Source organism: Canis lupus, chromosome 10 (genome assembly GCF_003254725.2).
Source record: "Canis lupus dingo isolate Sandy chromosome 10, ASM325472v2, whole genome shotgun sequence".
NCBI classification, from domain to species: Eukaryota; Metazoa; Chordata; class Mammalia; order Carnivora; family Canidae; genus Canis; species Canis lupus.
Window position 1 is genome coordinate 65,397,196 of NC_064252.1, and position 65,401 is coordinate 65,462,596.

At 46.8% G+C, this 65,401-nt stretch overlaps 1 protein-coding gene across 1 annotated transcript; it reads left to right on the forward strand.

The window, feature by feature from the left end:
• The first annotated feature begins 31,306 nt into the window (after window positions 1–31,306).
• On the forward strand, window positions 31,307–56,669 carry SLC1A4 (solute carrier family 1 member 4). The gene is made up of 8 exons (XM_025469458.3): window positions 31,307–32,050; window positions 41,225–41,267; window positions 43,269–43,331; window positions 44,631–44,797; window positions 49,121–49,354; window positions 51,140–51,334; window positions 51,818–51,952; window positions 53,815–56,669. The coding sequence occupies exons 1-8, from the start codon at window positions 31,533–31,535 to the stop codon at window positions 54,047–54,049; spliced, it is 1,590 nt and encodes a 529-aa protein (XP_025325243.1). The 5' UTR covers window positions 31,307–31,532; the 3' UTR covers window positions 54,050–56,669.
• The last annotated feature ends 8,732 nt before the right edge of the window (window positions 56,670–65,401 follow it).

Below are 65,401 nucleotides of genomic sequence, written 5' to 3' on the forward strand. Positions count from 1 at the left end.
TGATACAGCTACCTTGGAAGACAGTTTGGAGGTTTCTGACAAAGCTAAGAATCTACACTTACCGTATGATCCAGAGATCACCTCCTTAGTATTTACCCAAATGAGCTGAAAACGTGCAGCCACGCAAAAACTGCACACACGGTGATGGTAGTTTTATTCCTAACTGCCAAAACGTGGAAGCAACCAAGATGTCCTGCAGTGGATGAGTGGATAAACCGTAGTATATCCAGACAGTGGACTATTACTCGGTTCTAAGAAGAATTGAGCCATTAAGCCGTGAAAAGCCAGGGAGGAGCCTTAGATGCGTATTATTAAGTGAAAGACGCCAATCTGACCCCTACACCTCAGCGGCCTGGAGGACTGCTCTAGACTCCTAATAGGTTTTGATTTTCAGTTTCTACACTGTGGCCAGTGTAATCCTTCTGACATGCAGGTGAGTAGAATTCCTCCCCCTGCATGCCGGCTGCTCTAGGATAAAGCCCAACTCTTTCCATCTTCCATCTTCACGATGTAGCCCCTCCTGCTCGGCTCTGCAGACTCATGTCTCCCCACTTCCTCCCTCGTCCTCTCTGTCCGCTGAGCAGTCGTGGAACTGAGCGGCTCGCATCTCCGGCTGCAGGGGAGCAGAGTGGATCGACGGCCTTGGCTTCCATCCTTCTGGAGCTTTCATGAGTTCACATCAAGGCCACTTTCCCTTGAGCTACTCACAGTCCAGGGCCGAGCACAGCAGGGGTCTCCACCAGACCCATCGCATAGCTAATCTCTCCTTGGCCTCTGCTACTCAGCAGACCCAGACTAACACACACTTGCCATACGGAAGTCCTCGCAGTGATGTTCTCCTCCCCTCCTGCCAGGCTTCGCACATGCTGTTCCTTCCGTCTGGAGCATCTTCTTTTTCTCCTCTTACCTCCTTCCTTGACCAACGCCTATCCATCCCTCAGGATCCAGCCTAGAGGTCACTTCATCCATCAGAGACATTCATCGATGGCTTGTTGTGATCCAGGCATTGTTCTGTGCACCAGGAATACGTAAGGGCTGATGAATGGGCAGTCCCTGCTCTCATCAAGCTCTCTTTAGAAAAGGTAAATGATCAATAACTATATTTTCCAACACAGATCCATAGTATATCAGTGGAGACTGGAAATACTGTAAAGAAAACAAAGCAGGATAAGGGATGAGAACAATGAAGGGGGTGGGGTGGATGGGAATTCTTTTATACGGAAAGATCGGGGAAGCCTCCGTGGGAGGAGGGGACATTTGATCAGTCTTGAATGATACGAGGGAGGGGGTCATGCAGACATCTGGGGGCAGATGTTTTCACGTAAGGAGAAAACATTCCAGACCACAGGGACCACAGGAGGGAGACCACTGGGGCTGAGAACCCCAACTCTGGGGAAGGTGCCCCTGGTATGTGCCCCTACAGCACCTCCCGCATCCCTAGTGAAGGGCACGGGGGGACTAGTTAAGGCCTTGTCTGCTTCCCCTCCTGACAGTAAGTCTGAGGAGAGAGACCCTGCTTGCCAGGCTCGTAGGCAGGCACAGTACCCGCAAGCCTGGTGCAAGGTGGGCTCTCAATACTGACGGCAAATGCTTAATTACAGTAATTATGGTAATGTCCATCAGTTAATGGGGGCACTTACTGTGTGCCTGGTTCTGTGCTAAATGGTTTAAGGGTCTTTTCTCACTTAATATTCCCAAGAGCAAAGTAGGTAACATCATCGTCCCCACCGTATGGGGCCATAGTGGGCCCCACCACACTTTCTCTGCAGACACGAGGAAACTGAGGCACAGAGAGTCTGAGTCACTTACCACGGCGATATAGCGAAAAGTGTATAAAAAGAGGTGAGGCCTTGAACCCCACCAGGCCAAGGACTGAGTCACAAGCACTCAAGAACCTCTCCCATTTCTAACATGGGGCAGAGCCTGATAAACTTAGCAGGTGCTCAGCTCCAAGGCAGGGAGCACCCCAGCTCCTTGTGGGGCCTCTAAGCGCGGTTCTAGCCAGAGGCTGCCAGGAAGCCAAGGTCAGGGGGACCTTGAGGACACCCAGCCCAGCGCCTGCCTACAAGGGGGCTGAGCTAGAGGGCTGGGGTGATCTCGAAGCTGTCCTGCCAGTCACTCGTCCCTGCCACCTCGCCCAAGCCTTAAGCCTGACGGTGAGGGTTGTAAAGGCCATTCGATCAGAGGCCTGGGAAAACGTGCTGCTGTGCGGGCGGCGATGGGAAGAGAGGACGGGATGCGTGCCAGCAGGCCGGCACCCGGGGGGGCCCGCGGCGGGGACTCCGTCGTCCTGGCCACCCCGGAGAGTCTTGGCAGGCTCATGCTTGCCTCAGCGTCGCCACTCTGCTTGCTGTGATGCCCGGTGGCCCCGCCGGCCCCCATCCTGCCACTTCGTGGCTTCTCGGGCGCTTCTGGCCGGGTCAGCATCAGGCCCTGCACAAGAGGCCTCGGAGTCATTGCAACGGGAGAGACTGCCTCCGGCGCCACAGTTTCACAGAAGTAGAAACTGAGTCCCAGAGAGATGCTGTGACTTGCCCAAGGTCTCAGGGCTGGTTGGGGGCAGAGCCAGACGAGACCCCATCCGTAGCCTCTTCCTCCTGCCTGAGCGCTGCGTCCTGGCGGGCTCCCTCCCGGTGATGCCCATGCTGCTTCCTCTGCAGCCCTGAGAGCCGGCCTCCCGGGTCCCTGCCCAAGGCCCCAGCCCGAGACGAGCCCACCCTCACTTGTGCCCGGGCCTCTCGGCCTCCCTTCCTGTCCCCTCCTCACCATTCTCCTCACCGCAGCCAGACTGACCTCTCCAAAAGCCAGGGCCGGTTATGCCACGACCCTACGAAAAGCCCCTGGTCACTCCCTGTCACCCACAGACGAACCCTCGGCGTGGCATCGGGTCCTATCCAGCCTGGGCCCAAAGCTTCTCGGCGGGTTCGTTCCCAACGCGTCCTCTTAGGTGCACGTCGCATTCCAACCACACCGCTCACCCAACTCTAAGTTGCTGCAGGAGTCAGACACGATCCGACTGTGTACAGCACCCCGGGCATGGTAGGAGCCCGGCAAATGTTAGCTCCCTCGGGACCTGGGCACTTCCCCAACAGGCTGGCTTCTCGTACCCACCTGTGCTGGCCCGTGGCTGAGCTCTGCTCTGTTCTCTGGACTGGGAGACGTGCCCTCCACTGGGAACCCAGCCAGGCCCTCAACTCCTCAGATCCAGGTTACCTACTCCAGGAAAAGGGGAAATGAAGAACACCTAACCTGCCCACTATTTTCTCAGGGATTTTTTTTTTTAAAGATTTTATTTACTTATTTATTTACTTGAGATCGAGAGAGTGCATGCACGTAGAAGGGCAGAGGGGGAGGGAGAGGGACAAGTTGACTCTGCCCTGGGTACAGAGCCCCTCGCAGAGCTCAACGCCATCACCCTGAGATCATGATCCGAGCAGAAATCAAGAATTGGAGGCTCAACCTACTGAGCCACTCATGCACCCTTCAAGGATTTTTTTTTTTTTTTTTTTTTTTTTTTAAGAAAAAAGACTCAGGCGCCTGGGGGGCTCAGTCGGTTGAGTGTCATGATCCCAGGGTCCTGGGATCGAGCCCCACATCCTCGGGCTCCCTGCTCAGTGGGGAACCTGCTTCTCCCTCTCCCTCTGCAGCTCCCCCTTCTTGTGCTCTCTCTCACTGTATCAAATGAATAAATAAGATCTTTAAAAAAGGAAAAGATTGAGGTCATGCAGATGGAACGGCCACACAAGTTATTCCCATCCCCTGAAAGCGGGTGAGCCACCGTCCCCTTGGATTCTTCTGCCTGTACCTGCAGGCCTCAACCTGGACCTGGGGAAGGACGCCAGGGATGTTTCACCCCCTGGCACAAGGGGGATAATGGGCAGTTGGCACTCTGTGTGCTGATTGCTTAGGACCACGTGTGCCTACTTGTAATTTAACAGGCAAAAGCACGAGGGGCCTGGTTTCATGAATGCATCATATCACATGCAGAGGCGAGCAGTGAGCTGTGCCCGAGCTGCAGGGATGGTCTCTGTGAGGCCTCGTGATGAAGGCAGGTTCCAACCTGCACTGAGAGCCAGAAGCCATCGGTTCATTAGGATGTCTGTGCATCCATCCATCCAAGCATCCATCTTTCCATCCATCCATCCATCCATCCAGAATACATTAATTTTGCCTCTCTTGTTTATTGCCAAATAAGACATGTGGAAGACAACCACAGACACAAACATTCGTTTGTGTTCCCCAAAAGTCACATGACGAAGCTCCAATCCTCAACGTGATGGTGTTTGGAGGTGAGGCCTTTGGGAGGTGATTACACTTAGATGGCGTCATGAAGGTAGAGCCACCATGGTGGGATTAGTGCCCTTATGAGAAGAGGATGCAGGGCGCCCAGGGTGGCTCGTCGGTTAAGAGTCCAACTCTTAAAAAAAAAAAAAAAGAGTCCAACTCTTGGTTTTGGTTCAGGTCATGATCTCGTGGTCATGGGATCAAGCTCCCTATTGGGCTCCATGCTGAGGGTGGAGTCTGTTTCAGATTCTCTCTCTTCCCCTCTGCTTCTCCCCATCCCCCATCCTGCTCGGTCACACTCTCATGCTCTCTCTCTAAAATAAATTAAAATCTTAAAAGAAGAAGAGAGGATGCAATAGGATGGCGACTGTCTGGAAACCAGGAGGAGGACCCTCTACCACACATAGATTCTTCTGGCACCTTGAGTTTTGGACTTCCCAGGCTTTAGAACTGTAGGGAAGAAATATTTATTGTTGAAGCCACCCAATCTATGGTAGTTGGTTATAGCACCCAGAAGTGACGGGGACAAAGAATAAGGAAAATCAGAAAAGCAGATAAGCTCTCCCAAACTCATTGCAATCCACCCTCTCTCCCTCTCTCCCTCTTTCCTTCCCAAATTTCTTCTGTCCCGACAATGGACAGGCAGTTGCTAAGATGATAAGTTACAAGTCCTTTTCTCCCTTTATTGCAGTTAATCTTTTAGCCTCTGAAGTATTTCAAAGGTATGGAAAATTGTGGAGAATAATGTTGTCACCCAAGTACCCATCACCCACTCCAATGAACATTAACCTTTTGTGTATTTGCTTTGAGATTCTTTTTTTTTTTTTTTTTAGGAAACAAAATGTCATGACTGCAAGTTGCCTCCCTCGGCCCCACTGTACCCTCTGTGTCAGCTCTCTGCAGCTAGTAGGTAGTGTTTGGGTAGGTTTGGGGCTTTTACTACGTTAGTGTGGCCCCACTCACAATGCACAGTATTGTTTTTTGTAGTTTTGGATTTTCTACACATGATATCATACCTTATGCATCCTTTTACAACTGGCTTTTAATTTTATTGGATTTTTAAAAAATTGCATGTGTTGTAGATGCCGGTTGTAACAAGTCGGGCAAACGGAGAGGTGGGTACAGGCAAAGTTGATCATCTCCTTCGCCCCCTCCAATCCCACCACACAAGGTAACCACTGTCAACAGGGGACAGATGCCTTTCTGCACCTTTCCTCTGCTCACACAAGCACACAGAAGGGCTCGGACGCCGAGGGAAGAGCCGGGGAAGGTTCTCGGGATGGGCTGGGGCAGGCAGGGGTGGCCACAGGAGCATATGTTGCCTCTCCGGGGCTGCAGGCAGGAGAGGAAGGGCAGACAGAGGCTGTGGGGGAAGGTGTGCAACTTCCCAGGCCGTTAAGCCACAGCCGGCCGTTGAGCCATCCAGGCCCCTCTCCCGGCGGGCCCTGCGGTCTGAAGGCCTCCAGGTCAGCTGATGAGCAGTGTCCTTCCTACGAAGTGTCCTTGGGTGGCACCCGATCAGGGTCTGCCTCAGGACAGCTGGGGGTGACCACAGCAAGCCGTGCAACCTCTGTAGGGAAGACACCACAAGACCTCTCCGGTCCTTTCCCATCGATGACTGTCACCCAGACTGTCCTCGCCGGGGCTGACCTGTCAGCGGGTCCGAGATGTTGGAGAAGCTTGGGGAGGCCTAGTTGGCTTCAGCTGCGACCGAGAAGGGGTTCACAGACAATACGTGTTTTCTGACCCCTCCAGGAACCTGGAGTGAGCGCACAGAATGCCAAGAAAGTTTCCAAGGTTTTTTGGTTTTGTTTTGGTTTAACTTTTTATGAGCGAATAGGACCAGACACGTTATGCTTAGAGCTGGACTGGAATGTCTCTTCATTCCTTGCCAAAAATAGAGTCAATAATTAGAGCTTAAGTTATTTCGTTTCCAAAATGCACAGCGATGAGAGAACGTGAGCGGGAGACGTGAGCTGCTCCACGGAGCAGGAGGCCTGCCGCCTGCTCGACTCCTGAGCCCACCAGGGTGTGAGGACGGCTTACAAACCGGGGTTGGAGCTTGACCCTGAGACCCCTCCTGTTGTTAAATTCTATAGTTCTGTGTTTTTCCTTTTCCCCCCGACTCATTCATTCAACTATTTTTTTTTCTTTGAGCGCCTACAATGTGTCAGTCGTTGCACTAAGAGCTGGGGATGTCCGTGAAAACTCAGACGGGGGCACTTGGGTGGCTCAGTTTGCCTTTGGCCAAAGTCAGGATCCCAAGGTCCTGGGATTGGGCTCTCTGCTCAGCGGGGAGTCTGCTTCTCCTTCTCCTCTGCCCCTCCTCCCAGCTCTTCTCTCTCACTTTCTCTCGCTCTAAAATAAATAACTAAAATCTTTTTTTAAAAAGAAAAATTAGACAAACACTTGCCTTTGTGGAATTCAGAACTCCTTACAAACAATCTCAAAACACAGACTTCCCCTCCTTATCAATATTCCAATAATTCATTCACTCATCTTTGAGATAAAAGGATTTCCACAACACCCTCATGCCAAGTGGACACAGGTATTCCTGGCCTCATTTTCCCACTGGGCAGACCAAGAACAACGAGTATGAGAGAGGAGCGTCAGCATGAACGTTGCAGCCTTGAAGGAAACACACACACAGCGGTGGAAAGGCCCAGATCTCACTTCCTGGAACCTCTATGAAGCTCCTCTCACAGGCTGGGAAAAACTGGAATGTACGGATCTCCTGATTTAATAACAAGAAGAAAGCTGACTGAAGAAGAGGTGGCAAATTGGGGAAAATGATATGGGGTGAGACAGGTGAAGCTTCCTGACTCCTTGGGCAAATAAACACTCCTTAGCTTGCTCCGTTTCTCCAAAATGTTGAAATCCCCGGCTGGCATCCCAAAGGACACTGCAGCCCCATCCAGGCTGAGATACTGGCACCTCCTCAGGTGTTAGAGAGCCTGGTGGCCATTCGGTCCCTTCCATTGATGCCATCCAATAGCCAACCCTGGGGCTCCCTAACTCGCCCAGTGGGGATCCCACAGGGCACTGAATAACTTACCCCTGGCTCTGGTTCCCCCAGCTCTGGGCTCCCAGCCAAGTTCTCCAAATTGTTTTCATTAGCAATGAAAGGGCTTTTTAGCCTTGCAGCAGAATGCATGGGCTTTTGTCTCTTTTCCTCACAGGACTGTGAGGTCCTTTTCAGGCTGTTCTCTTCTCCCGGCATGGCCCACCCATCAGCCAACGTCCAGTCCTGAATGTGGGCCTGTTGGACCAGAAGGTGGCTCCCAACAAACTCCCCAGGTGGCCTCAAGTTGGCGGCACAGGCCTAACAGACTATGTGAATCTAATCTGTTCCTAAAAATTTGCTGGAGATTTTAGGATATCAAATGTCTATATTGCATTAGTTAAAATGGGGAAAATAATGATGCATTCCCAGCCTAACAAAAAACCCCAACCGACGTCCTCTTAATCACTAAAACACTCAAACAGTTATAAACAACCCAGCACGGAGCTCTAAATAATATGAATCAAAGTGTGGTTGCAGACCAGCAAGCATCGGCATCACGTGGGAACTTAACAGTGCAAATATTCAGACTCCAAACTAAGCCTACTAAGTCAGAAGCTCTGAAATAGGGTCCAGCAATCTGACTTTTAGCAAGACCTCCAGAAGATTTAGATGCATGCTAAGGTCTAGAACCACTCATATAAAGCATTTAACAAGTATCAATTATTCAACATTTAAAGAACTCATTAGTGGGTACCTTTGAGGGGTTTTGTTTTTAAAATTTTATTATTATTTTTTTTATTGAGGTATAATTGAACTATACATTCAGGTGTACAACACTGTGATTCAACATTTGTAAATGTTGCAAAACAGTCACCGCAGTAAGTCACCATCTGCACCTCACAAAGCTAATACGATATTATTGACTACATTCCCTGTTTCATACATTAATTGCATCCCCATGACTTATTTTGTAACTGGAAGTTTACACTTCTTAATCCCTTTCACTCATTTGCCCCCAACGCCCCTGCCCTCTGACAACCACTAATCTATTCTCTGTTTATACGTATCTGGGTTCTGTTTTGTTTTTTGGATTTTATGCTTAAGTGAAATCATGTGGTATCATCTTTCTTTGTTGGACTTATTTCAGTTATCCTAATACCCTCAAGACTCATCCATGTTGTCACAGTGGCAAAGTTTCATTATTTTTTATGGCTGAATAGTATTCCAGTGTGTGTGTGTGTGTGTGTGTGTGTGTGTGTGTGTGTGTGTGTCTGTGTACCACATCTTCCTTACTCATTCTTCCATTGAAGGGCACTTAGGTTGTTTATGTCGTTTCCATCTCTTGGCTATTGTAAATAATGCCAACGTGAACATACAGATGTATGTATCTTTTGGAATTAGTGTTTTCATTTTCTTTGGAATGATAGATACCCAGTAATGGACTTACCAGACCATATGGTATTTCTGTTTTTAATTTTTCAAAAAGATTTTATTTATTTACTTGAGAGAGAGAGGGAGTGAGCATGAGTGGGGGGTAGAGGCAGAGGGAGGGGGAGAAGCAGACTCTCCAGTGAGCCAGGAGCCAGATGTGGGGCTCGATCCTATGGTCTTGGGATCATGACCTGAGCTGAAGGCAGATGCTCAACTGACTGAGCCACCCAGGTGCCCCTATTTTTATTTTTCAAGGAAACTCCATACTGTTTTCCATAATGGCTGCACCAATTTACATTCCCATCAAGAGTACATGAGGGCTCCCTCTTTTCTACATTCTCACCAATACTCATTATTTCTTGTCTTATTGATACCAGCCATTCTGACAGGTGCAAGGGAATATTTCATTGTGGTTTTGACTCACATTTCCATGATGTTGAGCGTTTTTTCATGTGCCTGTTGGCTCTCTCTATATGTTCTTTGAAAAAACGTTTATTTAGACCATCTGTCCATTTTTTAAATTGGATTTTTTTTTGCAATTGAATTGTATGAATTCTTTATATATTTTGGGTATTAACTCCTAATCAGGTATATCATTTGAAAATCTTCTTCATTTAGTAGGTTGCCTTTTTGTTTTGTTGGCTGTTTCCTTCATTGTGCAGAAGCTTCTTAGTTTGATGTAGTCCTACTTGTTTATTTTTGCTTTTGTTTCCCTTGCTTATGGAGTCAGATCCAGAAAATCATCATAAAGACCAATGTCAAGGAGTTTACCACGTATGTTTTAGTTTAGGAGTTTTTACATGCCTGAGCTTTGGGGAAAAAAAATGCCTATTAACTGCCCCACGAGGCAAGAGAAATTGCTAGTTCCAGGACATAGCCATGGGGGTGGGGAGGCAGGTGGAAATGTGGATACCATTTATCCCTCAGTGGGCCTTAAAAAATAGACACCATTGATTTCTTCATCAGAAGCTGCCAAAGCCACCCATTTGCACAGCACCTCACAGTTTTCCCACCCCACAAAGAAGAGGAAGGCATCCACCCAGATCACAGACTACAGACTTAGAAGGCCCTCCCACCCCCAACACACACACACACACACACACACACACACACACACACACACACGGTCCCTCCCAGAGGTCACCTGAAGCAGCAGGGTCAAGATAAGGACTTCCTCACTATGCAGCTTCTTATGGGAAACAGTGAGCACAAGAGTTTTCGTCTTGTCTTTTGCAATGCATTCTTCATAATGATTATTTACAGTGATTATCCATTAAATCACAGTTATTATTTAACACATAATAGATGAGAGGCATTGTGTGCTGAGCACAGCTTTCCCAGGAAACAAAAGACTTGAGTTTTCAGAATTCTCTTATGACTCCTCCAAACTATAAGCCCTTAGAAGAAGTCAGTGTCCCAAGTCTTAATCATCTCTGTCCTCACACACTCAGACACTACTGGCCTCTATAATGATTCAGTGAATTAACTCCCTTCTGTTCCGGGTTCTTCATTTAAGTGCCCAGGAGAGGATAAAAGAGAAAACCTTTGCAAACAATTCCCTAGGGGCCTGTGGGAGGAAGCTCTTTTGTGATGTTTGCATGGGACCTGTGGCATAACTGCCAGAATTCTGTGAACAAACGGGTTGGGAGTGTCCATAATCCTTCCAGGGAATAAGAGTCAGCCCCTGAAAAGAGTCCACTCACCATACATGGTAGGCCCAGAATGGAGGCCACCGTCTATCCAATGGAGAAGGTTTTCTCAAAGAGAGAGACCATCGTTTCTCTTCATCATTAAATACCCAGCACCATCTGAACTCTCACCCTCCAAATGTTTGCTATAAAAACTTGGCAACATTTTTCTTCAAAATTCAGTATATGAATAAAAAACCATTCTGTTAGAGAATCATCGTTGCTTCAACAATTGAGATTTCTGGAATCCCAGGTAGAGACTGTGCCATAGATCCATCTCAGTTCTTCTCCTAACAGTAGAAGCACCTCTCATGTTTATATTGTTCATACATATTGTGAACCTATCTTGTAAAAAGGTTGAAAAGCCTATGAATTATGATTATGAATTAAGTAGTTAACCTAAGACACTAGGGTTGTGATCCCAGGTTCCTGGGATCATGCATTGAGCTCCTGGTTCAGTAGAGAGCCTGCTTCTCCCTCTCCCTCTACCACTCCCTCTGTTGCTCCCCCTGCTTGTGTTCTCTCTTGCTCTCTCTCAAATAATAAAATAAAATCTCTTAAAAAATGGCTAAAATGGTAAATTTTATGTTACGTATATTTTACTATAATCGGTGAGTCATTGACTTTCTTGGTTTTGTATGTATTATTACAGGTGTTTAGTTAAGACTCTTTGGCAGTAAGACTCTGTGATTGCAAAAATGGAAAATTGTAAGGAAGCAGGGGTAGATCCCAGAACCCAAGGGCAGGAATGCTAAGAGGTCTCAGGGAGGAGCAGAATAAGGAGCTGGAGGGCCACTGGGACTTTTGTTTGTCTCTGCATTTCTCTGTGATCCGTTTCATCCTCATTCTCTCTGCAGCTTGGTTTCTCTGTCTCTTGGGCCCACAATATGGGATATGCTCACTGCCTTCCTGTCTCCATGGCTTATAAGTTCAGTCACCATGCTATTCCCATATTGAGAAACACAGTCTCTCGCTCCCAGTTAGCTGCATATTCCGAAGAAAGGGAAGCTGATAGGCACACCCTGGGTCACGTGACCTTCCTGGTCCAGTAAATCCTAGCCAAGGTGTGATACAAACACGGCCAGTTTCTCTGGGGAACCCAGACTAATGCACCATGTTATTCAAGTTTTTTCCATTTTGTTCCTTTCCTTCACAGTTAAATACAAAAGTCAACTACCATAAATAAAACACAAATATCCACATTCGATATAGAGCAAGGACAGATGATGTCTGCCTTTTGGAGGAGGGGTACTATAGGGATGGCATTTGATCTGGACCTTAAAGGATGGGGAATATTCTGGCACAGAGATAAAGATTATTAGGGTTTTAGGAAGTCAAAGAAATAATATCCTTTTTTTCCCCTCCTTCCTGAATTTTGAACTATCCGAGATGCAGACACAGGAGTCTGGCTGGTAGAAATGAAAATAGAGGTCTGGCTGGTGGAAATGAAAATATCACCCTCATTATCTGTAGAGCTGTTAAGATAACATGACTAAAGTCTCTGGCCCGTGGGTTTATGAAGGCTTAACTTCTGAATTAGACATACTCTCCAGTCTGGGGCCCAGTTGGGTGGACACTTTATACTGCACAGCAGAGAAGTCAACCAGAACACAGGCCTATCCCAAAAGAGGAAGGGGCTGAGGCCAGCATGCCCAGATCTTTGTCTTAGAGCCACCTATCAGATATCACTTCTGAGATAAAGATTAAGGGGTGGGGGTGGGGGGGAAGAGTGTTAACAGTTATCTATGGGAGGGAGATTGTGCTAGCTAAGACATAAATGTGTGTTGTTCTTCTACAATGAGCGTGTATTATTTTCATAACACTATTATTTTTATACTTAAAAATGAAGTCCTTCAGAATTGAGTGTAAGAAAGGAGGATCTACTTTCACTCAGGACACAGACTAAGGTCAGAAGAAAGAGAAAGAAGATTTTGTGACTGTAGTGGTGGGGAGAGTGTCCAAACCATGAAGCAGAAACTAAAAAAGATTCAGATTAACAAGCATACGTTATTGTTTTTAAAAGGGTTACCCCAGAAGTGAACAACTATTTATTTACTTGGAATTTGGAGATGAAAATCTGTAGTCCTAAGTAGGATACAATAGGTTTGGTGCCAAGATATAGAAATCAATTTTTAGACTTTAAATTAGGTTAATATTTTACTCTAAGAGAGGATATAGTTTAAATAAATCTTGAGGAGGCACCTGGGTGGCTCAGTCGGTGAAGCATCTGCCTTCAGCTCAGGTCATGATCCCAGGGTCCTCGGATCAAGCACCACATCAGGCTCCCTGCTCAGCAGGCAGCCTGCTTCTCCCTCTGCCTCTGCCTGCCGCTCCCCCTGCTTATGCGCTCTCTCTGTGTCCAATAAATAAATAAATAAATAAAATCTTTTTAAAAATTCAGGCAGCCCCAATGGCTCAGTGGTTTGACACCACCTTCGGCACAGGGCATGGGTGCCGGGATCAAGTCCCACGTCGGGCTCCCTGCATGGAGCCTGCTTCTCCCTCTGCCTGTGTCTCTGCCTCTCTCTCTCTCTATCTCTCTCTGTGTGTCTTTCATGAATAAATGAATAAAATCTTTAAAATATAAAAATAAATAAAATTTTTTTAAAAATCAAGGGGCACCTGGCTGGCTCAGTCAGAAGAATGTGAGACTCTTGATCTCAGGGTCTTGGGTTCAAACCCCACAGCGGGTGTAGAGATTCTGAGAAAAAAAAAAAATAAACTTTAAAAAAATTGTCCAAAAGTAAGAGTCGGTGTGGCCTAGGAAATCCAGGTTAACATTCATAAGGAGAACCTGCTAGTTATCACTTTTATTCAGCTTCGTATTGTGTTTCTTTATTCATAAAAAAATCAGATTATGAAAGTTGGTCATATTCATTGAGAGAAATTCCAGCAATGCCAAAGTATACACAGCCCTTCCCCGCAGGCCAAGCCTGTTCTTGCCTGTTTTGTCTACTTCAATCTCTCTAATCCCTAACCCTGCACATAAGAGGGCTTCAACATGGCAATATCCCCTTTGCAGGGCTAATTAGCTAAGATGTTCCATTGCAGACGTCTCCTATTGAGGATTTTAAAAATAAACCTTTAATTTTAGAGTAGTCTTAGATTCACAGAAAAGACTGTGAAGGTAATACAGAGTTCCCATAGACATACACCCGCTTTGCCCTATTTTTAACACCTTTCTTTAGAATGTACGTTTGTCACAATTAAGGAAATGATATTGGCACTATATTCAGATTTCCTTAGTTTTTACCCGAGGTCCTTTTCTGCTCAGGATCCCATCCAGGATGCCACTTTGCATTTAGTCCTTCTGTCTCCTTAATCTCCTCTTGGCTGGGACAATTTCTCAGGGTATCATTGGTTTTGATGACCCTGGCAGTTTTGAGGACTGGCCATGTGTTTTGTAGGATGCCCTTCTTTGGGGACTTGTCTGGTCTTCTTCACATGATTAGACAGGGGCTGTGGAGTTCAGGAAGGAGAACCCTAGAAGCAAAGTGCATTAAAGGTACATGTTGTCCATATGACTTACCACTGTTGGTGTTGACCCTGACTCCTGTACAAATCGAACCATTCCTCATACTACTAATTGGAACCTTCTGTCTTCCACATCAAAATGATCATCTGGTTCCAGTTTATAACAGTCAGTGCCCACAGTTCCTTGGACTTGGGCAACCTAAACACAGAGATGATTTAAAAGAGAGATGTGTGACTGTCACACTGTGGGAGGAGGTACAGGGTGGAGAGGAGTCAGGATGACCTGCTCACTTCTACAGCATGCCCAAGCCATGGGGGAGGCTTGCCAAGGGCCAAGGTCAGCTGCCAAGTGGGGCCAAATGCCCAGTCTACTTCCTGTTCACTGGTGATGACCTTTCATGGTATGGCTTAGCTTTTCAACCCCCTCTCTTTGGCCAGTGCCTTCCTTAGGGTAGTGACTCACCACCACCACCACCCCCGCCCGCCCCGGCCCCAGCACTGTCACAGGCAGTAAGAGTCCAGGGAAGCTAGGCCAGAATACAAGGGAAAGAGAAAAGAAAATAAGGGATTAGCTTTGACAAGCTCACCAGAAGATGTCTACTCTGCCCTTCGGTCGCAGTGCAAGGTTTTGTGGGATTCTTTCTTATAATAATCGGACAAGAATTCAGAATCATTTTCCTTGGAAGGAATTAGGGTTTGGAGTGTTGTTTTTCCCTTCCCTTTATTCTGATACATTAACTAGTTCAAGTAATAACTGAACGAGACCACACATAGCAATAAAAATATACTGTATAATTATTATTTTAGGCAACATTGATTAAGCATTTCACAACGTACCAGGAGCTGTGCTGAGTATTTTACGTATATACAGTTCATGCAATTCTCAGTAGCACATTGTGGTTGTTAGTTTCATTTTCTAGATGATTATACATGGTACAGGAAGGTTAAATAACTTGCCCAAGATCACATAGCTCATAAATAGCCAGGAAGGATAGAAACAGTCTGACTCCTCACTCCACATGCTATCCCATTTAACAAACCTAACCCCAAACTTCTATACAGTTTAACAAGCCACCACACCATACAGCTACTCACCGACAAGCCACTCCTCCATGCTGCTACACAACTCACCAAGTCTCCATACTGTATAGTAGTGTCTACAACACTCTCAGCAACTTGCAAGGTGCTGGGAAGAGGTGGATAGAGTCCTGGCCCAAAAGATCTCACTGTTGGTTCACTTTTTTTCCAGAAGTGCAGGGGATCCAGAAGTCCCCCATGCCCATGAGCAGATTCAGGAGTGCTGGGAGAGTTGGCCGTCTAGAGGAGACCTCAGGTCAGGATATAGAATTTTAGCCTGTGGTGACTTTGAGACGAAAGGAAATGGCATGGATTTGGACCATGACCCAAAATAACTAACAGTATTCAAAATGTTGACTAGTCAGGCTCAACCCATTAGAAAAGACATACACCCATCAAGATAGAGGATAGACCAATCAGAACAGTGGCAGCTATGAACAAGTAGGGGGGACTGGACATTAGCCCTGAGACAGCCCTCAGAGATAGAGCAGTACGTGCCCAAGACGCCCCTGTACCACCGCAGGATCACTAGGTGCACTCCATGCCATCGCAAGGAGCATCGGAAGGAGGAGGAGGGCTGGTTGGGTTTTCAGCATCTGTGAGTGGTGGTGTGAGTCAAAAAGAACACTATTGGGCACCTGGGTGGCTCAGTCAGTTAAGTGTCTGCCTTTGGCTCTAGTCATGTCCCAGAGTCCCAGGATTGAGCCTAAGCTGGGCTCCCTGCTCAGTGAGGGGTCTGCTTCACTCTCTCCTTCTGCCCCTCTCCCCACTCGTGCTCTCTCTTTCTCAAATAAATAAAAATAAAATCTTTTTAAAAAGAACACTAGATGTTACTTGTGTTTTCATTAATATTGTATTAACTTATGAACCTATAAACCTATTATTTCCTAAAGCCTCTAAGTCTAACATACAGATTTTTTTATTTTATAAACTAGTAATTTTTGTGTTGAAACGAAAAACATCCTCTTTCACTTTCTCTTTGTTTCGTTCTCAGTGAGTTCATATATTTGAAAGATTAATTTTTCCCCAAGCGTTGAACACATTTACAAACTTGATTCCTTAAATTCCTTTAGAGATCTCAAACCACAGTCACAAATACAACGTACCTGATTCTCCCAAGAACTTCAAACGCCAAACAGCAGACTTATAAATCTAAAAAGTAAAATCTTGGGCAGCCTGGGCGGCTCAGCGGTTTAGGGCCGCCTTCAGCCTAGGGCATGATCCTGGAGTCCTGGGATCGAGTCCCACATCAGGCTCCCTGTGTGAAGCCTGCTTCTCCCTCTGCCTATGTCTCTGGCTCTCTTTCTCTCTGTCTCTAATGAATAAATAAAATCTTTTTTAAAAAAGTAAAATCTTCCTTAATTACTCAAGGGACTCATAAATTGAAGCAGATTTACAAATTTCATAAATCAATCAGATGAACTTTGACCACTTTGAAGCACCAAAACAAACCAACCATAGATAAGCAGCACCACAATTTAAAAACTTGGCGTTGTGCCTACTTAAGCACAATTTACACTAAGGTATCAAAGTTGTTGATTCATCACACCATCCTATGGTAACAAATTACCCCTGCAACCAAGGGAAACTGCCATCTAAGGCTTGGATGAAGTCAACGGGCTCTGGACATGGGTGGCCATCGGGGCTTAGCCCTGAGACTTCTCATTTGCTCTGTCTGCGCTCACTTCCCGGCTGTCTCATCCAGTCCTTTGGCTTCAAATGCCATGTGTGTGCCAATGACTATTGTGTACCTTCAGCTCTCGGAGGCATTCATGCTGCTCGGCCATACTTCAAGTGCTTCTTTTTCCAGGAACACAAGAGAATTGTACTTCCTCACCCCTTTCAGGTGAACTGCAGCTACAGGACTTAACGTTGGCCAAGGAAATGTGAGTGGGAGGTATGGGCCACGTCAAGGTGGAAGCATTTCATTGCTGGTGTGAGACTCTCCAGCTCTTTCTTTCCCTCTGGCCACAGCAACAGTCCAGGGAGTGAAGCCTCGATTAGTCTGGATTCCGGAGTGAAAAAGCCATGAAGCGGAGCCCTTCGTAAGAAATCCACTTCAGTTGTGTTACCCTAGTGAGAGTTCGCAGCTGTTTGTTACTGCTGCCAGGCCTTGCCCATCCTGACTGGTGTTTAGTATTTATCTGCCCACCCCACACCTCTCTCCTGAGCTTTAGATACTGACTCAGCAGCTCCACTGCAATGTCCAGAGAGGTACTTCAAACCTACCAGGTCCACAACTGAATTTCTTATCTTACACCCTACAAACCCTGCTGCTCTCAACCTTCCCCACCTGGTAGATGTCGATTCCACTTTTCCAATTGCTTAGGACAGAGTCGTCCCTGTGTCTTCCCTTTCTCTCACATCCTACATCGGATCCACTAGCAAATACCTTTGGCGCTACCTTCAAAACACATTCAGATTTCTACTTCTCACCCTGTGCCCGCCCCCCGCCCCGCCTGACACTGCCCTGCCCTAAGCTACCATCACCCCACACTTGGACCATTACAACAGCCTGCCAGCAAGGCTCGCTGCTTCTATTCTAGATCCCCTGACAGTCTTATTCTTAACACAGCAGATAATTTTAAACCAGCTGAATCATGCCCCCACAGCCCGGCAGCAGCTCTCCATCTCACTCACAATAAAATCAAAGTCATGGCAGTGCCCTATGAGGCCCTGCCCGGGTGGCTCTCTGGACACCTCTCTGACCACAGCCTCTGTCACTTCTTCCCTTATTCATTTTACTCCAACCACACCTGCCTCCTTGCCATTCCTTGAACACACCAGGTACAATCCCACGTTAGGGAATGTGGTGGCTATTCTCCACACCTGGAATGTTCTTTCCAGATGCCCACTTGGTTAACGTCCTCATCTCCTCCAGTTTTTGCTCAGATCTCATGTTCACAATGAGGACGTCCAATTTCATACTGCAAACTGCTCACCTCTGGATCTCCTGATCCTTTTCACCTCACTCCACAGCGTTTACCACCCTCTATCTGACCTATTGTGAGTCTAATTTTTTAGGCTCATTGCACACCGACCTCTCTTAGCTAACATGTAAACTCCATGAAGACAGATGTTTTTGTGGGTTTTTTCTTCACTGTTGCATCCCAGATGCCTAGAATAATAGTACCCAATAAATATTCAATGAAATAATTGGCTGGATTGTCAAATACCTGGATTACGAACAAAACACAGGATCAAAGTTCTCTTTCCAGGGTGATTTGGTCCCAAGCAAGTATTTTTGGGGCTAAGCTTTATTGCTACTTCCTGGATTTTCCTAGCGGTGCTTAGCTGCTAACTAAATCTGATGTTGATGTGTGTGTGGTTTGCTTTAGCATAAAGAGCATTTTCTGCAAACACTATTTGAAACTCATAATTGCCTTTTCCTTGAATGTACTATATTTTAGTTGTTTGAGTATCATTACATACTCTTGTTTTGCACAGAATTTTTTTTTTCTTTTCAATGCTCAAGTTGTTACAGTCTGGCCAATAGGACTCTCTGAAATCTCTGCAAGCATTTTTTTGCTTTTTCACAATGAGATTTTCTAACCCATTTCTACTTTCTGCTCCAAGCAGAAAGTTATAGTCAGCCACTCTCCAAGAAGTTCTGATTCCTTTTAGTAGAAAATAATACTAGAGAGGTGTCTAGGTGGCTCAGTCAATTAAGCCTCCGACTCCTGGTTTTTGCTCAGGTCATGGTCTCGGGGTTGTGAGATTAAGCCCCATGTCAGGTTCTACCCTGAGTATGGAGCCTGCTTGGGATTGTCTCTCATTCTCCTTCTGCCCTTCCCCACTCGCTCTCTCTCTCTCAAAAACCCAACCTAACAAAAAGAATTTGAAAATAGTATTAGGAACCAAAATGTTGCTGCTATAGGGACCCAGAGGCAACTGTTCCCTAGGAACATGGGTGGAGGCAGCATCACTAATATCACTTTGATGACAGACAGATGTGGTCCATCTTCAAAGATTCCATCAGTGAGGATCCAGGTAGGAAAACAAGAATCACACTAGGGAATTTCCACTGGATGAAAGATAATACAGGCAGTTGACGACAAAGGTGCTTAGATAGCAGGCCTGAGGGGGTCCGGGTAGTGAAAGCAAAAAGGGATGCTGAGGTGAACCAGAGATTGATAACCTAGCAGCTACCGCTGGGCTGGGGGGCAAATGGCAAGAGGTTATAGATGGTTCTAGAAACCAAGGCTTTCTGGGAGAGCTCGGCAGGGCGGATGCCCAGACCCCTCTCTGCAGGGTCAGGCTGGTCCTCCAGGGGCGGGGGGTGCAGGTCTGCAGGAGCCCAGGGGCTGAGGAGATGCAGGCGGTGGGTGCTGCCCCCTCCGAGGGCCTGGGCTAGGCTGGGGACCGCGGTGGGGACTGGGGACAGGAGCTAGAAGCTGGAGCTCCAGCTGTCTGCTGCTGCCCGTCATCCCCCAGTGGGAGGGAGGAGCAGGAAAGCAGCTGTCCTCCCCATTCCTTGGCCTTCCCAGCTCCCCCCACTGCCTCCCAGAACCCCAGGAAGCGAGCTGGCAAGGGAATGTGGGAAATGTGGGAGATGTGGGAGATGTAGCTTGGCCCTCACAACCCCGTGCAGGAGACGGGTGGGTCTGGATGGGCGACGAGAGCAGGACACACAGCACAAAGTCATGAGGTCTCTGGGACTTTCCAACTAAACTCCAACTTCTTTCAGTCTTTTTTTTTTTTTTAATCTTATGCTGGTATAAAATATTTCCTGAGTTACCAGCTGTCCATGTGTCATATTTCTTATCAATTTTAATATGACACACTTTTACATGAAACTATGCATTTAGATATCAGCATAACATTAATGAACACTATTACATGTTAGCATCCATTTATATTTAACTGAGAGTCTGATCTGGGGACTGGAATTACACTCCCTTTCTCTTTCTTTTATTGTGATTAAATATGCACAAAATAAAATTTACTATCTTGTTAAGTGCAGTAGAGGTGAGTCTATTCATATTGTGCAACTGATCTCCAGCTCTCTTTTCATGTTGCAAAACTGAAATTCTGTACCCATCACAACCTCCCTCTCCCCAGTCAATGGCAGCCACCATTCTACTTCCGGTCTCTATGAATCTGCCCCCCCCTAGGTAACTGGTTTTAATGGAATCATATAATATATGTCCTGTGACTGGCTTATTTCACTTAGCATATCTTCAAGGTTCATCTATGCTGTAGCAGGTGTCAGAATTTCCTTCTCTCTCTCTCTCTCTCTCTTTTTTTTCTAAAGATTTTCCTTTTAAGTAATCTCTACACCCAACATGGAGCTGGAATTCACAATCCAAAGATCGAGAGTTGCATGTTGTTCTGACTGAGCCACACAGGCGCCTCTCAAGGCCTTTTTTTTTTTTTAATTTTTTTTAAAATTTATTCATGATAGACATAGAGAGAGAGAGAGAGGCAGAGACACAGGAGGAGGGAGAAGCAGACTCCATGCAGGGAGCCCGACGTGGGACTCAATCCTGGGACTCCAGGATCGTGCCCTGGGCCAAAGGCAGGCACTAAACCGCTGAGCCACCCAGGGATCCCAGCCACCCAGGGATCCCTCAAGGCCTTTTAATATTCTGTTATGTATACACATATATACACCACATTTTATTTATCCATTCATCTGTCGATAGATATTTGGGTTGCTTCTACCTTTTCTGGCTATTGTGAATAATGCTGCTATGAACATGGGTACATTTCCCTTCACTTTGATAATGCTTATATAGCTTTTGGGTTGTTGTTTTTTTTTTAAGATTTTATTTATTTGTTCATGAGAGACACACAGAGAGAGAGAGAGACACAGGCAGAGGGAGAAGCAGGCTCCCCACAAGGAGCCAGATGCAGGACCCAATCCCAGGATGTCGGGATCCACACCGAGCCGAAGGTAGATGCTCACCCACCGAGCCACCCAGGCGTCCCCCTTGTATAGCTTTTTGATCCTATTCTACTGGAGTGGTTCTTAACCACGTCAGATCTAGCACTTTATTTCATCCAAAAATGAAATTTGAAAATAGGGGTGGCTCAGTTGGCCAAGCATCTGACTCTTGATTCCAGCTCAGGTCATGACCTCAGGATCTGCCCTGGACATGGAAGATTACTGGATGTGCTTGAGTTTTTCTCTCCTTCTCCCTCTTCCCCTCCCCCCGTTTCTTTCTCTCTCTCTCTAAAAATAAAGTTTACCTACCACATAGTTTTAGGAAAATCAATATAATGAAATGATATATATTTTCCTGTGAGTCCATACCTGGGAATGATCACACAGGGGATATAATGAAATAATCAAATGTTTGCATGTCGCACATGGTGGCTACAGCCATAAGTGTAGCTGGTCCAGGAGCATTGTACTGGTGATTCAAATACCACAAGTAATGTTGCTTGGTGGCATGATTTCCTAATACGGGTCACCGACACTTAGTAAAGTTTGAAACAGCAATCTTTCTTCAATATCCACAATAACTGTGATTATAGAAACACAGTTTCTATGCTGTATACAAATACAGTGCTTATTTGTATGGAACAAAAGATATTTGATGTTTCTGTCTAAAACAGAATCGGGTTCTTGGCTCAGATAATTTTAAACAGATTGTCCTCCCCTTGTGGATATCATAAAGGACACTGAAACTTCGTGAAGGACACGGGATGATTTGTTATACAGGATGCTCCAGGGAGGGCAGCCCCCGTGGTGCAGCAGTTTAGCGCCGCCTGCAACCTGGGGTGTGATCCTGGAGGCCCGGGATCAAGTCCCATGTCCCTGCATGGAGCCTGCTTCTCCCTCTGCCTGTCTCTGCCTCTCTCTCTCTCCCTCTGTGTCTCTATCAAAAAATAAATAAAATCTTTTTTTTTAAAAAAAAAAAAAAGGATGGTCCAGGGATTTATAGGATATCAAACATCTTTGGCCCATGCCCACTAACTGCCAGTAGCATCCCCTCAACCATGATGACAGCCAAGAAATGACCCCCTTCATTTCCAAAACTCCCCCTAGCAGGCAGTACCACCCATGTTAAGAACTCCTCTTTTAGGAGTAAGTAGAGTCACCAGGCTTCTGTCTGTTAAGTCTTACCACAATAATGCTGTGAGATTTTGGCAGCCATGAGAAGAAAACATTACAAACTTGTTGGTCGGACTGGCCAGTTAGTGTGCCCTGAAACCCACTGCCAATTTTGTGCCAAGGCCATGCTTCCCACAGGTTTCTCCCAGCCAATGGATGGGTGTAGTGGGGATAGCAAGCCAGACCTGTGCCTCGGAGGCTTGAGACTCCTCTGACAGCTGACTTTGGCTGAGGTTCCCCAGAACCTCGTTGAACTTGCCTTAGACTGCAGGGCAGACATGTCTACCCAACTTTCTTTCCCTCCTTCCTTCATTTGGGTGAGACTTGCATTGCCTTTGGACCCTGTCCCAGCACACTGTTCCTTCTCTTTTGTTTCTCACGTTGATATTCCCTGAATAAAATCCTTGTACATTTTATTCCATCTCGGCATCTGCTTCTTAGCAGATCTGGACTAATGCTGTAACAAAGAACCACAAAACCTCCAGGGCACACAACAATAGTGTTTACTGCTCACGTTTCTTGGGAGTGGTGGGGGGTGGGTGACTAGACAGGTCAGCTGATTGGCTGGGCACACTTCCAGATCTGGAGTAGTCTGCTGGTAGTGCATCCAGGATGACCTCTGCTAGGACGACGGAGGCCTCAGCTGGGCTCCACATGTCTCGAATCCCCCAGCAGGCACGCTCTGGTGGCCATGGCTTGGGCACAGGAGAAAAGCCTAACGTGTAAGCCTATTTCAAACCTCTGCTTGCCTTGGGTCAGCTATACCCATTGACTAAAGGAAATCCTATGGTTGAACCCAGATTGAGTTGGAGGACCTTGAGAAGTAACATAGCAAAAAGTCAGGAGACAGGGAGAGATGCAGAACGGGGCTTTTTTCATAACCCATCACAATGTCCTTGCATTTTCCCTATTGGTGAAGCATCATTCTTTCCCAGTATATATATATATATATATATATATATATATATATATATATATATATAATATATATAAAAACCCATAACATCTCTTAAAATTTTTTATAACCACATCATTGTAGAGTAACTTGGTAGAGAGGAAGTCTGAAATGCTGAGTATTTACTTAGAGACTCTGAGTTATCCACATGAAGCTATTTAACCTGGAGAAAAACTTCCATGACATTCACTGTCACATAAAGGCCATTTGCTACACCCTCCACCCTCACCCCCCCATGACCCAGTTCTGTGACTGCCCAGGACAAAGATTAGATCAACTACAGATAGCAAGTAATCTACATTTTCTTTGGGCATTTTAGTGATTGGTTGAATTTTCAAACCCCTCCCACACAAAAATAGAGAAGTTTGGGCATGGTTATTCTTTAAAAAATTTTGAATGAATTCAAAGTTATCCATATGATAACATCACTTCCTTGCAGCCCAACATTCTTTCTTAGTAGGAAGAAAATCTGCTGTGTTACAGGTCAGTAGCCAGGAATTACGTCTAAGCCTAGGTTCACCAGTCGCTGTGGGCACTGAGTAAAAGCATCATTTGTCACCTGTGCCCTAGAAGAAAATGAGTGGAGAACCTCAGTTGGAGCCCACAGTGACCTCTCTCTCACTGCCTCAAGCTTCTGTAACCCTCACTTTCTGGTAATGTTACTCAAATCTCTTGTGCAACAAAAACCGAGAATGGAGCCTTCCTATTCCCACACACCCCACCCCATTCCATCATTTATTCTCCCTTGTAAAAATAATTAATGTTTATAATTTTTGAAAATTGTTTAGCCTGAAGAAAAGTCTTAAGAACAAAAGAGTTAACATCCTCACCTAGTTTTATCAACCATTAACATCTTGCTTCCCCCAGTGCACTGGTCTCACATTTCCCCTTTGCCAAGCCATCCAAGAGTAGTGTGCATACACCATGACACTATCCCTAAATACTTCTCAGCACTCTCCCAAGAATGAGACCATTGTCCTATTCTCCAGAACACGGTTGCCACATCTAAGGAACTTGACATTGGGTTTAACATACATGGAATTTCCCTAATTGTCTCAAGATTATGTTTTGCTTTTCTTCTAATTCAGATTTCACTGGATTTGGTTGTTATGTCTGGTTAATCTGTTAACTGGAAGAATAAGAAAAAAAAATATGTAAGTGACTGGGCCCTACTCCAGAGCTACAAAAACCCAATTTCCAGGGTGGGAGCCTTGAAATCTATTCTTTCTAAACCCGTCTTCTGAAAAGATAACTAACCTTACAAGTAGAACTCAGTCGTCCCCAACTTGACTGAGTTCTACTTGTAAGGTTAGTTATCTTTTCAGAAGTTCACTACTGTTTTCCAAACAGACCTCAGAGAATTCTGGGCCAGGCTTAAATTAAATTAAATAATTAAATTAAATTAAATTAAATTCTTGGGAGAACCATAAGCCATTCTAATTGATGTCCATTTCTTTTTTACACTAACCAACCTCCTCCTCCTCTGATCCTACCTGCTTCTTTTTTTTTTAATATTTTATTTATTTATTCATGAGAGACACAGAGGGAGAGAGAGGCAGAGACACAGGCAGAGGGAGAAGCAGGCTCCATGCAGGGAGCCCGACGTGGGACTCGATCCTGGGTCTCCAGGATCAGGCCCTGGGCTGAAAGGCGGCACCAAACCGCTAAGCCACCCGGGCTGTCCCTACCTGCTTCTTTTCTTAGCATCATATGGGTGGTAGGGCTTATGATTTTTTGACTTTACCATGGTGTGACATTGATATGTACTTTGAATTTTTAAAATCTGGATGTTTTCCTGGCCTAGTGATATGCAGTAAGATCCTCTCTCACGATGCTGGGCAGTGGCAGCTGCTGCTCCCAGTCAACCACCCAATTAAGAGGGTCATCAACCAATACACTTACAACCAGTCTGTACCCATAAAATCATTCCCTTTTTTTTTTTTAACCTTCAGTACGGTATTCAATAAATGACATGGATACTCAATACTTTGTTACAAAATAGGCTTTGTGTTAGGGGATTTTGCCCAACTGTAGGTTAATGCAAATGTTCTGTATGCTTAAGGTAGGCTAAGCTATGCTATGATGCGCCACAGTTCACGTATATCTAATGCATCTTCAACTTATGATATTTTCAATTTTCTGTAGTTGAGGAAGATCCATCCATACTCGGGAAGAAGGATTTGATGGATAGGCTCTTCGAAGGCCTAGCCCTAGACCTTTTCTTGGATTTCTCTTTAATTCTAAACTCTGTTAACTCAGTGCCCTTGTAAATACTTTTTGATTGAATCTTTGGGTGGGGTAATGCAGGAGAGGAGGATTGGCTTGTCAAAATGCAGGTTCCTAGGCCATCCGCCAGGTTCAGGAACAGATGCACTTTGATCAGCTCCCCGGATAATCCATACTCCTTCCTTCTGTATTTCACTCAATGGACCTTGCAGAGTCATTCACATTCAGTAAGCAACTCAGTAAACATCTGGTTGTATCGATGAATTAAATCCCTACCCATAGGACCCTTGCCCACAAAACATAGACACCAAACTAACTTGTATTCCCACTCTGTACCTCATTTCCTCTGGTACTCCCATTTCACTGTTCTCTCTAAGAAGAACGTGTCAGCTAACATAGCTTTAGCTACTTCTACAACCATAGAAACAGACATCTTATTTCTATTTCATCCTGCCTTTTACTCCCACTCTGACCAAATTCCCTTTTTGGTGTTGACTCACAGTGTTTATCTGAGCCTGCACCTGACCTTTTAGTTCTAGGGGCATCTTTACGGCCCCCCTTTTTTTCTTTTTGGTGGGTAGAGATATACTGAGGGGAGACTTGAGGAAGGATTACAGATTACAAAGCCTCTGGTACTTTGATGCCACAATACCCCCATACCCTAAGTTGTCCACAATGGAAGAAAAATAGCGTATTTATTATTTTGGATTTTCACCTTGCTTGCTTTGTTTGCTAGGTAATCTGATCTATTTGAAAGGCAAATATTCTTTTTTAAGAAATCACATTACATTTTCTACAAAGCTGTTTTGCTGACATGGAAAGAATGAGACCAATGTTTAGCTTTTTAGTGTAACTGTTATTTATAATTGTGAAACTATCTGGTATCTCTCAGGAAAGGTGGAGAAGTACTCTGGAATCCAGACTGGCCTGCGTGGGACACCATTTTCTTTTTTCAGTCCATTCATGGCAGAAAATAATTCCTGCTATGTGGTTCTAGTGATGCCATTATCATTCTAGTGAAATAATGCAGAAAATACTGAACTGGCATCAGATGTGAAATCAGAACTGAGAACATCTCTTTACTAGCAGAAGCCTGCAAGTGCATACAATACAAAGTATTGGCCAATACGTACGTATGTCAGGAGTGATAAACGGTGACTTTTGACAATGTAGGAAAAGCACCATTGACACGAATTCTTAAATAAAAATTCCATAGTATTGCTTTAGTAAAGGAAACTAATTCTTCTTCATGATAGATGATGCAGTCATGGTTTTAAGAACATGATTAAATGATCCCAAAGGAACTTTCTGACAATTTGTCCAAAGAGACCCCAGAGCAAAGGCGCTTCTGGGAGTAGCGACATGTGTGCGCATGTCTAAGCTCTAAGGATGTTATTGTGGATCAAAGATGGCCGCAAACTTTTTGCACTCACTTTTTTTAGAGGTGGAATCTAATTCTCCTCCCTCGAATCAGGGCTAGCCTTAGTGACTCTCTTGATCATCAGCATGTGAAAGAAGTGACACTCTGGAACTTCTTTTTTTTTTTTTTTTTAAGATTTTATTTATTTATTTATTTATTTATTTATTTATTTATTTATTTATTCATGAGAGACACAGAGAGAGAGGCAAAGACACAGGCAGAGGGAGAAGCAGGCTCCCTGTGGGGAGCCCGACGTGGGAGTCAGCCCCAGGACCCCGGGATCACGCCCTGAGCCAAAGGCAGACGCTCAACCACTGAACCACCCAGGTGCCCCAACACTCTGGAATGTCTGAGGCAAGGTCAGAAGTCTTGCAGCGTCTACCTAGATTTCTTAGAACACTCCCTCTGAGGGAGGTCAACCACCATAAGAAGTTTGACTATACTGAGATCACTATGCTGTGAGGAAGCCCACGCTAGTCACACTGAGAGACAGACAGACAAACAGAAGAGAGAGAGATACCCAGCCAGCCCCAGCTGTTCCGGCCACACTAGCCCAGGGACCAGTGGTGTGAATCTTGGACATTCCAACCTCAGTAGATGTATCATGGAAAAGAACCAAGGATCCCAGCAGATAGCCAGAACTGAGACCACAGGCATGTGGCTTTGGTTGAGCTGGCGCAGCCATGTCCAGTCCTGAAGCCACCCCAGCTAAGGCTCCAGTCTGAATTTCTGGCCTACAGAATCACGAGCATAAGAAAATGGTTGCAACTTTATGCCTCTATGTTTTGCAGTGGTTTGTTATGTAAAAATAGATAACTGGAACAGATGTTGAGAGGATTTAAATTACTCAGCTACTGCCACAAGGCAGCTGGGTTTGCAGCTGCAGGCTGGATTCAGACACGTTTCTCATCTTTGTCCTGATGCCAGGCTGAAGAGGCAACATCTACCTGGAGCGTGCTGAGTCACACGTAAGCAGGAGCCCAAGTGCAACTCGGCAAAACACTCAGATGCCTCTGCTTGCTTCATATCCACTTATTTCATTGGCCAAGTAGGTCATATGGTCAAGCTCAAAATGAAAAAGGAGAGTAAATATACTCCCATCCAAGTGGGAGAAAGAAGAAAGGAAATACTTGCTCAACAATACTCCAACCTATTGAGAGTTTTGAGCATCAGATGATGGTGGTGGTGGTGATGGCGAGTGGCTTCGGGTATTTTGTAATTTGCAATCTAAAATCCAGAGAAAACACATGTAAGTGTTGTAAGGGGAGGTGCCTAAATACAGGAATCAATGATTTTTCGTACTAAATCCTGACAAGGAGGAGGCATGTAAAATTATGAAAAGATACATAATGGAAGAACAGAAGGAGAGGAATTAAGGTGGGGGGAAGAAAGGAGAGAAAAAGAGAGCAGAAAGTTAAACCTTTCCTCAACTGTTGGGAGGCCAGGAGCCGCTAACCTATTTCTTGGTTTGCCTCACATGTAGGCAGAGCAGCTACAGGCAGCCAGTCCCTGAAAGAAGCCCCAAGACACCAGCTCCTACTTAAAGAGAGCTTTTGCTAGTTCAAACATCAGGCGCAGCATAAGGCCCCCTCAACACTGCTCTCCCACTCAGCATCACACTTATGTCCAACGAAAGTGCCAGCAGGGCAGGGAGCTCCTCACTCTCAACTGAAGGTTAACTATTAACACAGCTCCGTGGGCAGCAGGCACAGTTGGAGCAAGGGAGACTAGGAAAGGCTTTGGGAGAGAAGTGAACTGGGACTGCGTGGAGAGGCGAGAAAATGTGAAAGCAGCACACAGCCCCGGGTTCACAGCAGGCGTAGAGGGTCCAAGCCTGGAGAGGGAGCCGACGCCAGATCCTGGTGGGTCTTGAATGCCAGGATGAAGAGCGTATTCTTAATTCGGCGGGAGCCACTGAAAGCTTTGGAACAAGGAGTGGTATGAAGGAGTTATCCTCGAACACCATTCTTTCCTGCTTCTTTAGTAACAGAAGCACCGACCTTGTTTTAAAAAGTAATTTAATTAATTTATGTATTGAAGTATAGTGGACACCAAGAGTCACATTAGTTTTAAGTGTACAACATAGTGATTTGGCAAGTCTATATCTCACGCTGTCCTCACCACAGGTGTAGCTGCCATCTGTCACCATACGACGCTATTACAGGATCACTGACTATATTCCCTATGTCGTACCGTTCATACGCATGACTTATTCGTCAGAAGCACCAATTTTTAACTGGGAATATGCCTGTGCAAAATAAAGATGACATTTCCTAACCTCTCTTATAGCTAAGTAAGGTCATGTACTAAATTCTGGTTATTGAAATATATATTGAAATATAAAGCGCATAGTGTGATCAACTTTTAGGAAATGTTCTTAAGGAGAGAGGACATTGTTCCTTCTTTTTTTTCCTGCTGGGTGGAAGCTGAACCTAATCCTAACATGTATATTATTCATTAGGAAGATTGGCCTGGGGCAAGGCAAAATATAGGATGGCTGGAACAAGAAGAGCATTGGAGACGGGATGACTAATTAGGAGAACATTTTGATAGCCAAGATAAGAAGTGAGGAAATAAGACCTGAGCCAGGACGGTAGCAGTGGGAATGGATAGGAGGGGTAGATGTGATAAATATTGTGAAAGGAGTGTCTGTAGGACTTGGCAATTGATCAGATGAGAGAAGACACTAGAAAAGGAAGAACCAAAGGTCACTCTGAGGCTTCAAACAGAGGTGACTAACTGGTCAATAACGTTAGTCACAGAAGTAGGGGGTCCAGAAGGGTGTGCAGCCTTGAGGAATGCCACTCTGAGCTTGGTTTTGGACATACCATGTTGGTATGCCTGAAGGATATTCAGGTGGAGACATAAAGCAAGTAACTGAAAATTCATTTCTGGAGCATGATTTGAGAGTCCTTTGCGTAAAAGTGGTGGTCAAAACAAAGGGAGGGCCTGGTTGGCAAAATAGACTGTATCTGTAGAAAATCCTTTCTTCAGTGAACACAGAGAAATAAACTGCGTTCTGAAAATATAAAAATATGTTCAGCTCTTCACCTGACACTTACTCCCGTCCCTCCATCAAAAACACCTACAAGGGGATTCCTGGGTGGCTCAGCAGTTTGCCACCTGCCTTTGGCCCAGGACAGATCCTGGAGTCCTGGGATCAAGTCCCATGTCGGGCTTCCGACATGGAGCCTGCTTCTCCCTCCTCCTGTCTCTCTCTCTCTCTCTCATAAATAAATAAATACATCTTGAAAAAAAAAAACCTACAAATTTCAGCCAATGGCTGGCTGGTTGGCTGGTGTCAACCAAGGAAATCCTCACCAGTCTTAAAAATTTGGACAGCTCCTCAAAGGTCCTTAGGAAAGCATTTTCATTTGCACTTATCTGTCATGGCATGTTCTACCACGACTCCTTTTCCACGAAAGATCTAGAGTAACTGCCTTCCTCCTTAACTCAGGTCAGCCCCCTGTAAGAAGACTGCCTTCTCACAGAAGTCTGAAAAGACCAATTATTCCTTTCCAGAGCAGAATGAGAAAATATGAAAAAAAAAAAACAACTAATAAATGCGACAGAGTAAAACGACTCTGCCGAGGTCTCTCCTATATCTTCCACGACCCGAGCAGATATTAAATAAAAGTTGAAATAAGGGGATCCCTGGGTGGTGCAGCGGTTTAGCGCCTGCCTTTGGCCCAGGGCGCGATTCTGGAGACCCGGGATCGAATCCCGCGTTGGGCTCCCGGTGCATGGAGCCCGCTTCTCCCTCTGCCTGTGTCTCTGCCTCTCTCTCTCTCTCTCTCTCTCTCTCTCTCTCTCTTTCTGTGTGACTATCATAAATAAATAAAAATTTTTTAAAAAAAGGTTGAAATAAAAAGGAAACGAATCGAATGTGAACATCTTCGCAAGCTGGTGGCGAAACCACTCTGGGTAGTTGGCCTGCGACGTCTGGGGCCCGGAGGCCCAGGGGCTTGTGCACTACGTGGTGGCGATGCAGCAGCTGGAAGTCTTGGGGGGGGGGGGGCGAGGGGGGGAGAGAGCTGCAGATTCTAGAAGAGTTTTGCATGCTGAGCGCACAGACTGCAACCCAGGGCCTACCCAGGAGGCCTTGACCCGAGAGCGCTGCTGCCCACTGGCGGCCCCGCGCTGGGTTTGGGGCGCACCCCCCTCCCCAGGGACCCCGTTTCACGTACAGAAGCCCGGTTACAGCCCTTAATGAACGTGGGGTAGGTAAGGCTTCCCTAGCTCATCCCCCAGCATCCAGCGTGCTCTTCTGCACCGGGCGCCTGGAGGAGGCGCTTCTAGGCTGGAGGACGCGGCCGGGGCGCGCGCGGTCCTTTTGCACGAGAGGCGGCCGGGTGCACCCACCCCGGCGGCGCCCCAACCCCCAGGGCAGGGAACGCCGCTGCGTTCCACGTCCTCCCGGGCCCTCCGACCGCGCGAGCGGTCCCGGCAGGTGCAGACGAGCCGGGGCCGCCCCGCCGCGGCCACCCGGAGCCCCGCCCAGGCACAGCGGGGCGGGGGGCCGCGCCCCCAGGCCCCCGCGGCGCCCCGGCCCGGCGCCCCGCCCCCCGCGCGGGCGGCGGCGGCTCGCGGGCGCTGATTGGCCGGAGCCGCGCGGGGGGCGGGGCGGCGGCGTGAAGGGGCGGGGCGCGCGCGGCTCGCGGCTCGCGGCTCCCGCTCCCTCCCCTCGTCCCTCCGCGTCCCGCCTCGCGGCCCCCGCGTTGCATCATCTGCAGCCCGCGGCCGAGCGGGAGGCCGGGCGCGGCGCGATCGGCTCAGCCCGGGGCTCCAGCCCGCGCCTCCGCCGGCCCTCGCGCGCCTGCCTCTGCGCCCGCGCCCCGGCTCCCGCGGGGTGGGTTCACTGAGGCCCCCGGCGCATCCCCGAGCCGGGCCCCCGCCTCCTCCGGCTCGGCGCCATGGAGAAGAGCGGCGAGACCAACGGCTACCTGGACAGCGCCCCGGCGGGGGCGGCGGAGCGGGGGGCGCCCGGGTCGGGCGGCGCGCGGCGCTGCGCGGGCTTCCTGCGGCGGCACGCGCTGGTGCTGCTCACCGTGTCGGCGGTGCTGGCGGGCGCCGGGCTGGGCGCGGCGCTGCGCGGGCTCGGCCTCAGCCGCACGCAGGTGGCCTACCTGGCCTTCCCCGGCGAGATGCTGCTCCGCATGCTGCGCATGATCATCCTGCCGCTGGTGGTCTGCAGCCTGGTGTCAGGCGCCGCCTCCCTGGACGCCAGCTCCCTCGGGCGCCTGGGCGGCATCGCCGTCGCCTACTTCGGCCTCACCACGCTCGGCGCCTCGGCGCTCGCCGTCGCCTTGGCGTTCATCGTCAAGCCCGGGTCTGGCGCGCAGACCCTCCAGTCCAGCGACCTGGGGCTCGAGGACTCGGGGTCCCCTCCGGCCCCCAAGGAGACAGTGGACTCCTTCCTCGACCTGGCCAGGTAATGCCCACCCCCCCCCCCCCGCGCGCTCCCCCGCCCCGACCTCTCCAACCTCTCCAGGTGCGCAGCGAGGCGCGCACACGCACCCCGCCCCCGGCCCCTGCTGAGCGTTCATTCTTAATTGGCTGCTGGTGGTGGCCTTGAACGTTTTTTAAGACCTCCGGGTACCGATAGCATCTTTTAGCAAGAACAGGCCCTACCGTTAGGTGGGAGTGTGTGTTAGGGAAGAGCAGCTGTCTCACCTGTGCTGAACTCCTACTCCGGCCGCCCTCCCCGGTGAAAACGTTCCAACCACACCCCGGTATCTTCACCCTGTTTTCTCCGCATCAGGGAGCATTGGTTGAATTTTGCCTTTTGCCTGTGTCCTCCTCCTCTCTCTAATCTCTGGCCTCCCCTGTTAAAACCCTTTGGCTCAGAGGAAGGTGGCAATTTTCAAAGACTTGTCAGTGGACCCAAGGATAAGGAGGCTGGGGTTAGTTGTATGAGGCCCATTCATTGTCCAGAAACATGGCTCTCCCCGCCCCCCCCCCCCCCCCCCCAGCGCTTGGGACAGGTTGCTGTCCACCCCACAGTCAGGACCACTGCAGAGTATTGTGAGTTTCAAGGAACTTTATTCAGAAGGGTGAGTTCTAGAAGGGAGAGAGTTTTGCCTGCTTTTTGCAACTCTCAGAAGTTGCATTTAATCTCTTAAGAGGCAGTGTTGCTTCGGTGGATTTATCCAAAGCCTCAGCCTCCCTTGGGTTTCTCCATTAGCCCAGAGTTCACCGATGGGAAGACCGCAGCCTGGAGGCATGGCATGTAGGGTCCTGGCCAGGTTCAGCTAAGTGAGGAGCTCAGCTGGCTCCGTCTCCAAGTTTCCGATAATTCTGGGTTCGGAGCCTTGGAGGTATGTTTTGTCTGGAGTCACTGAGGCAAAACTCCTCGTAGCTGAGGCTGTGAAAAACAGCAAACCCTGGGCAAAGTGACTTGACTTCCTGCTATTTCCTTTCCTCACTCTGGAAAATGTGATGACTGTCTGCCACTTGAGAGTGTGTTCATTTGAAACTACAACAATAATGAAAAATCCAGAGCTTTTGTATTGAAAAAAAAAAAAAACCCTCTGATGAAGGGGACCAAAAAGTTTTTACCAAAAAGGCAGGTAGAGGTGCCTATTAGGACTTTGATGCGATCACAGTATCTTTGGTACCTGGCAGCTTGATATTTGGAATCTTTCCTTTCAAGATCCTTAAAGTTCTGGGACTTCTAGTGGGGTGCTGAGGGTGCTTTTGGCTTATTACATTCAGCATATATTCAAATTTCTCTAGGACAGAAGGTGGTTATGGGGTTAAAAGGTTCTTTTTTGCTGAGATACGTGGCCCAGGGAAGGAAGTAAGGATGCCCAGCTCTGACCTGCTAGTGGTCCCCAGAGGGAGGCTCAGTAGCATTCTTTTACCTCCAAAAGAAGGACAGTAGCCCCAAAATAGAGCAAGGTAAGAGGTTAGTTTATTACCACCTGTCCAGGAAGGGACATCTTGTTTCCTTTTTTTTTTTTTTTTTTTTAATCTTGTTTCCTGATCGCAGTTTTCTAGTTTTATTTTTTTTTAAGATTTTATTTATTTATTCATGAGAGATACAAAGGGAGAGGCAGAGACATTGGTGGAGGGAGAAGCAGGCTTCCTGCAGGGAGCCTGATGGGGTAGTCGATCCCAGGACCCCGGGATCACAACCTGAGCCAAAGGCAGATGCTCAACCACTGAGCCACCCAGGTGCCCCGAGATTTTCTAGTTTTAGATCCTAACCCCTACAGCTGCCACTTCTGAAGAGAATGGTGACCCAGCATCATGGCTTAGTGGTCAGTGTGGGTGCAGACTTTTCAGTGACTTGGGAAGAGACCAAGAGAGCCTTTGTCGTGGCTTGTTGGGAACGGGCAGCATTTCATCCGCTTCCACAGCCAACCTCCAGCAGCTCACCGATAAAGGTAGGACAGGTGGTATGTTCCTATTTTACGACTGAGGAAACTGAGACAGAGAGATTAAGTGATTTGCTCACGGTCACAGAGTGGTTTATCAAAAGAGGGATTAGAGAAACTGTGGCCCAGGGTTCAGGGCTCTCTTTCTCCCACTCTTCCCTCCCCCAAGTCAGCGTGCCCTCTTAATGGTGCCATGCTGCGTTCTAGTCTGACTGTCTCAGAAATGCATGCTCTGGGCCAAAAGGGAATCGGGTAAGAATATGATGTGGGTCAGGGCAGATGCCCACTTCCTCTAAACAGGACCGGAGCCCCGTCAGTGAGGGAAAGCCTGCGTACCGCTGCTCAGATTTGGCTTTCATGTTGAGCAGCTTGTGAGAAGGAACTGAATTCTGAGCCACATCTGCATGCTTCCTGGGTCTCTGGGTAAAAGTTTTAGGTTTGCTTTCTTCAAAGAAACCCCACGGATGCTAATTTTATGTGACTCTGGGCACGTTCCTTGGCAGAGGCAGGGTGCAGTCCTTCCTGCCTGTGGGCCCTGAATGAAATAAAATAGCTGGCAAACACCTCAGGTATCCAGCAGGCCCTCACGGGGGAACTGCCCAGAACTTAAACACCCAGAGGGAGAGGGAGAAGTCTCTGATGACTTCGTGCAGCTGCTGCCGAGTTTGGCCGGTGGGGGCATGCCTCCGGGCTGCTCTGCTACAATTTTGAATTTTTTGCAAGATGGCACTATGAGTCAGGAAGAAATGAAGTTAATAGATACTCATTATAACTTTTAGAAGATTTTCAAAATGCCATTGCTGAGTAGTTTGATTTCCCAACAGCCAACAGATTAGAAATAACAAAGACTGGGGAGTGTATTTGAGACACTGGTGCTAGAAGCAGGCCCTTTGGGAGCTGAGAAGGGATGATGGATAGTACCTGGCAGGTTGGGAGAGTCCCAGTGTTCTCCTGAGCAGTGCTGAGCTTTATGCCTGGGGATCCAGAACAGCACAGGACTCTCAGAACTGGGTACGACCCATGTGATTGAGCCATGGCTTTTCATCCAAAATGAAATTGTTTGGGCACCAAAGAGACAGAAAGGGGTTATAAGGAACCCAGTCATTATGGAAATTCTAGGTCCCTAATGAGTCTTACAGACTGTGAGTCCTAGAACATGTCCCTAATTTCCGTGTCTTGGCTTCCTCGTCTTTGTGCTAGGCATCATGAAAGCACCTACCTCAGAAGATTGTTCTGAGGGTTACATGAATCAACGTCTGTAAAGCTCTGAGGCCAGGACTGGCCCACTGCATGCTTGCTCTGGTTACAAGTGGAGCAGTGTTACAGAGTTATTTGGGATCTTGGGTGTCTGTTTCACATGGACTTACGGGGATGGCCCTCTTTTCAGTCTGAAAGAAGAAGAAGAAATGCGTGTGGAGAAAATGTCTGGGGTTGCTCAGGATGACTTGAAGCTAATGTTTTTAGGTGTGTTGGGAACTATATGGAGCTTGGAGAAAAAGAAGTAAATGGCTACTGACTATGTTTGGACAAGTAGAATCAACACTGCGGGGAATTTGGAAAATGTAGAAGTCAGAACTGAACATCGAAGAGCCTTCCGTTCTAAAAGGGAGCAGAAATCCTGACATATCCTCTCTGACATTCCAGTTTCTCCCTCCCCCTCATTACATGTTTGTGGTCTCCAAAAATGACCTCAGTTTTCTTCAGCTCTAAGCGGAAAGGATTGAGACAACTGGCTTCTTACATTCCCTTGGATGTTAAAGGTTGTAGTTTTCAAATGGAAAACCAGAGGCTTATCTGCAAAGATGGCAGGTAGTGACAGCTCCCTGGCCCATGGCTCTGTCTGCACTGGCTGCCAGGAGAATGGCCCTGGGCCACTGTGTCATGCAGAAGCATAGCAGGGTGCAGCCACGGGCCTGGTAGACACAAGTGAGATTTTGCCCGTTGCCCAGCCTTCTCAATAGCGGACAGTGCTTTGAGCCTTTCCCTTCACAGAGGGAGGCATGAGGGACTTAACTTTCCTTCTCAAGGACTTGTGTGAATGTGATGCCTCTCCACCTGCAAAGAAGAACATTTCTTTAAGAGCTGCGAAGAAACCTATCGGAGACTGAGCTCTAATATAAGCCCCCAGATTGCAGTCCAGGGAGTGAATAGTAAGTCATTTCTTCGAACTGCTGGCCAAGGCAGCAGCATTTTTGGCCAATGCCTATGGCTCTCTTCTATAGGCAAGATGCAGACTCTTAGCAAATCTTTTTTTTTTTAAGATTTTATTTATTTGTTCATGAGAGACACACAGAGGCAGAGACACAGGCAGAGGGAGAAGCAGGCTCCATGCAGGGAGCCTGATGTGGGACTCGATCCCAGGACCCCAGGGTCACGCCCTGAGCTGAAGGCAGATGCTCTACCAGTGAGCCACCCAGGCGTCCCAACTCTTAGCAGATATAACAAGGGTCCAAATGAATGGAGGTTTCCCTGCCTAATTAGTCACTAAAGAGAAAAAGTGTCAGCTTGTTATTTAAAAATAATAATAATATAAGATTTTAACCCGACTCCTTTCCTTCTGCCACCCAGAAGGCTACCTGGATAGTTAAGACACTGAAAAGAACATGCACCCAAAGAGGTGGCATGGATGGTGATTAAAAGCAGACACTGAGGGGGCACCTGGGTGGCTCAGTGGTTGAGCATCTGCCTTTGGCTCAGGTTGTGATCTCAGGGTCCTGGGATCGAGTTCCACATGGGGCTCCCTGCAGGGAGCCTACTTCTTCCTCACCCCACCCCCCACCATGTTTCTCATGAATAAAATAAAATCTAAAAAAAAAAGAAAAAGGCAGACACTGCAGTCAACTACCTGAGTTTGAATCTACTCTCCCGCTCACTAGCTGAATGGACAAGTCATTAAGCCTCCCTATCCCTCAGTTTTCTTATCTGTGAAATGAGGCCTATAATAGTATCTACTACCTACATTTGTTATGAGGATGAAGTGAGTTAATAGTGGAGTGTCTTGCTAATATTCTCAAGTGTCCCAGCCCCTCAGGGACAGCCCTCAGGCCACTTGTTACAGAGAATTCATATTGTTTGTAGCCTTATTTCCCCAAAAGCCCCTCACCCCAGGGGCCTGGCATTAACCTTTCCAGCTAGAATCTAAAACTGGATATAGGTCTTAAAAAGAGGGTAGATTACTCCCCTGTCCCCCACTGTCACCATAATGTGAGCCCTCCATCGCTAGCCCTTCCTCTGCTCTCAGCCTTGTGGGGGGTCAAGATCTGAAGGGGCATGCCCTGTTAACGGACTCTGTAACAATAAGCACGGAGGATAATAAATATTTAGCAGGTGTACATACCATGCTGTATCCTGTTCTGAACAGTCTTTGAAATTTTCATAAATACCGTAAAGAATTTTTGAACTTAAATAAGAGGAAGTATTTCTGGAACAAAAAAATATACCTAAGCAAAAGTAAATTGTTTTCCATTCTTCTCATATAGGACAGGGAAATGCATACCACCCCTTGACGAATAGGATCAGAAGAGCACACAGTCCCAGATGTATAAAGAAGGAACGGTTTTGAAGTTTTTCATTGTGTGAGCCGCATGAGTGTACACTACCCCGCTAACAGAAGTTCTGCTCTGGCCCTTTCAGCCTCATCTCATACTGGTTTTCTGTTTAAGTAATGTACCCAAAGATCCCTCTAGCACCAAAAAGCCTTGTCCGTTCATTCTTTCCTCATTCGGTCTGACTTGGGTCTCTGAATTTAGTTCAGACATGACATTTTTGCAAATGTTTTTGACTCAGACCTACTCTAAGAAATACACTTTAAATGATGGCATCAGTACCTATATGCCCCCACCTCCACCTGCACATACATACACAACATGAAACAAGTGCCACAAAACCTCATTTTAAATGTGCTACATTCTGGTATTTTCAATTCTGTCTGATGTATCGCATATTTTATAAAATGTTGGCTATAACTACTAAATTGTTTTCATAGCCTACTGATGTTAGAGAAACTTGGGTCCAATGTACATCTGGTGTTAGATAATTTAAGTAAATGTCTAAGGATCAGATAACAGAAAAAGGAAATATCTGAGAATTTGAATAAGATTCAGAGCTCAGTGGTTAGAAGCATCCTAACACCCAATGAAATAGAGACTGTAGAGGTAAAGCATGGAAAGACCATTTGGTCCTTTTTCCTCCCAGACTCTGGATCTCAAAACTCTAAATTTGCAATGTCCAGTATGATAGGCACTGGCCACAAGTGTTTAACTAGTTTAAATGTAAAGAAAATTTAGGGATGCCTTGGTGGCTCAGTGGTTGAGCATCAGCCTTCGGCTCAGGGCATGATCCCGGAGTCCAGGGATCCAGTCCCACATCGGGCTCCCTGCATGGAGCCTGCTTTTCCCTCTGCCTGTGTCTCTGCCTCTCTCTGTGTGTCTCGCATGAATAAATAGGTAAATAAAATATTTTTTTTAAAAATTTAAATATCCAGATTCTCCATAGGACCGGCCATATTTCATATGTCCAACAACCACGCAACTACTGTATTGGACAGTGTTAGTCTAGGTAGAGCCTGAATGGGAGATGTACCAGCTAATGCCTCTGGGTTCTTGGTGGCCCCTCGTGCTAAGTGAGGAGGTTGATCTTGACCACCTCTAAAATCTCTTCCAGCTCAAATGTTTCTTATTTTGAAAGCACACGGAGTTACTGTGTGAATGTGAGGAGTTAGGAAAAGTGCCCGAAGACAGAGCTCTGAGGAGCAAAGCTACTTGCATGACAAACAGCTGATCCCTTGGTGCAGGAGAGCTCAGGAATAAGGAAGCCAGAGCTCATTCACAGCAGCCTCTGTAAGAAGCTTGCAGAAAGATCAAAGTGAGAGCCCTGACCCTACCTGACTATGTAAGACTTACCATAAAGCAACAGCAATCAAGGCAGTGTGGTGTTGGTGAAAGAATAGTCAAATAGATCGATGGAAAAGAATAGAGAACCCAAGTAGATATAGTCAACTGATCTTTGACAAAGAAGTAGAGGAGATACAATGGCGCAGAGGTAAGCTTTTCAACAAATTGTGCTGGAACAGCTGGACAGCCGACACCTAGACATAGACCTTGCACCATTCACAAAAGTTGACTCAAAATGGGTCACAGACCTAAGTGTAAGACAACACAGAAAACCTAAATGACCTTTAGAAAGGCAATGACTTTTTAAATACAACATCAAAGGCACAATCTGTGAAGAGTGCAGAGAAGTGTTTTGCTTTACTCCTAGAGCCTCAGCACCTTGCCCTCTGTGTGGGCAGGAGGGACTGTCCCTGGTCTGTGGCAACTAGAGGGGCAAACGGAAGAGAGGGTGATTTTGTGGATGCAGGAGCTATATCTTCCTGCCCCCAGGGGGGTGCCTTCCCGGGGACTAGTATCTGAGAGATGACCTATAGAAAGTCCAGTCATCCCCTTGAATGTATGTATTTTTTTGGTCATGAACCCTTTGCAGTTAGCACTGTATCTTATTTTTTAACCTTTCAAGCAATTTTGAGATATGATTTAAATACAACAGAATGCCCCCATTTTAGGTGTATAGTTCAATGAGTTTTAATAAAGAATGAGTTGCAACAAAGAAAGTCTAATAGCGAGAAGGAAGCCCCAATTTTATGTAACCTAATCATGAAAATGATATCCCATCACCTTGGCTGTATTCTGTTGGCTAAACGCAAATCATAGGACCCACCCACACTCAAGGGGAGGGTATTGTACAAGGTGTGACTACCAGGAGTCTGTCTTACGTTGCTTGTCAAGCTGGGTTGCCATCAGACCTGCCTACCTCTGAAACCAAATGCACTGCAAGTGGTTGCCTAGAGATTCTAGTGCTAGGTAAACAACTCAACCACGGAACTATTAATGGGTAAGTTTGGCACAAATTGTAACGGATGACTCAGCCTTTTATAAATGGACCGTCACTGGGATTTTGTTGTATATCAGTACCAACATCCTGCATAGAGCCTACCCCAAAGGAGGCCCTCAATAAAAACTGTTTGCTTTGGGGCCCCTGGGTGGCTCAGTCAGTTAAGCATCTGCCTTCAGCCCAGGTCATGACCCTAGGGTCCTGGGATCGAGCCCCACATGGGCTCCCTGCTCAGAGGGGAGCCTACAACTCCCTCTCCCCTGCTCATGCTCTCTTTTGCTCTGCTCTCTCTCTCAAATAAATAAATACAATCTTTAAAAAAAAAAAACTATTTGCATTAATAAATTTTGGTTTCAAGCTCTAGCTTAACTTGATCAGTTCTATTGCCCTTCTTTTATAACAGATATTTTATAAAATCCTTCATTCTGAAATAAAATCCATAAATAGCATTACATACACACGTAATTTTGAGACATCAATATGACTCAGCACTAATATAAAAGATAAAAGGAGAGTAATTTGTAATAAAAATAATGTGTTTCAATATGCAAATATCCTAATACAAAGTGGTTAGGTGCTTTCTTCTGAATTTACATTCACCATTAATGAGACAGCCGTGAATGCAGGCTGGTACTTGATACTGGTGTGTGTAATTAAGGACCCAGATCCTACAATTTGCCATTGGTGATGTGATTTTCCAGAAAGATGAACAATTTCTAGGAATATTCCGAACAAAACAAAAAATTATTTCACGTTTCGCACTATAATTGTATTCCTAGAAAATTCAGTGTATGTTCCAATTGTGCAAAAAGAAAAAATACCTTGTTTTGTAATTAGTTTAGTCCAAAGTAATTATAAATAAGGTTCCCATCTACAGGTGTATCATATAGGACATTTGGAAAGTGTGAGGGCCACACTCACTAGGATGAATGGCCAGGACCTGGCACTCCCCCCAATACACGCTCCCCCAACTGCAAGAACGCCCCCCAATTATTTCAACAATGAAAACATTCCATTGGATTTCACCAGTGGGCAGTACCAGTCCCATTAAAAACCACTGCAATGGGGCTTAACTTCTAGGGGAAAGGAAAGTGATGCAATTTTCCAGAGGACCACGATGGAGATAAGGGTAAAAATCAGCACGCCCAGAGTTATCTATGGTGGCCCAGCAGCCGAGGCATAGTTGGGTGCTTGGATCAAGCAGGGCCCACACTAACTGCTGGGGGGAGAGGGACAGGGAACACGGTGTGTTGAGCTGTCGGGAATGTGCATCTTAAAAGTGGATACTTTGAACGCTGAATTTTAAGAACACTGACAAGTGCTTTCTTTTCCAACAGAAACCTGTTTCCCTCAAATCTTGTGGTTGCCACTTTCCGTACGGTAAGGCCTGATGCTTTGCTAAAAGTAGGAGATTTTTATGGGGGTGGTGTATAAATGATGCTCTAGAGGGTGGGTCCAAGATGGGTAGTGTTGTTGACAAAATTGGTAACTCTGGCCTAAACTCTAATAGAAGGGACCCTGCAGTAAAAACAAACAAAACAGAACAACAAAAACCAAAAAGGTTTTCTAAAATATCCCATTGGTTCCACCATCTTTTCATATCACCTGATAAATACCTTTAAACCACATTTTGGGGATCTCTTAAATGTTTTAGAATTTATATATATATATATATATACTTTTCTGATTATAAAGGTAATATATGCTCATGCAAAAAAATAAAGTGCAAAAATATGGAAGAAAGTAAAAATCACTCATAATCACTACCTAGAGATACCCATTAACGTTTTGGTATACATCCTTCAGATATATGTGTGCTCTCCATGTGCACACACACACGTTTTAAAAATAAAAATAGTTGTGCTGCACATCTCGTTAGTATGTACACATACCACACATACTGTTTTTAACCTCTTTTTGAAGGTGGCATATTATAAACATTTTTTTCACGTCAGTAAATACCCTCCTGCATAACGTTAATGGCCCTATTCCATTGTGTGAGCATATCATAATTTTATTGTCAGTCCCTTATTGATAGACATTCAGATTGTTTCTAATTTTCCCTAATTTTAGCAAGACTGCAAGTAATGTCCCTGTAGCCATGCTTTATGAGGAGAAAGAATGTAAAGATCTAGGTTAGATGGACGAATCTCATTGCCTTTTCCAAGCAAAGACTTTTCTGTTTCTATTTACATCTTCTCCCTCCCCCTCTCTCTCTCAAAAAAAGAAAAAAAATCTGTATCTAACACAGCTGTGGCTTATATATATAATGTGAGGTGGGAAAGAAAGAAAAGGTTTATGAGGTTTTCAGTGCCGCTCACAGAAGGCGTGGGGTGGGTTTTGTTTCCGCTGTCATCCTTTATCACAGGACAGCTGAACACCTCTGCTTGTCTGAAAGCTTGACAAATCAGAGCTGAGAGAGACCAGACCTCATCAGAGGCAGGCACCAAGCAGTACCCCGTAATGGGCTCCTCTTGACAGTTCAGAGCCGAGTGTCCTTAGAAAGGGTCAGAAAAGGCATTTTATAACAGACTCCATTCAATGGTGTGCTCTGCTGCAGGGAGAGACACCTGTGTGCATTGTGCAGCAGTATGTGAAGTCAGTTGTAGGTCCCAGTTTAGAGAGTCATTTCACTTCTGGTAAGTGAGTCTCCCACAAGACTTAGCCAGAAAAGGCCATCTTGCCTCACACCCTTTGCTTTGGAGAGCAGACGCCAAGGCAGATTAGAAGTAAATGTGGAGGGGCGCCTGGGTGGATCAGGAGGTTAAGCATCTGCCTTCAGCTCAGATCATGATCTCAGGGTCCTGGGACGGAGCCCCGCATCCAGCTCCCTGCTCAGCAGGGAGTCTGCTTCTCCTTCTCCCTCTGCCCCACCCCCCCACCTGCCCAGCCCTGGCTCATGCTCTCATCCTCTCTCAAATAAATAAATAAAATATTTTTAAAAAGGAGTAGATGCTGAAAAGCAGTCAAGCTCAAATAAGTGTTGGAGCAAAGCAGGGTATAAACATATGAATGAATATAAAAGGACACATTGAAAAATGAACTTCAACATTACGAAATTAATACCGAAGCTCAAATAGTATAACTTGTCAGCTGTTTGAAATATCAAACTGCCAGCATAAAATTGCACAGACTTTCTCCTCCAAACCATTGTCCCTAATGGTGTGGGTCCCTAAATAACTCAGAGGCCTCTTGGGGTGTGTGCCACTTTGGTCTTAAGTAACTTTTGTGCAGTTCTCAGAGGCCCTCATCAGGCCAAGTGAGGAATTCCCAGAACACTCAGAGCGAATTAGAAGAGTAAAGAGGTCCAGCAGACCTCAGTTCCTCTGGTTGGCCTCCACCTGTGAACTGACAGCAGGTTCCTTTTTCTCTTGTTCCCAGTATGCAACTGATTACAGAGAGGTGATCCACAACACGAGCTCCGGAAACGTAACCCATGAAAAGGTAAAGCTCTTTAGAAGATCACTCGTGGCAAATCATTTATAAAGCAAACAATACTTTTTAATTGAAGAAGCATACATGATGCAGCTTCTCAGCAGGGCTGACAACTCTGGGCTTTGAAGGAACTATCTGGAAAACATAGATTAGGTTTGCTCCTTAGGTTATTTACCAACGTGGCCAAAGGCCAGCGTCTGTAGCCCTGGAATCTTCAGCAGATGCATTTCAGCAAATTGGAACTAATGTCCCTTTCTTCAAAAAATATTTTGTAACACTCTTCTATGCATAAAACTTGTCTTAGGGGCTTAAACTCATGATAGCCATCATTCATTCACACATATTTTTTGAGTAACGATTACTGGGGAGGTCCCAGCCTTCATGATAGAGCTGGAAGGGACCAGAGACCTCGAGGACTGATTATTCAGTGCTGCTCCAGAGCTGTCGTGGGAAGAAAGGGGCCCTTTCCAACCACACATACAGCTTCTCAGGGCTGAGGGCTCTGAGCTCTACCAGCCTTTCTTGAGGAAAAGTGCTACTTAAAAAAAAAAAAAAGTCAAAAGCTAGTAGTTAGTCCAATGCACTTCATCCTGCAGGTGAAGAACCTTGAGGTCAGAGAAGCTATTTAATATCAGAGCTGGGACTAGAACTCAGATCTATGGTAAAAATGCTCTTTCTCTTTTTACCATGCTGACCTACGTCTCCTGTTTAGAATATCATAATGTGTTTTGATGGAATAAAACATTTGTCCAATATATGCTTGTAGTAGTGAGATTAAGTATTATGTGAAAAAATAAGGAATACAGTATATCTGTTTAAATCAGTGACCTGGGAAAGAATATCCTGAAAATATCCATGTCGATCCTGAAAATCTTTTGTGAAATGTGTCAGCTAGGAGGCCACTGCAACAGTCTAGCAACAAAGGATTTGTTGACATTTGGGAGGCACAATTAAAATCATTGACTCTCGACCTGAAGGAACTTCTCACCAAACAACTCTTCTTTTATTTTTTTTAATTAATTTTTTTATATTTATCATTGCAGTGTAGTTGACATACAATGTTATATGAACCAGCTCTTCTTTTAAAAACAACCCTTTGGGGGCACGTGGGTGGTTTAGTCGGTTAAGCATCCAACTCTTGATCTCAACTCAGGTCTTGAGCTCAGGGTGGTGAATTCAAGCCCTGCATTGAAAATGTTACTTGATAAAATAAAATAAAAGCAACCCTTTGAAGTGATGGTCCAACCTCTACTCGAAGTCTCACTCACCTGTTGTAAACTAGACCCTTTGTCTCCTCTGACCCCACAGATCCCCATTGGCACTGAGATCGAAGGGATGAACATTTTAGGATTGGTCCTCTTTGCCCTGGTGTTAGGAGTGGCCCTAAAGAAACTCGGCTCTGAAGGAGAAGAGCTCATCCGTTTCTTTAATGCCTTCAATGAGGCGACGATGGTGCTGGTGTCATGGATTATGTGGTAAGTGTGGCCCGCCTGGTACTCTCCCTCTCATTTCTCCTGCCACCTAGAAAAGAACCCAAGTCTTCTGTCCGAGGTCACCCCTGTGGGGCCACCTGGCTAGGTGCTCAGCCTGTGGTTGATGCACCATAGGCCAGACTTGATACAGGGGGTGGTGGAGGTGGAGACAGTTTCTCCTCTTGTCCAGAACCTCAGAGAATCGGGCACGTGCCATCATTACCAGTCTCTTCTTCAGCACCCGCAGTGACCCCTTATGATTCTATCACTGGTGATTTATTTATGACTTTCCACCATCATCTATATCATATGGGATGCCCGTATCATCTTTTGGGGCCATGAACTCCATAAATGTGCTACCTGCTGCATAAAATAAGGCTTAAAACAATAGACCTCAAGCTTCAAAGGGGCCCCTTCCTATAATATTTCACAGCATGGAAAACAAATCCATTTCCACCGCATGCATATATAAACTTGGAATGGTCTCTTTTTACATAAATGTTTCTTTATGTAGCATCAATAAAAGCACAGTTGTTTAATAAAAACCATTGGATTGATTTCTGGCTAACAAGGACAAATTTGACCGGAGGTCTCAAGGTGACTTCTCAGAAATCATACCAATTTCAGTGCCTATCCCTTCAAGCTCCCAAATTTTGGATTAAAGGAAATTATGCGAGAAAGTGATGTTCCCCGTGTAAGACATTTGTTTTCAACCTGGAAACCAATTTATAGTCATTCCTTCAATTCAGTGTACTAGTTACATAAGCAGGTCTTCAGTAAGGCAGACCCTGCCATGTGTCTGACTGCAGTGGGAGGTCTGTTGCCCAGCAAATGCACCTCACGCAGAATTAGGGTTTAAAATGCCTTAACCGGCTGAAGGATTTCAACCAGGTTTGAGAGGGATCTCCAGTAGCAGCTCTTTCTATTTCTTTCCTTTGCTAATTACCTACTGTAATGTCAAAGCACCTGCCTACCCTGCACCATATAACACCTCAACGGATTAAATACAGGCTCAGCAACCTTTGTAGACCATATGGTCTCTGTCACAACTACCAACTCTGCCATTTTATGATGAAAGCAACCATGGATTATTTATAAATGAATGAACATGGTTGTTCCCATAATCAGGGTACCAACCCAGGCATTAAACTATCCAAGGAGGAAGAAAGAAAGAAGGAGAGGAGTCCCCTAAAAATATTGAAAGAAAACATAGGGGTATGGAAATTCTTCATAAATAAAATATGAGAAGTAAAAGCCATTAAAAGCTGTTAAATTTGACTACATCAAAGTATAAAATGTTTGCATACAAAATATACCTTGAATAAAGAAAGGCACTTCATGAAAAAAATTTATATATAATGTGTACATGTACACACACACACACACACATACACAAATCTCAAAGCATTAGTATCCAAAGAACTGGTACCAGTTCACAAACTGTTTATCTGTCTGCAGTGAGATTTTTTTTAAGATTTTATTTATTTATTTGACAGAAAACACAAGCAGAGGGAATAGCAGAGGGAGAGGGAGAAGCAGAAGCAGGTTCCCTGCTGAGCAGGGAGCCTGATGCAGGGCTGGATCCCAGAACCCTGGGATCATGTCCTGAGCCAAAGGTAGACACTTAACTGACTGAGCCACCCAGGTACCCCTGCAATGAGATTTATGGGGAAATTGAGAATAAGTGCTTAGAAACTTTTATAGCAGTTTCATATTGCTGCAACATCTAACCACGTGATCACTTTTCTAATATTTTCATTGTCTTTTATAAGAATATTGGTCCATGACTAGATAGAAATACACCAAAGGCAATTTGACAGGCACTAATGTAAAGAATTCTGGTTGTTGAAAAAGAAAAAAGACTGAGTATATTATTAGAAAGTGGACACCTGGGTGGCTCAGTCAGTTAAGCATCTGCCTTCAGCCTGAGTCATGATGCCAGGGTCCTGGGATCGAGCCCCACATTGGGTTCTCTGCTCCATAGGGAGTCTGCTTCTCCCTCTCCCTCGGCCTGCCACTCCACCTGCTTGTGCTCTCTCTCTCTCTGTCAAATGAATTAATTAATTAAAATCCTTAAAAAGAAAAAAAGAAAGAAAGAAAGTGGACAAAGTATGTGAGCAGGCAATTCATGGAAGAGGAGACCTGGATGACCAATCAACATTTTAAGGGATGCCCAACTCATTAGAAATCGGAAAATGAGAAGTTTGGTTTTATCAGGCATTGATAAGGGTGAAGATAGTTTCCAGCATAGGGTGGGATGTTTAGCAGTATCCCTGGCCTGCACCCTTGAGATGCCAGTAGCAACCCCTTCCCAAAGCTGTGACAACCAAAAACATCTCCCGGTGTTGCCAGATGTTCCACAGCAACAGGGAGCCAGTGGTGCGGGGAAAAGATTCTCCTGGACAGCTGGTGGGAATGTGAGTTGAAACAGCCACTTGAGAGAGCAATTTGTGGATATCCACTAAAATGGAAACTATATACACCCTACCACTCAGCAGTTCGATTTCTTGGTGTCTTTACCCTAGAAAACACAGGCATGTAGGCCAAAGAGGCTGCCTGGGGCATTGTTGGCAAAGACAGAAACCTGGGAACAGTCTGGAGGTCCATCAGCAGAACGATGGCAAAATTGTCTGTAGGATTTCAGTTCTGAGGATAATATTTTTGAAAAATGAGGTGAAGGTGGAAATAACCCAGATGTCCATTGATAAATGAACGTGATGCAAAACGTGATGCAGACATATGATGAACTATGATTCAGTCTTGAGAAGGGATGAGATCCTGACATGAAGAAACCTCGAAGACATGATGCTAGGTGAAATAAGCCAGTCGCCAAAGGACAGATGTTGTATGATTCCATTTACAAGAGGTACCTGGAACAGTCAAAATCACAGACACAGAAAATAGAGCAGTGGTTCCCAGGACAGGAGGTTATTGTTTAATGAACACATAGTTTCAGCACAGGATACGGAGGGTACAGGAGATGGAGAGTGGTGATGGTTGCACAATGTGAATGTACCCGAAACCACTAAAGTGTACACTTCAAAAAGCTTAAAATGGTAAATGTTTTGTCATGCATATTTCCCCACAATTTAAAAAGACAAAATGAGGTAGATTTCCATGTATTGACATGAAAAGATCTCAAAGACATAATGTGGGGTTCAAAATAAACACACAGACTTAAATACATACCTATATATCCAAATGGATAGCAAGTAGGAATAGTTACATGACGAGGGGTCGGGCGTGATGATGGTGCCCCAGAAGAGGATTTTGACCTAACCCGTGTTTTAATTTTTTGAAAGGAGAATGCATTCATGAGTTGCTATGGAATTTAACATTAATAACACTGCTTAGGATATCTCCGTAAGGAAAATTCAAGAAACCAGTGACAGTGGCCATCTCCAGGGAAGGAAACGGAGTACTTGGAAGGGGGCAGACGTGGGAGGGAGACTATTCATCCCTTTGAACCCTTTCAAATTTGAACTATGTGATAGTATTTATCTGTGTAATTGAAACTTGCAAATAAAGTCAATGGTTACAAAATTCTCCCTAAATTTATATTCAATTCAAAACAGCCGACTTTGGGGGTTTGTAACTCCCAGAGTTCATTCCTTCCCTTTTTTCTTCCCGTCTTGCCATTAAAAAAATCTTCACGTCCGAGGAGTGTTTCCCGAGCGAGGGTCATTGTTAATGACTTTTTCCCACGGAATCATGTTCTCCAAACCACAGAGAATTTAAAACTTAACAAAAGTCCCGGCTTTGGCTCAATTCTGTATCACAGCAATTCTGCAAAATAGGTGTTGGTCTTTTGTGTTACTCAGTTCTCAGAATAAGCCTGACCAAGGCTGAAAGTCAAGTTCCCAGTCCCAGAGGCTTTGATCTTAAGGAGTTCCTTGGCTTTCCACCTGGGAGCCCAGGTGGTTGATAGCATCCCTCTGTTAAGAACATAATGTATCAGAGGGGAGAGATATCTGGGTTCTGGTCCCGACTCTGTTATCCATGGTGGTTTATCATGTTCATTTCACTCAGTTTCACGGCCTGTAAAATGGGCCCATTCTTTTCAGTTCTTCAGGATCATTCAAGGGAGAGCTTCCTTTTTTTTTTTAAAGTAGGCTCCACGCCCAATGTGGGGCTTGAATGCACCACCCTGAGATCAGGAGTTGCATGCTTTACAGACTGAGCCAGCCAGCCACCCTTAGGACCATCCTAGGGAGAAATGAAGACCACTTAGTTGAAAGTCCCTGTGTTGTGTATCACAAGGGCCTGCATCTCTGAGGCCCGTCATCACATCACTCTCACTGACAAGTACCTGTGCTCATGTCCTAGGTATGTACCTGTGGGCATCATGTTCCTGGTTGGAAGCAAGATTTTGGAAATGAAGGACATCATTGTGCTGGTGACCAGCCTTGGAAAATACATCTTCACATCCATATTGGGCCACTTTATTCATGGCGGAATTGTTCTGCCACTTATCTATTTTGTTTTCACAAGAAAAAACCCATTCAAGTTCCTCCTGGGCCTCGTCACACCATTTGCCACAGCATTTGCCACCTGCTCCAGGTGAGTCCGTTTCCGGTGCTCTTGGCTGCCCTGCACCATATTAATATGGAACCAGGTGAGGCCAGTCGTAGGTGCACAGCCAGCATCGTGACATATTTTAATTTCTTGAAAACTCTAAATTGGTCTCGTCCGGTTTTTTGAATTGCCAGCCCCACACTTTTATGGAAGTGGGTTTCTGGGATCACCAGAATGAGGAACTGCCTCATTGCCTTCTCCTCCTTGCTCCTTAGGGGTCAGATCATTATTTAACCCAGTTGTGGGTCCTCACCCTAATTAGTAAGACCTTTGCCTGAGTAAAGAAAGGGAACCGCTTAACTGAAAAACCTATTGCAGGGGAGTTTCTAGAATGATGCCTCCCCAATTCTCACTCTAGATACATGAATTAGAAAATAAGACCAAGGCATCATGGTGAGGAATGGCTGCTTAGCTCTCTGGGAGTCCACAGGGTTGTGGGATTATCTAATTTAGTGCAAAAGATGTCACTATTGGAAATCCTTCCCCAAAATTGGGCTTTCCAAGTATGTTAAAGAAAACTTTCAAAGGATGGCAGCAGATTGCATTCAGACATGTGGCTTTTGCCTCTCCACTGCATGTTCCCCATCGCCCCCCATCCTGAATGGCTATATAATAAGGTGGTGGTGGTGGTGGTAAAAAAAAAAAAAAAAGAATTAGGGAGGGAAGTTTCTGTGGCTTAGGAACAAACCAGCTTCTCGGCGGTGCCAGCCGCCGTCTGTGGAGCCCACAGAGCTAGCTGGAGAGAGCAGGGCTTGTTCCTCATCTAGGAACATAGTCGCTCACCAGCCTCTCACAACCATTGCTCCTTCTTGGCCTACAAGGGAAAAAAGTCATAGTTCGCCTTTTCTAGTGGGAGAGCAGGGAACAGTTCAAGAGAGGAGACTCGCATATCACATAAACTGTCCTTTGTGGTCTTTTTTATTTATTTATTTTTTATTGGTGTTCAAATCCCATTTACAATTGCACCCAAAAGCATAAGATACCTAGGAATAAACCTAACCAAAGAGGTAAAGGATCTATACCCTAAAAACTACAGAACACTTCTGAAAGAAATTGAGGAAGACACAAAGAGATGAAAAATATTCCATGCTCATGGATTGGCAGAATTAATATTGTGAAAATGTCAATGTTACCCAGGGCAATTTACACAATTTAATGCAATCCCTATCAAAATACCATGGCCTTTCTTCAGAGAGTTGGAACAAATTATTTTAAGATTTGTGTGGAATCAGAAAAGACCCCGAATAGCCAGGGGAATTTTAAAAAAGAAAACCATAGCTGGGGGCATCACAATGCCAGATTTCAGGTTGTACTACAAAGCTGTGGTCATCAAGACAGTGTGGTACTGGCACAAAAACAGACACATAGATCAGTGGAACAGAATAGAGAATCCAGAAGTGGACCCTCAACTTTATGGTCAACTAATATTCGACAAAGCAGGAAAGACTATCCACTGGAAAACAGATAGTCTCTTCAATAAATGGTCCTTTGTGGTCTTGAGAACGTTTCGCACTATGAGGTAACGTGGGGTTTCTTGAAGTTGTTGGAACAGATGTATCCAGGTAAGTAATGTAACAGGTAAATCTAGGGAGTCAGGTTTGGAATATTGGGGAATTGACATCCCCCACAATTGTGACAGAAATGTTGAAACAACTCCCAATTTTTCTCTTTCTTCAAGGGGAGAAACCCAGACATCGGATGATGCTAATTGCTCTGTTCCTGGGTCTGAGCTGGGAAGGGCTATTGTCATGGCTGTTTTTCCCTTTCCAGCTCAGCGACCCTTCCCTCCATGATGAAGTGCATTGAGGAGAACAACGGCGTGGACAAGAGGATCAGCAGGTTCATCCTCCCCATCGGGGCCACCGTGAACATGGACGGGGCAGCCATCTTCCAGTGCGTGGCCGCGGTGTTCATTGCCCAGCTCAACAACGTCGAGCTGAAGGCAGGGCAGATTTTCACGATTCTGTAAGTTCATTATTCTCCATCTTTAGGCCTGGGTCAAAACTTGAGGGTTGGTTTGTTCTTTGTTTTTGTCGTGTGTGTGATTTCCTTTGAAACCCCTCATGAATACCATTCTCACCATGACTTGGTGACATCTCATTTAGAAGATGACAGCGTGAATTCATTACTTGAGGAGAGGGAATCACCTCTGAAGGGCTCAGCAGGCAGGAGGATCTAGGGCTGTGTGGTTTTGGTTTCTTTTTTAAGATTTTATTTATTTATTCATGGGAGACACAGAGAGAGAGAGGAGGACATAGGCAGAGGGAGATCGATATAGGACTCGATCCCAGGACCCCTGGATCATGACCTGAGCTGAAGGCAGATGCTCATCCACTGAGCCACCCAGGCGCCCCATGGTTTTGGTTTCTAATAGCTGCCATATTTTGCATTTCCCTGCGCCCACACCATGCCCTGTGTTAACGGCTAGTCTTCTGTGCCATCCCCTAGAGTGACAGCCACAGCGTCCAGTGTTGGAGCAGCAGGCGTGCCAGCTGGAGGGGTGCTCACCATCGCCATTATCCTGGAGGCCATCGGGCTGCCCACTCATGACCTTTCTCTGATCCTGGCTGTGGACTGGATTGTGTAAGTAGCAAGTCTTAAGGGCACCAAATGAAAGAAAGTCTCTGTTGACTCCCCTTGGAGCTTGGCACCCTGCTGGGTCTGAGGCATGCAGAGAAACTTCAAATATGCCTTATTGGAGGAGCCTACAGTTGAGCTGGTAAGACAAAATATAGAGCTAGGAAAAATTAAACAGTATGAGAGTCATGGATGACCATGAAATGTCATTACTGAGAACTTGGTTAGTGCATCCAGGAAAACAGGGGTCCGAGACCCGGGCTGGGCCTCCAGTGCAGGACCACAAGACACGAAGGTCCAGTGGAGATCAGGAGCTACGTAAGAGTCATAGCCATCGGAGCAGTGAGCCTCTGGGAATAGTTGACCTGGAACATCCAAGGATTTCTGGCAGGGAGTGAAGATGAACCCAGCTGATGTGAGTGGGTGGGACTCAGCGGAGGAGGAGTTAGGAAGGAGGTGTGATTCAGGCCACCATCACCAGGGCTCCTGTAAAAGGCACAGAACTGTGACTGCTGATTCTGAGTGTGGTGTCCTTGAGTCATGTGATACCCTCTTTAGGTATGAGCAATACTTGTGTTATAGGGAAGGTCACCTGAGGTACTAATGCTGGACAGTAGAGCACACGGGTAAGGAAGCGAGCCCTGGAGCCCAGGTCCAGCTTTACCGCTTACTAGTGGTGTGATGGGAGCTGTGCCGTGCTTCGATCTTGCTCACTGTCAACTGGGAATAGCTGTAGAACCTCCCCAGAGCCGTGTGGGAGAGTAAGTCAGCTACGTACCCACAGTGCATAGGAGAGCTCCAGGCCTGCGGTAAAGCATTCAGGAAACGTTAGTGAGGAAAGACGCTCCTGGCCAGGCTGGCCAGAGCCAGCAGGGCTCCCCTAAACCCTGGAGTCTGGCACTGGGCTCGTGGCTCTGCCCACTGGGGGTTGGTGGGTTCCAGCCTTTGGTGTGAGCCCTGGAAACTTGAAGGGGCTTCTCAGAATCCTTCCGGCTCCTCAGAACAAGGGAGGTGAAATGTGCAGCAGAGACACGCGTTGTCCAGACGGCTCATCAGAGGGGACTCGGCCCCTGAGCTGGTGAGTTGGACGGGACCAGAGCGGAGTGTCAGAGGCCCCGTCTGCTTCCTCCTCCAGCTGCCGCTGCGTGGGGCAGGCAGGCCCCGTAGAGGCAGGTAGGAACAGGGACGGGGCACCGGGCAGACTGCCCAGTGGAAACCCGAAGTCCCAGGAGCCGACCACCACCCCGTGGCCTCTGCTTCCACAGCCCTCAGCTTCTCAAGTTCACACTTTGCCCCCTCTCTCCAAAGTGGGAGCTGTACTTGCTCTGAGCCCCGGGAGAGAGGGTGTTACTGGGCTAATCTGGGGGAAGACAAGCCCCCGGAAAGGCCGGTGCTACGGGATGGTGCTTGCCAGCCACAGGGAGCCCAAGAGGGTTAACACCCAGCGCAGAGTGTTGAGGGGGGAACAAAGGGGCGTTCCCACAGCGTACCGGTGAGCAGGAGGGAAGCTGGATCCGAACCCCTGTCTACACCATCGCCCCAGCTGCGTGGCTTTCATAGGATGGTGGCTGCCACACGTAAATACGCACATGGAAGGTAACGGATCAGGTGTTACTAGATGCACTCAGTTGTGAAGTGTGGATGGGCGACTTTTGTTTTCTTTATACTTCTCCTCTTTCCAGGTTTTCCACAGTCAGGGTCTGTTCCTTTCATGAGAATGAGGAATATTGAAAGGAACTCGGTCTACAGTAAAGTGAGGCCCATGCCTGAGTGGCCTGGCGCCCAGGGGACCGCAGGGCAGGCCCGCAGGTGCGGTGGCGCCGGCCCTCTCGGCAGCATCGCCTGCACGGCCTTCTCTTCTCCCGCAGGGACCGCACCACCACCGTGGTGAACGTGGAAGGGGATGCGCTGGGCGCCGGCATCCTCCACCACCTCAACCAGAAGGCGATGAAGAAAGGGGAGCAGGAGCTGACCGAGGTGAAAGTGGAGGCCGTCCCCAACTGCAAATCGGAGGAGGAGACGTCGCCCCTGGTGACCCACCAGAACCCCGCCGGCCCCGCAGCCAGCGCCCCCGAACTGGAATCCAAGGAGTCGGTTCTGTGAGGGGCCGGCCTGGGGCCTGCCTGGCAGCAGGGGTGGCCCGCCCCGTGGGCACCGTGCTCCCAACCTGAGCCCCAAGCAGGGCTGTGGCCCCGTCACCCGTTTGAGGATCACTTCTTGGGGCAGGCCATGGGCTTCCTAGCGGGGCCCGGTTCCCGAAGACCAGGACACTCTGACATTTGGCTTGATCGGCATACAGGTGCCACTGCGTGTGCTTCGGAAACACGTCCTGGGGCTGCTGGGCTGGGGGCAGGACAGGCCCCCTGGGGACCCTGTAGTTAAAGCTCGGAACAACGCACCTGTGCTCTTCACTGCGCCTGGCCAGCTGTGTCTTGGGGGCCTTCCGGGGAACCTGGGGGGTTTACTGTCCTCTGACACACGGCCTCGTGAGCCAGAGTCATTAGAGAAATTCCCAAATTCTTACCCTTGGCTGGAATTCACTGAGCTGGGACGCGAGGTGTCAGGATCTCTCGCTACTATGACGTGTGGCTGGTTCCGATGCACTGGTTGCTGGGGGCGGGGGGGGGGGGGGCGCATGTCGTCCAGCTGGAAACACTGCAGACTGTGTTAGCACTGTGGGGGCTCTGGTCAGTGGCATTGCGTAAATAGCTTAAATTCTGAGCTCAGAGGAAAGGGGGTGCAGCTGGCAAGGGGAGGGGAAGCAGCCAACCAGGACAGACGGACACGCACACTCAGGCAGACACACACAGTTGTCCTCGTTCTCGTCCCAGCCCCAAGGACGTTTCCTGCTTTCCGTGAGCTGGCCTCCGACAGCACTGTGGCTTTATCCTCATCCACGGCGCTCTGGGAACAGGCCAGAGAGGGCCCGCCCCCTCCACGAACTTCCCACTTAGGACACGCTGGCTTATCAATCTAGTCCTATAATTCAACTAGGCCCCTAAAATCCTGCACCGTGCAAAACAAACACAAAAACGAGAAAACACAAACCCGCTCACCAATTAGGGTGGGGTGGGGCACCCCCATCCCCAGGTCCCCAGGCCCCCCTGGCTTTGGCTGATTGCCACGGGCTTGGTTTCTTACCCTACCAGCCCATCGAAGTTTAGAACTGTAAACCAGGTGTCCCTGTTCCTCCAGATACCTGCTCTGACCCGGTTTGAACCTAGGTGAGGGGGCTTTGTAGAGACGACGGTGTGGCCAGGCACAGGAAATGCTGGGGCTGGCGGTGTGTCTCCATGGTGTGACCTGCAGCGAAGTCCTAGGCCTCACTTTACCCCATTCATAAAATGGGGCTGACATCACCTGCCTCTTACCTACCTCAGAGGGATTTGGTGAGGCAAACTGATGGAGTCCGTGCAAACACCCATCGCACTTCTTGGATATCAAGTGCTTACACCCCTATGCTTTTTTTTTTTTTTTTTAACCCATGGAATGCCTTTGTCCACGGAGGCTTCGTTCTCCCAGTGAACACGCCGTGTAGGACAGAACTTTGTCCTCCGCGTGCGATGGCAACTTGTCGTGACACTTGTTCCCTGTGTAGGTATTTGCCAGCATCAAGTGCAAACTCTTCCTACCAATTCAGGTGTTCCTGAAGGAAACACCCCATCTTCCAGCACATTTCCAAGTTCCCTTCCTCGTGACTCCCGGGCCCCAGGCACCTGCCACCTCACAACAGGCCATCTAACAGCTCCCGGGCTTTCTTATTCTCCCCGCTGCTGTGGCCTTGCTGTCACCCAGGCCCCGCGGATGGCACAGGCTGTTAAGACATGTGACCTGGGTGTTGAGAACGGGTTGGGGGGGTCAGAGACGGCAGACTGGGGGGTGTGCCTCAGTGGGACAGGCCGGGAAGAGCCTTGGAGCACAGAGCGTCCGGTGGGGGGGGGGGGGGGGAGAAGGCCCAGCTCCCTCCAACTCTTTAAACCAGCCCGGCCGCTCCCAACCCCGTGAGGCCGAGGGACAGGAACGAGCCCAGAGGTGCCTGGAAACCTCCACCCTCTGGCTCCCTGCTGATCCCTTCTTTTCTTCAAAGGACAAACAGTCACATTGTTTGATCCCAAATTGCAAATGAACATTCACTATTTTTCGGCCTCCCGTAGATCCTTCTCTCTCCTTCTTTCACGTGGATACATGGCTGCAGATGCACACAGACGCATTTACATGTGCGTGCATCTACACATTGTTTTAGCTCCAATCCAAGCAGGTTTGAATTTGGACAGAGGTGACCTTGCCACGTTTATGGCTTCTGCAGACTGATTTTCCTCTTTCTCAAAGTAAACTTCACAAAACGTAAAAATTGGAGCCGCATATCCCAGGGTCCACCGTCGTCTGTCCCGAGCCGGGCAGTGCAGTAGGGAGAGCGCCGCGGCCTGGAGCTGGGGCTTCTGTACCAACACCCCCCACACACACCCATGAGGTGAAGGCACCCTCTTCCCTGGGAGCAGGAAGGTGCCGTGTTTCAGTCTGTAAGAGGGATCTGACCAGGAGGGACCTGGCTGGGGAAAATCCCACTTTCTCACTCTCTGACGCTGTCTCCCCGCCACTCTTCTAACATGTCGTCGTGTCGTAAATACTGTCGAATACTGTTCACCCATGACTGTTTTGGTGTGCGTGACATTTGCCTTAAAACATAGCAGTCCTCCAAATGAATACAGTATTTCTACTAGGATCTGCGCGTTCCTTTATTGCTCTCTTGTGTGTCCAAGTGGCGTTTACCGATGGAGCTCTTCTAGATGGGGCTCTTCTAGTTGGAGCTCTTCTAGTTGGGGATCTTCTAGTTGGAGCTCTTCTAGTTGGAGCTCTTCTAGATGGGGCTCTTCTAGTTGGAGCTCTTCTAGTTGGGGCTCTTCTAGTTGGAGCTTTTCTAGATGGGGATCTTCTAGTTGGAGCTCTTCTAGTTGGAGCTCTTCTAGATGGGGCTCTTCTAGTTGGAGCTTTTCTAGATGGGGATCTTCTAGTTGGAGCTCTTCTAGATGGGGATCTTCTAGTTGGAGCTCTTCTAGTTGGAGCTCTTCTAGAGGAGCTGCCTGAGGGGGACTGAATTGATTTTTGTTCTCCCAGCTTGTAGCTAGCCTGAGCCCCTGAGGCACCGGAGGCGCTCAGATGGGCTGGGCTAGGCTGCTGCAGGGCGCTCGCTGATGGGCCTGCACAAGGCCAGCATCCAGCTCTTTCTGGGCACCTCAGCTCTTCACCACTGGCAGGGCTTATGAAAAATTGAGTGGTTTTGCTACATACCTCCATAAAATTAAGTCTTGTCAGAACTAGATCACCAGGCCCTCACTGAGCATCCTTAAGCCAAGAGCCACACTGGAAGAATGCCCCAGTCCATAGAACTGCTGAGAAAGTCCCTGCTTGAGGCCCTTGTCCACACCTCGACCATTGTCCATACCACACCCAGCCCATTCCTTGTATAATCTCGTTTTCCGTGACACCACATTCCAGCACAATCGGAATTTAGAAGCCTCTTATAAAAGATTATCGTACAAGCTCATACTGGAAGCCTCAGTTTCCAGGCCCTGGGGCCTCTGAAGAAACAGGTCCCATTCTGGTCTGGACATTTCCAGCTATTCATATTGTACAGACACTGGTTTTAATTTCTGAGTGAGGCCCAAAGGGATGAGGGCAGAGTTTACACAGACCAAGGGCCTAATGGAATCTCCCACCAATGACCAGATCCCCCCCTTGGAGTACAGCTGTCTTGCTCCTCAGTTTTGAAGAGTGTTTGGGGTTGAGATGGGTACTCGGTGCTTGGGCTTTTGTATATAGCCAAACCAAGAGGAGCGATTCCATGAGCTGCCTCTTCCCAGGTGAGCAGAAAGTGTGCCGATCTGCGGGGTCACCTGAGTCTGCCAAGGGGAACTTCCATCAACGTCCACGAAGGACATGAGTAGTGAGGAGGAGTGTGCATCGTCAGGGTTCCATCCCAGCTCTGCTTTCAGCCTTCTCTGCAACCCAACACGCGATAACCCCTCTGTACCTCAGTCTCTTTAGCTTTTTTTTTTTTTTTAAAGATAAGCAGGGGCACAGAGAGAGGGAGAAGCAGGCTCTCCACGGAGCAGGGAGCCCAGTGCAGGGCTCGATCCCAGGACCCTGGATCATGACCTGAGCCCAAGGCAGACACTTAACTGACTGAGCCACTTAGTCACCCCAGCCTCCTTATCTTTGAAACGAGGATCATAATCTTACCCATGGCATAGGCTATTGGGAAGGGTAGAGGGGCTAATATATGTAAAGTGCCCAGAAAGGTGCCTGGCATATGGATCGTGCCCTGGCAGTGCTGGCTCTGAAATCAGACACACAATGACAGGAAAAGTCCCCAACCAGCCTGTGTCCCCCGATGTGCAGGCCCAGCAAGCGGCATGCTCCTGTTTGATCTCTTGTTCTCTTGAGGAGATAGAGAGGAAGATCTCTTTCAGCTGGTGGGTCTGTGGCTGCGGAGTAAAGGAATGTGCCTGTTTTCAAATATGTGTACTAAAAATATTTAGAGAACTGCTGAAAAAGAACCAAGCCTACAGACAATTGTCAGGATGCACTCAAATGTCTCTTATTCACAAAAGAAGCCCTCTACTCACGCTTCTCTCTTTGGCTACATCCTCCCACGTTGGCACTCCGGGTGCTGCAGCTCCCGGCAACACCCTGTCATCTAGACTGAAATTTGCTCTCCTGGTCAAGCTCAACCCCTCGTCGTCCTGCTCGGGGAAGGCGAAGGCAAGCGTGGGTGTGGGGGTTCTGGTATGCCCCCCAAGCTCAGGGCCTCTGGCCTGCAGTCCCCTGTACTTGGGGCTGCCAGCGAGTGAGTCCATAGCAAGAGGGAGAATCTTAAGTCACATGAAAGAAAACGTCCCCCCTCTCCAAGGAAGACAATCCTGAGCCCTCGCTGACATTCCGTCTTTTCAGAGATGGCACTAACTATCCTAAAATTTCTCAAATCAGAATCTCAAACCTGAATTAATTTGTCTTAGGAATAATATGTAAAAGAGTATCAAGCTGAATTTTTTAGCAGATGTGGGATTATTTTTTTTAAGATTTTATTTATTTATTCATGAGACACAGAGAGAGAGAGAAGGCAGAGACACAGGCAGAGGGAGAAGCAGGCTTCGTGCAGGGAGCCTGACCTGGGACTCGATCCCAGGTCTCCAGGATCAGGCCCTGGACCCAAGGTGGCGCTAAACCACTGAGCCACCCGGACTGCCCAGATGTAGGATTATGTAGAGCAAGACACACACCAAGATGATACCCTTGGGATCCCTCGGGTGGTTCATAACAGATGAACTTGCCCCAGGTTCTAGGGCACAACTCCCTAAGCTCTGCCTTTAGGGGGAAAAAGAAAATCATGCATAAGGCTCAAAAGTGTTCCTTCTTTGAAAAAACAGTTTCAGGGTGTCCTGAGCTCAGTAAAGATTCAGTGACTCTTCACTTTTTATAGAATTTCTATTTTATTTTATTTTATTTTATTTTATTTTATTTTATTTTATTTTATTTTATTTTATTTTATTTTATTTTATTTTTATTTATTTGAGAGAGAGAGAGAGAAAGAGAGAGCATAAACAGGGGAAAGAGCAGAGGAAGAGGGACAGGCAGACTCCATGCTGAGCTTGGAGCCTGACACGAGGCTAGATCTCAGGATCCTGAGGTCATGACCTGAGCTGAAATCAAGAGACCGACACTTCACTGACTGAGTCACCCAGGCGCCCCTCTTCCCTTTTTAAAAAATATAATAGTTTTATCGAAATACAGTCCACATATCATAAAATTCACCCTTTTCCAGTATATGATTCAGCAACTTAGTATATTCACAGAGTTGTGCAACCATCACCACGTTCTAATTCCAGAACATTCCTGTCACCCCAAAGAGAAACCTACAACCTCTGACTGATATCCACTAATCTGCTTTCTATCTCTATGGATTTGCCTATTCTAGACATTTTGTATGTATAGATAGAGATGTTTCCTTTCATAGATACATTCCATACAAAGAAAATTGATGTTCAAAATGTAATCACTGTCCACATTCCCACTACACTCCACTCTTCCGACACACACCCAAAGGAGATCCTGTAAGATTTTCTTAATCATTAAATACAGACTCACTTATTTTAGCATGTTAGACCAAAAAAAAAACCAAAACAAAAAAAAAAAAAAGGAAGAAAAAGAAAAAAAGAATTTCTGGTTAATGGGAACACCTAACTGATTTGAAGCACCTCTCCCCAAACATGTATAACTGATGAAGGCCTATGCATCTAGACCACAGGCTGAGTGAAAATGGGGTCTGGATTCAGGCAACCAATTCTGCTAACATTTTGCTAACTGCACGGTGTGGTTCCATCCTATTCCATGTAAACGCTGCTCCCTGGAGCTGGTCAGTGCTCAGGCTTCACAGTCCTACATGGCAGCCATGAACCTGGAGCTGAGTTGCTGTTAAACAATTTGACTCACACTCAAAACACGTTGAATGCCCTGCAAAAGAAATTCTGGGGGCGCCTGGATGGCTCAGTTGGTTAAGCATCCAACTCTTGGTTTCAGCTCAGGTCATGATCTCAGGGTCATGGATTCAAGCCCCGCATTTGGCTCTGGGCTCCGCAGAGAGTCTGCTTGAGATTCTCGCTCCCTCTCTCCCTGCCCTCTCTCATTAGTGCTCTTTCTCTCTCTCTCAAATAAGTAAATCTTTTAAAAAATAATTTTTAATAGTGGAGGCTAATGAAGCTCAGAGGCAATAGGGTTGAGGTCAAGAGGAACCTGCTTCATGAACTTTGCCAATCAGGTTGGTTTTCCCAATTGCTAGCATGCCTGTCCCGAGGCATCTGGGTCTGTTGCTAAGCATTTTGCAGCTTCAATGTATCTTTTGTCTCTCTAGTCTGCAGAGCACCCTAGGTGGGCTGTCTTGATTATTCATAGGCCTCCTGCTCCCCACTTACCTCCAACCAAGCCCCTCTAAGAGAACCAATCTCATGACAAAAGGGTGGCTCCAGAAGCTCATGAGTGGTGATCCTTCCAGAAACACAAGAGTGACAATGGCCAGGGCTGAAAAAGGACAGACACCAGAAGTGAAATGCCATATATGGTATTACTACATTTATACCAACAAAACTGATATTAGGGTTAGAAGTCAGTTTGGTAGCCTCCTGCAGGTGGAGAGAAGGGGTGGCAATGGGAGGGGGAGAAAGAGGGGCCGCTAACGGTGCTGGCAATGTTCTATGTCTTGACTGGATGGGTGTCTGCTTTTCAATAACTCATTCAGTTGTACACATAGGTTTCATGCACATTTCTATAAGTGAGTAATAATTCAATTAGGAAAAAAAAATAGGAGTAGGGGGCAGGACCTAGTAGAGGACCTAACCCTGCAGGGGCTGCCAGTTGCTTTGGATGAGTGTGTCTTTTCTTAGGCGTCCTCCAGCCCGTTGGAAATTCTCTCAGCCAGTTGCATCTTGGCCTCTAGAGCAAAGGTCAGCTAACCATGACCCACAAGTTAAATCCAGCGCATTGCTTGTTTTTGCTGAGCCCTCAGCCACTGCTCCAGCAGACTAGCACTGGGAGCCTTGGAGAGCACACTTGGGTGGCTCCCTCCACCAGTATCAGGCCTAACTTAGCCATTAGACCCAGCACAAATGGGGCCTATGCCCATGATATTTTGGGGGCCTATTTTTAATTTATTTTAAAATCAGAAAGAAATAACCTAATCTAGTCTGCATTGTGTCTTTTTTATACCATATAAAATATGATCTTTACTATGTTGTTGTGGAGGGAGGGCCTGTGAAAGGCATATGCAGTCCTGGCCCCTGTTCCCCACTCTGCTCTCAGCACCAGCCTCCCTGGTTGGGGGCCACACCTGCCTCTGCCCAGAGCCCACCCTGGTCACCACTTACATGTCAGGGACCAAGGGATGGAATCCCAGTCCAGGAACTGGCAACTTGGCACATTGCCTCCCTTCTGACCAGTAGCCCAAGTTGAGGTGGCCAAACTTGTACACCAGGGTCTAGATGATAGTGGCAGATACTGACTAGCAGCCCCCATTGTCCACCAAGTCCCTCCCCATCAGGCCAGTGGCTTTTTGTCCTGAGAATGTCTCCAGCTGATGGCACTTGGGCATCAAGCAAGTCCACCCCCCCAGGGATCGCCCATTCCAGGCAAATGGGATGGGGCAGGGCAGGAGGTTTCTCTTCTGCTATATAGGCACCTACATGATATTCTCTATTTTGCCTCTGGTCCCAGAAAGCCTAAATAACTTACTATCCGGTCCTTTATGGAAAAAGTTGGCTAATTCCTGCTCTAAAGAAAATATTTCCTGCTTTTCTAACCCATTCGCTTCAGTATCATTTCTTGGAAACTGGAAAGTCATGTAAACTGGGCTGTAATGTTCAGCCTAGGAAAGAGGGCTCAGTCATCCCAATTCTAAGCTGAAAGTGTGGGTTGGCTGGTTGCAATTTTTACTAACTGGAAGACAAGCCAAGATGCATCTTTAAGGGAGACTCTAAGCTGGCCCCCAATGGCTCCTGCCTGCTGGACTGCCCTTATCTAGGTCCCATCCACACCAAGAAGGCCTGATGTGCGTAAGACAAGCCATCTTTGAATGGGAAGCTGGTCCCTAGTCAAAAATATCACTTATTAGAAAAACCTATGTGATTACTTTGTCTGAAAATCCTCAGACACCTGCAGAGAGAGGAGAAAAAGCCAGGTTCACAAGGATAAATGTGGCAAAGTAGCAAGCCCTACCCAGTGGTTCTCAATCTTGAGGGCTTATTTTAATCCCCTGAGCTTTTAAAAAAATGCCTCACTCCCACCCACAGGATTCTGACTCAATTGGTCTAGGTTTGGGTCTGATCATTTACTTTTTTTTTTTTTTAAATAGGTGATTCTAATGTGCAGCCAAGACTGCAAACCATTGGGTTAGGGCAATATTGTGATTCATAAGAGATATATATTTGGTCTTTGTCCACAGTTCCTGGCTCATAGTTCCCCCATAACCTTGGAATTTCCTGAGCGGTAAGAGCAATGGGAACATCTATTATCATAATATTTGGTCTCTTGACCTCAACTCCTGAAATAACTTCAAAGCCATAGAGGCAAAACTGGCATCTTGTTATTCATAACAAGCCCCTTTCCAACTCAACTAAGTTCATGTGGGTGAGGGGACTTTTGGAAAGTGCCTAAGGATGAGGGCTGGTTGCCAGGGAGAAGCAATCATAAATAAAATGCTGGAGCAACATTCAGGTCCACTCCCCGATTTTGGGGGGAGGAGAGGGGGCTGGAGGTTGAATCGATCGCCAATGGACAGAGATTTAATCAATCATGCCTGGGTAATGAAGCCCATACAAACTCCCAGAAGAACAAGTTTCAGAGAGCTGAGAGTTTTCAGGTCAGTGAATGTGGGGAGGTGCTGGGAACTGCCCACACACACACACACACACACACACACACACACTGGAGTTTGGTATTAGAATCAGAGCCAGCCACTGTATTTCTTTTCTGAGCCCATGTGCCTTCTTTCACTATCTAGTTCATGCTATTGACATGAAGCCTCTCTAGGTGGTTTTTAGTACCTCTATTCAACCCTCCCGCCATCTGCCTTTTTGTACAATAAAAGTACACTACACTGAGAATTATTGTTCCATGCAAACCTGATAGTGCCATTCACATGAGGAATTACAGTACTGAAGAAGAATAATATAGATTTTCTTTTCTTTTTCCTTTTCTTTTTTAATAACACCTGTTAGCCAGTATTTGGAGAATTAGACTGTGTCCTCCGCCAGTGAGAGCTCTCGTGGCATACCCTATTGTAAGCTCTGGATCAATGAGCACTTGTGTTTTTTTTTTTTCATTTCGAGTCATGTAAGTGGAAGTGTTTATTTCCCTCATGGTGTTTGTGTTCTTATGGCAATAGCAATCAAGAGGCATCCAAGTGGGCAGCCCCAGTGGCCTAGTGGTTTAGCACTGCCTTCAGCCTGGGGTGTGATCCTGGAGACCTGGGATCAAGTCCCACGTTGGGATCCCTGCATGGAGCCTGCTTCTCCTTCTGCCTGTGTCTCTGCCTCTGTGTGCATGTGTGTGTGTGTGTGTGTGTGTGTGTGTGTCTGTCATGAATAAATAAATTTAAAATCTTAAAAAAAAAAAAGGCATCCAAGTGACGGGGTGGGAGGTAGCACGAAAGTGCCAAGGAAGAGTGTCCAGCTGGATGTCCAGATGGGGGAAGAAACAAGAAAAGATGGGCAGTCAGGTATGCAGCGCTGGAACCCCTCTAAGCAACATCAGAGCCCCTGAGAGGAAGAGATGGAAACTGTGACCAGTAACTAAAAGAAAGGGTAATGGGTGACTTGTTACAACTTCAGGGATTTGAGAGAAGGGTATCCCAACACATCTCCTTGAGCCCAGCTGATCTGGGCAGAGTCCTCTATTAGTAAGGATTCCAGGTTGCAGACAACAGAGTCCACTGTGTGACGAAGAGCAAAAAATTACTGATTACATGGTCCTAGTGAGGAGTGTACAGAGTTTCTGAGGACAGGGAAACTGGTGGATTGCTAGTAGCCAGGAAGAATGCAGCTGAGAGTTCTGAGTTCTGTAAGAACTATTCTAACAGAAGTTGCATCGCTACCGCTGCCCACCACCCCACACAGGGGACATTAGGAACCAGGCAGGGAGACCCCCATCCCAGCCCGCCCACCCGCATCAGCAACTGCAACCTCCAGGGTAGCTCCACCCATGTTCCTCACTCCCACCTTCCCAGGCTCACCTTCCGAGTTTCATACAGGGGCCTCTTCCCGGTAGAGCTTCGGGGAAATCCAGGGAAGTTGTTTTCTAGTTTCTTAATGCTGACAACGCAGGAAGCTACACCTGAGGGAGGTTAGAATGGGCCTTGAGCCAACGGGCAGGGTCGGCCACAGCTCCCACTGCGCCCCTGTCCAGACAAGGTTGGGAGTTCCCTAAGTGCCTGTTAGGACGAACACAGACATTCATATGGTTGAATGAACACTTCAGACCTTCTCATGGTGCTGCTGCCCACCAGCCACTTGTTTCTGTGGTGTCACCATCTTTGTTTAGCAACATTCATTTTACAGCTACATGAACTCTCACTTGCCCTTGTTCTTTTTCATCCCTCAAATGAGTAGAAAAACAGAATTGAGTGATAATATTTGTGCTATTAAGCATAGGTCTTATAAGTTTAATAAAACTGAAAAATTGCCAGTAGTACCCCAAGCAGTTAACCTATGACCTCAATTCCTCATTGAGGAAAAGAGATCAGTTACATGTAAACTTGTAACACGATATAGACATGTATTTTTTAAGATTTTATTTTTAAGTAATCTTTTCACCCAACATAGGGCTCACACAGCCCCAAGATCAACAGTCACATGCTCCACGGACTGGGCCAGCCAGGTGCCCCTGCTAAATATCATTGAAAAATACATC

Coding starts and splice junctions, on each gene's coding strand:
- SLC1A4 (XM_025469458.3), top strand. CDS start 31,533: ATGGAGAAGAGCGGCGAGACCAACGGCTACCTGGACAGCGCCCCGGCG. Junction 32,051..41,224: donor TCCTTCCTCGACCTGGCCAG/GTAATGCCCACC, acceptor CTTTTCCAACAG/AAACCTGTTTCCCTCAAATC. Junction 41,268..43,268: donor TGGTTGCCACTTTCCGTACG/GTAAGGCCTGAT, acceptor TCTTGTTCCCAG/TATGCAACTGATTACAGAGA.